Source organism: Epinephelus lanceolatus, chromosome 15 (genome assembly GCF_041903045.1).
Source record: "Epinephelus lanceolatus isolate andai-2023 chromosome 15, ASM4190304v1, whole genome shotgun sequence".
In the NCBI taxonomy this organism is placed as follows: domain Eukaryota; kingdom Metazoa; phylum Chordata; class Actinopteri; order Perciformes; family Serranidae; genus Epinephelus; species Epinephelus lanceolatus.
In genome coordinates, this window is record NC_135748.1 from 24,790,865 (window position 1) to 24,862,953 (window position 72,089).

Below are 72,089 nucleotides of genomic sequence, written 5' to 3' on the forward strand. Positions count from 1 at the left end.
CATTTTATATGCAAGTAAACATCCACCCAATTAATTATATAGTGAGCCAATAATGTATGCTACATGTAATTTTAAAGATGGCTTCTTTGCAAATGGGGCCAGAGAACACTACAAACATGTTCAATATTTCAGTAAGATCAACAACAAACAAAAAATAAATTAAACAAAATTCTTGTATAGCTGTCGGTCCCCATGGCAAAAAAGAAAAAAAAACCCAACACGTTACATACAGTAAGCACAACTGTACCGCATTGTTCGTTGGCACTTATGTAACGTTACGGCTCAGTAAGATGGATAAAGTGAATTTATAATGCATTCTCTGCTGAGAATCTGTGTCGCTCATAGAGTAATTATAGTGATACAACTCAAAGGGGCTTGGAACAACAACTGGTTCCACCCAGGTCTACAACACGTTATCATAGTGATCCAGCCAGGTTAAATGAGAATCACCTTTGTAGAATGGAAACCTGTGACTTTAGACTCAACATAGCTAACCCACAAATCTCACTTCAGCTCTGAAATATTCTGGAGCCTCTTGAGGTCAAATGTACACCAATGATGCATTCTTAGACACCATGCGGTGAGTCAGTATTTCATGCGGGCTTGTATCAAGGTGTATCATTACCATTAATACCACAACAACCCCGAGGCCACGGCTTAAATAACAGCTGGAGTGGATGTCCAGCATATGAAGCAGAGAGATGCTGTGAAAATACAAGAATTTAACTGGTATTGTTTCGTGGATACTGATGGTACCGTGGCACTGAAGGTGGTTCAGATGGATTAGTCTACATCTATACAACCACTGTAATCTATATACTTGATCCATTTTATGTATATAGAGTAAACACACTATTATACTGTACATACATAAGTGATGAAAAATACAACTTGTGTTAGGCAGCAGTGTTCCCAGACACGTTTACAGTAATTCAACCCGATATCGACATTAAGACAAATAGTAGCGAATAAAACAATAGTGGTTCATACAATATTATATTTGTCAGATAATCTAAAGACTCCCTGAGAGAGTGATGAATAGCACAGTACTGTGTGTTGACCCGTCACTCAACCTGCAACTGAATCAATAGCAGGGTGTGAGAACGCTTACTCTGCTGCTTTTCAGCACCTTTGACAGCAAAGTGTGTGCACAGTATGTGTGTGTTCGTTGGTATACTGGTATGTTAATCAGGCAGAGGGAATACTGGGGTTGATTGTTGTCCCCTTTCTGCATTCGATTGAAGTAGGAACCATGTTTGCTCCCAGTAAATATGTTCATCTACAACTATTTTCTATTAGAGAGATGCATTTTGGGGGAACCAAAATGCTGCTGATTTTTTTATCAGTATATTGAACAAAGCATTCATATTGAAACTATTTGAGCAGCTAAAATAAACTGCAGGTACATTCTTGTGTTCACTGTCAATCTTTTGCAATTTTGGGTACTTGCTTTGTCTGCTCATAGCAAATAAGAATAGTTATAATATAGTGAAGCCAAGGTAACTGAATAGTTGTATCCTTGGGTAAATATTTAAAATGTCAAGTCAGGTTTTAAGGGTCAAAGTCAGTCACTTCTAGTTCTTGTATCATGATTAGAGGTAAACAACTGTAATATCTCTATTTTTACAGTAATTTCACAACAAATTCATCTAAACTGAGCATTTTTCGAGGCCATTTCTAGATATGTAATTCTATTTTCTTTTGTTACAATCACATCATTTTTCTCTGACTTTTGTGAGTTTAGCATTGTCTTCCTCCTCCTCTTTTCTCTCAGTCTTCCATCTGTTTACCATGTTTTTTTGCCTTTGTATCTTATCACTTTGGCCTTTGTACTTTGCCAGTGCTGCAAAGATTTTTCTCATGCTGAACAATCAGGAAATAAAAACTCAGCTCTGCAGCCAAATTGCCTTTGGGTTATCTTTAAACAAAAAGCAACATCTTTTTTTACTTAAAAATGAATCACTGTTGTGCTGTGATGCGATGTGGAGAGGAGGAAACATGAGCCACAGAGACGTTTTCATTTTGTATCTGGAAATGATTAAAATTCATAATTGTTAAGTCATGAAAGGTTCTTGCATCTCTTCACGGTTGACAAAAACATGGTGGCATCTCTGAAGAATCCAGAGGAAACTTTTTCTGCAAGTGAATTTACCAGCAAGTCCTCCAACTCATACGACCACATAAGTCTTTGGCTCATATCCACTAATAAGAGGAGTGTTTGCTGAATTAGCGTACTTACTGATGGACGACAGCATAGCTCGTCTATTACTGGTCGCAGTTTTTAACACATGGTTAACATTGTGAAATAGTCACAGCTGCACCAAAACTACATGGTTGGGTTCCCATAAAAAGATAATTGTTTGGCATATCTCAGGTAAAATACATCACACACATCACAATACATCATGCACATCACATACTATGTCCCACTTCCAACTCATCAAATACTGATGCTTGGACAGTGGCCTGTTGTGTCAAAACATGACACACTAGGTATCCCTCCTGTGTCAGTTTTGGAAGTTTGTTGCTAACAAAATGCCGTTACTAAAAGAGTTGGGTTATTAAAATAATTCAACTGACTTTTAGTTTCACACTGGACACAAACAGCAGGCTCCTGGGTGAAAGTCCGGAGTTTGTTTGACCTCCTGTACACCCTATGCAGACTTTCTCGCTCTTAACACTACAAGAGTTGACCAGAACTTCAACAAATGTCGCCACCCTGGTGGTCTTATACCACCATTAAAAGGTACCTCTATGCATTGGTGTTTGATGCTGATGGACTACTGATCAAGCATCTGTATTTGATGAGTTTAACGTGAGACCGGGTTGTTAAAAAAACCCAACATTGACTTTTGGTCTCACATGGGAGGGGCACGAACACTGATCTCCTTGATAAAAGTCCTGTGTTTGTTTGACCTAGCCGCTTCAGAAGACTTGGTCGCTCTTTATACCACATCGTCCGTGTTACGCCTTTGCTCCTGTAATAATTACGACACTAGAGGTCACCACGTAACAGCAAAACCTAAATATGGGTCATTATTTGCGCCTGTAAAAAATGACTTATGTACTTGTATTTTAGAGGAGAGCAGTCTTGTATTAACTCTTTCAAGCTCTCATTAAAGAATAATGACATATTGCAATAAGTCTGATAGCTGCTGTAGCTGCTTCAGAGGCAGTGCATTGAGCATTGTACTCCACAGAGCAGTACGGTACACTTAAGTTCCATTTGGTACGGCTTTTTTTTCCCGTTTCCACTGTGAAAAGTTGTAGATGGTACCAATACAACTGTTCTGTACTGTTACCATTTTTGGTGAGAAGGACTAAATGCACAAACCTGCTATTTTTAAATATCCCATGGAGAGAGACTCTCACTGCAGGCTGGTCTATTTTGTTCTGAAAATGTTGGCACGCAACCCGTTTTGTGGACGATAAATGAGGTGCAGACTGATAAAGGAGGGAATACAATCAGTCCTGGATGAAGCAGAGTGACAACAACCCTGACCACATTTCAGAGTACTGTTTGCGGTGGAAACGCTATAGTCTAGGTACCATGTCTGAAGAGTTACGTTTGGTTCCAAAGGTACCATACGGAAAGTGTTTGGCTTAAGACACTGGTGCATTCGAGGCTCCACTATTGCATCATGCCTAGGTTAGAAATCCCATAAAAATACAAAAACACCACGTTAGGTTGTCTCTTATACTCACAACAGAAATCACTTTCAACACAAGTCCAAAATATGCTGTTACATTAACATATAGGCAGCAGCAGCATAACATGCAGAGATAAAGATTAAATGACTTTTGTTCCACCTTCTGACATCACTGTAATACATTTATCATCTCTATCATCAATATCTCTTATGCACAAATCAGTTGAAATTAAAGTACTTCTAAGAAAGAGCCAATTTTGTGTTGTTGAGATTCTTCTTATATCAGATTAGTCTATAAAATCAACTCCCCTCTCGCGGTGCAACTCCTAATCTGCTCATCCTCACTATATTTCCAATTTTCATTCATGCCAATAAATAATGGATCAATGAGTATACAGGAAAGCGCTTTGTATACAGCTTCTGAACTCATAAGAATTCACTCTCTGATAACTTCAATGATGAATGAAGATGAATCAGTGAGAGGGGGTCGAGCATCCGTCGTGCTCAGGGTGGTCATTAAGTAAGGCTTCATCAGTGATGCAGCATGTTAATGAATGAAAAACAACCCTTCTCCTTGCTGTTGTAATGTTTTTAACTCACAGACCCAAGCTCATTCACTCCTGCACATCATCTCAAACATACACAGTGTACTCACATCTTAGAAAATAGTAAAAATATGATATATGGTGTGTAACCCTGACATTATAGGGGCTGTTGAGAAAACTTAACAGGGATCGTCCTCTGGAGACGCTCTACTGAACTCATTCTCATTGCTCATTCTCTCATGATCTCTGCTGAGCCTCAGTAAACAAAAAATCAAAATACTCTCTTGATCCTTAGAAATCCCAGATGTTCTCGAGGCAGGTATCCATGTTTTTAAAATCAATATTAACATCTATCAGTGCTGTAAAAAATGCTGCTGCATTGATCCGTATGAAGTGCAGGTTTCAGAGGTAGACAGCACTTAGAAAGTTATGGATTTCATCTTGATGCTGAATTTAAAAAAAGCTGTATTATGTGTAATGCTTGATGTTTCAGGGTTAATAAAATCCATTAGGTCTTGAGGGATCTGTTTTTGCCCTGTGGGTACGATAATAACACAATAATGCCTTTGTTATGGGCCTAACAACCAGGGAGGGGCTGTAAGTTTGATCTTTTAAGTGTTTGAATTGGAGAGGCAATAAAGATATCTGGTTCCTTCTCAGTGAATCTCCAGGAGACTATAATGTGCACACTCATCCTGCTTCACCTCCCACTAAGCTGTATATCACTCTGTCAAATATAGATGTGACAGGATTTATTGGAGTCTCGCTGTTACCACATGGTACTACTGCAACGGCTCGCAAGCCAATGAGAGGCAAATTAGGATTTGTTGATTAGGAAGAGAGCAATAAACTGAAGTGAGGTGTTTGGTGTCATGTTTTTAGACTATGAGGTCACTCTTTATGGTATTTAAGTGTCTGCTTTCTTTGTATTTTTCAAGCATTGAATATGTTTCTTTTTCATGAAGATGGCTTTAGCAAGTTTAATTCACATGTCAAACATGTTGATAAGAATCAGTAGTGGTCCGCGATCTAAAATGACAACTTGTTTTCCAGAGTTAAGTAGAAGTAGAAGAATCTGCCAGCTCACTCAGTCCTGCTGAAAGCTGTGATGTGGGGTGCCCTTGTTACCTGTGGGATTTAGGAGCCAACCATAAAATATATCTGTCTGTACTGCATCTCTATCCCCTCATCTCCTGTCATATCTCTACAGTCAATACTAAAAGAATACTTCACACACAAAATGGTCATCAGTTCTTCACTGGGTATTACGTTGAATTTGTGAAGAAAATGTTGTTTTTCTGTGGTAAATGAAGAATCGAAAAAAGGCAAACTTTACTGATAAATTGAAATAATAGATGGCCGCACTTGACAATATCAAAACACTCTCAATGCATGTGTCTGGGAAGTAATGAGCGTCCATTTATACATTCATTCATTCATTTTCGTAACTGCTTATCCTGCTGGGGGGCCACTGGGGGGCTGGAGCCTATTTAGCTGACAGTGGGCTTGAGGGCAGGGTACACCCTGGACAGGTCACCAGTTTATCACAGGGACGCAGACAACCATTCACACTCACATTCACACCTATGGGCAATTTAGAGTCACCAGTTAACCTGCATGTCTTTGGACTGTGGGAGGAAGCCGGAGTACCCGGAGAAAACCCACGCTGACATGGGGAGAACATGCAGACTCCGCACAGAAGGGCTCCTCCACCCTGGGTTTTAACCCTCCACCAGGAACCAGGAACCCTCTTGCTGTGGGGCGACATCGCTAACCACTGCTCCACCGTGCTGCTTGTAACGGGCATATGACTGGATAAATAAGATTTAGATTATACAGCACAAGTTGTGTCAAAGTTTGTAAACTGATGTTTTAATATAGTTTTGCTGTTGTTAAGCATGGACCTCTTTTATTCAAATTTATCAGGAATTATCTGTTTTTAGATTCTCGGTTCAATGTGGAGGAATGCAGGCCAAACAAAGTTTTCTTTACAAATTTAATGTAACACGTATAGAAATGATCATTTTGTGGGTAAGGTATCCCCAGAGGCCATAAAATGGTCATACTATAAAAGATGTGGTGCAAAATAAAAAGATTTACTGAGAAGGATGTAGATATGTTTTATTAGAATTTTTAACTAGTCTTAGTATTGAATGACATGTATTGTGCAATAAACAGAGGTTGAATTTAAATATAGTTAAAGTCACTGGTCTGCCTCAGCTTTCTTCAGTTCGTTATCTATAGACAAAATGTTATTGTCGTGATGTTGTGATATTATTTAGGCCTACAAGACACCTATTTGGAGATGGTACAAAACACAGTAGTTTCCTTTTATTTTGTGTTCTCAGCAAGCAGCAACCTTCAGGGCTGAAAAAGGTCCAGACATTCTCACTCCAACCTCGTCACATATTGAGGTTTGGTCATGGACTTTCCACATTCAGATATGATGTGCAAGGTACCCTGGGTGCGTTGGTTGTTGATGTCAAGTTCTGCCTGTTACATGCGTTGTCTTCTTTCAAAATACACTTCCGTTTCAACAGGAAATGTACCGTTTCCATTCAGTCTCTTTCAAAATAAACGCACTACTTCAGTACAACACCACACCAACATTTTTTCCTTCAACAGCCACAACTTGGTGGGTTTAGGCAACAAAATCGGTAGTTGTTGGACCCATCCACAACCCCTCCCACCCACCCTACTCAGACTTTCGCCGCTTTAACTTTGATTCATATCTTGCCATGTTTCCCCGTGACGCCACCAGATACCGTTACATTACAAAGGCGACCGACTGCACATCTTGCCAACGTTAAAGGACAGCTTTTTTTGTAGGTGTCTGGCGCTGGAAGTCACTGCCAAGTGCCGGATTTTGACGACTTCGGAGTGAGAACAGGTTGAAAAGGAAGCCAACAATATGTGTCAACAACTGCAGTTCTTTGAATGGCCACTTGAGGCTGGCTCCGAATGCCAGTCAGTCCTCATAGACACCCATGGTAAAATGCCCAACTAAATAGGATGGTTTAGGTCTCGGATGCTAATTTCCCCTTCATGGCATCTGGACGGGGGATTAATTTTTATATATCTCAACCGTTTATATTTTTGTCTATAGTTTCCTCAGCTCGTCACTCAGATCCACCCCTCATTCCTCCTCGGCACCAGCCTCTCACCCAAATATGGTCACTTCTGGCTCAAAAAAAACCAACCCAAGATGCCAACAGCTGTAATGCTGAACTCAAGGCCTCAAAATGGGAGTCCACAAACCAGTGGGTGATGTCACAGTATATAGCTTCAGCCACTATTTTTTACAGTCTATGGTTCTCAGCTTGTTTTGATATTTCCAACAGACACCTGAAGACACTATAATGCCATTGTAGTTATTAGTAAAGGTCTATCACATCCTAAATGAAGGACAACACACTTAAGCTAGTTGTTGAAAAAAGGACTTGTAATGAATGCAATAAATTTATAATTCTGTCACACACACCTGGAGGCAGCTGGCAGCTCTAAAAAAGGATCAAGCCACCCAGGGTTTATTTTGTCTTTTCATATCAGACTCACCAGTTGACCTGTCCAGTGTTTACTGGGGAGAGAGAAACTTTCAAACTTCAGATGGCCTCTTCTCCACCTTTTAAATCAAAGACTTGTTGTTCCTGAAAGTGCTGCAGAAGCCACACTTTTCTTAAAAATAATAAGACAAAAAAAAACTCATCAATTGAACCTTTAACTGAAATAGTAGAACATCTCGCTGCTGCCAAGGAAAGACACATTTCTGACCCTCCATTCAGAGAGAAGTATTTCAAAGAGCTAAACTGCAAAACAAGCCTGCACTGTTTTTCATTCCCATGTGGTCGCTCCATTTCCCCGGGATGGAGATGATGGCATCAAAGACAAATCTGTTCATTTTGAGCCCAGCAGTTTTTGTTTCCACTTAAGAAAGCCCATAAAGTGTGTGTGTGTGTGTGTGTGTGTGTATATACGTCTGTGTGCCTACATGTGTGCAAGTAATGTGCTCCATTTCTTCATTAACATTTTCTATACTTGAAGAGCCTGCTAATTAGCTTTCAAGGAGCTGCTATTGATTCAATTAAAGATAAAATATACAGAAGATGGAAGAGAAAAAAGCAGTTTAATCAAAGTATTTAATGAACTAACAAGACCGCTCTTTCTGCGAATTAGTGCGGAGCATGTAAAATAATTTTAAGACACTTTATTCCTACTTAAAAGTGGAGCTTTTCAGAGAACTCTCTTGAGATTAATTCACTGATAACCAAAGGAAACGGAGCAGTGTGATGATCTAGTTAATGGAAAATATCAGTGTAAATGAAGGTGACTGCTAACAGACAAACATATGTTTAACCATGTCGTCAATAACGGCCCAATTGTGCATTTTCTTTACAAGTGATCCAGGGAAAACAGAAGAGAGAGTGTCTATGGCAACCTAATGCTGAATTCTGCACGCTCCATGAGGCAATGGCATTATTTAGGGGACTCTTTCTTGGTCATTTTTCCTCTGAGACATGTGCTATATGTGCTTACACTTTGATGTCCAATGTGTGATCCCTAATCCTCAATTTCAGCCATGTTATCCAGAAGAAGCTGTCAAAGTCTTCCGCAGGGGTCAAAGAAGTTTTCCTATGGCAGCTGCTCAGTCTTTGTTGTCGCCTATTATTGCCACGCTTGCAGAATCTCAGTAAATATCTCTGCAGTTTGGTGTAGTTAATGTAAGAATGGCTGAGATGCAGGTTTTTCATCAGTGACATTTTCAGTGTTTCTCTCTCAGGGTAGTTCCCTCAACTTGTGGAAATAAGTGGATTTCATTGGAAACTGGCAAACAGCCGTCAAAAACCAGGTTTCTGCAGTCTCATAAGTAAACAGTCCCTGCCTCAGGACAGGGAAGGGGACATATCAGCTGAGAGCTGCAATTGTCCTCATTACTCTGCTTGAATCTGTGACACACTTTTGACATAATAAGTCCGACTGCTCAAACAGTCTAAGCAGAATTGGGGAATTTTACTCCTTGTATTAAGTCTAAGGTTACAAGTCTTGGTGTGATCCTTGATTCCAATCTAAGCTTCAAGTCCCACATTAACATGGTGACAAAAACATAATTTCTCCAACACATAAACAAAGCTAAGGTACGACCATTTCCAAATCAAAAAAATGCTGAGAAACTGATTCATGCCTTTATTCAAGAGCCAACTTGACTACTGTAACACACTTTTTACTGGCTTCCCAAAAAACACCACTGAGAGACTTCAGCTCATTTAAAACTCTGCAGCTCAGCTATCATCCTCGGAACCCATCGGCTGTATTCGACGTCTGACTTCCGGCAGACGGCGATACAGCCTCTGGGGGCAGAACCCCTATTTTTTGGTATTCTAGTTTGATTTAGGCGTAGGAGACGAATTTCCGTCTCACTGAATGTAGAGTCTGTATATAGAGACTACTCGGCTATTAACTTGAGAGGAGAGAGCACATCAGGCCAGTCTGAGCTGCTCTGTACTGACCTCCTGTTACATTTAGAATTGATTTCAAGCTCCTCCTCCCTGAATACAAAGCCCTACAGCTGGGACCAAGCTACATTGCTAACTCCCTTGTTAACTATTTGCCTCCAAGAAAACTGCAGTCATCTGCTGCTAGTTTATTGGAGGTTCCCAGTAACAGCCAAAAGAAGATTGGGGATGCAGTCTTTGTCAATGACGCCCCAAAGCTATGGAACACACTACATATAGATATCAGGGAAGCTAAAAATATCTTTAAAAGAAAGCTAAAAACGTATCTGTTCATTTTAGCCTTTAACCAGCTGTGACTTCCTGATGCAGGTCTGACACTATTTCTTCTTACTCTTTTTCTTTCAACTTAAACTTCACCCTGCTGCAACTCTTTTAAAATCTAACTTGGTTTTATGATTTATAGTTTTACAACTTTATGATTTTATGAATCAGTTAATCCATGTTTTAAACTGTTTTAAATGTCATTTTATATTGAATTGCCTTGTCTGTTTTATGTCCATTATGTCTATTTTCACATGAAGCACTCAGTGCTTATACTGCCCTTATTGTAAAGCTCTTTGTGCTGCAGTTCTTGTATGAAAGGAGCTGTATAAATAAAGCTTATTATTATTATTCAATAATTACTTAATCTTAATCTGTACATCAGTTTACAGCTTTATAGTTTTTTGAGCTTTAAAATGATATGGTTACACTGAAGGCCTTTCCACACTGGGGATGTGACAAATATACAACATGAAAATGCAAAATACTCACCTGCGAATATTTGCATCAGAACTATTCATACCTGCAGCGATGTAAATTTGCAACAGTTGCAACACTTGTTAAATGAAAGGTTTTGATGTGAACAGATTTGCCAGCAGCAACGCAAATATGCAACAACTCCTGAGATCATATTGACCCAGAGCAGCATCTGACAAGACAAGTTGTTGTACAATGTAAGCTACTGTAAGCTATTTAATGAGTTCCCTTTTAGCAAAATGCAGATTGAAATTGAGGTCCTGCAGGATATATATCTAGGACTTTTATCACAAAAGGTAAGATCAGGCTGCCTTAGTCAAGGTTGAAAGGTGTAATAAAGTTTGTTGGTTTTGATAAGGCTTCAGAGCCTCTGTGTTTTTTTTACAATTCTCACGAGTATAGACAAAAAAGGTCTTCCTCTCAGTGTGTAAATGCCTTAATGCTGCAAGAAGAACATATTACTTCTTGATTTTAATAGAAATCATTAGCAATTTAAGATACAGTTTTCAGAGAAAAAATACTAACGACTGCTCGGTAAAAGTGCCAGTGGTTTTATTCTGTTTACAGTGCAACACACAGAGACTGCTACTAATTTGTAGTCATGCTGCATTGCAACAGTGACTCTGTTTGTTACTGATGCATGCACTTTCACTGTAAAACTAGTACAAACTCAATGCATGCTGCTTCAGCATTAAAGTGCGTATCACATCAGCACTGTATTGACATAAGAGTAATGTGTGCGGACGAGGCTTTAGAAATCATAAAATTTTAATGAAACCTACACATGCAACTACTGTAAGGCTCAAAAAGAGATTGTTTGTGCAGATCCAGACTGAACAGAAGCAGGATATTATACTGCCTGGAATGTTTGAGATATTCTTTGGATGTTTTAATGTACTTTTTCCTACTATAAAACTTGAAATCCTGCTTTGAATCCAAGCAGTTCACAGCTGTCATTCGCTGTGAAAAACCACAAAGGTTTGCCACACTTAAAGTCTGCATGGGGTCAGTGTTTGATATTCAAACGACAGATTTTGGGTGCAGCATCCCTTTAAAGTAAGGACTGAAATATATATAAGAAGTCTGGGATTGTCTCACAATTCATTGAACCTGATGAGGATTTAGTCAGACAATATATTCTTTAGAAAATGATCAGTATTCATATTTACAAGTGACTTAAAAGTTGAATAAAAATTCAGCTGAGTTTTGCAGTGGGGCCATTTTAAACTGCCAGGGGCCTCTGGAAGGTCCCTGCACCTGATCTTGAGCACCTCCTCGCTGTGTACAGTCACAAGAAATGGACTGTCAAAGAAATCCACTGACTTACTTGGAAACACACGCCCGTGGTTGCAGTCGATTAAAATCACTCACAGTGTGTGGGGGGCGCACAGAGCAGATCTGCCGCGCAGCCAGTCCCATCAAAACCTCCCAGAGACGCAGATCTGAATGCAACTTGTTGACGTCTCTCTGATCTCTCCCGGAGCAGAGCGGATCGCATCAGCACCGGGAAGCCCCCGTGTCTCTCCCCGGGGGGTTTGATTGTTACTGGAGACAACCCACAATGAGCTGCGCCTTGATGCATCAGATGGAGCTCCGACGGCAACACACTTTTTACACTTTTCACACATTTTAGGGATTGAACTTTGAGAGAAAGACATTTTTGAAGCAGAATGCCATAAATTCGAGTCTCTCAAGTTTGCGGGACAGCTGAAATTACATCTGTTTAACTGTGTTTAGATGAGATGTGAAGCAATCCCAGCTCCTACATCAGCTACTCAAGCTGTCCGCCGGTTCCCTCAGTCTGTGTTTCGCTTGCTTGTACTGGACGTGCGTAAATAAAGGACACCGCTGCTGGGATTCCCTGATCTCTTTTGTGCTCAGCTTTTATCAGAGAGAAAGAGGAGAGATATTCACCAAATGAAGAAAAAAAATATGGTAAGTTTGACAATCATTTCTTTTTTAAAATAACCACACCACCGGTCCGTGTTTGTTCCCATTACGCACGGATCAGAGGGCGCAGGACAGATGGCGTTGCATTTTATTTCCAAACGACAGTGAAGTATGATATTTTTACTTCAACTAAAGCAAATATCACAGGTTCAAATATCTAAAACAAGATCAAACAGCTCCGCGGACAATCTTGGTCCACAGCATAAATGCAGGACAGTATGATAAGGTCACCTGTGATCGCCAAAGGAACCGCATAAGTCCCAACAGCACTATTGTAATGGCACCATAAGAGATGGAGATGTCACAGAAAGACTATGATAAGGTCACTATATAGCCAAGACAATATTCAAGTCCCTCTGGAGACATAAGAAGAGCTTCACGTGGTTTTAAGCATGTTAAGTGCAATAGTCCACATGGATAAAACCTGCATGAAGCCCCAGGGTGCCAAAACTGATTTTCAGGGTGAGTAAACAGCTGAAGGATGCAAGAAGCACGTTATGTTTAAAACCCTAAAACACACATTTTCAGTTCTTCAAGGTCACTGATCACAGCTTAATAAAAGTTTACAGAGCTGTCTTTTATCTAGTCCCTACTTTAATGAATATTTTGATGATAATATAAAGATTACAGGGACTTTTTTTCTGTCTCGTTAAAGCTGGTTGAACCTCCGGGTTAAGGGTTAGGCTCATAATATGATTAATATTATTTAACTTCTCTATAAGGTTTAAATTGCTGTATGATAGGAGTGCAATATGCTACTGTATGTTTCAGAGTAAAGCCACTGGTTGACTGGCTGTGATGCTGACATTATACCGAAGGGGTTTGCCTCCAACCCAGCACAGTTGTGGCACATGCGGCTGAATTCATTACACAAATGTAGGTCAGGAGATGGTGATGTTGGTCATACTGGGGTAATGAGCCTTATATTGTTTGTAGGAGCCATTGAAATACATCTATGTTGTGGTAATTTGGCATCTCGCTGAATGAGGCCCCATGCAAATGAATATGATAATAGCCATGATCTAATTTGTGTTTGTCGAAAAGAATTACATAAATCTTTCTTCCTTTTCTTTTTTGACACCTCTCTGTCTGATCATCTTCACTTTGAAGAAGGAATGAAAATATTTGAATAAGATGAGAAGATGCTTCTTTTGCTGTTAAAAGCTGCTGGTGAGGAGGAGCAGCGCAGGCATTAAAGCTGGGATAGGCAGTGTTTTGGCATCACTGGGTCAAAAAAATTCTTTAACCTTTCAGTCTATTGTAATTCAAGTGGTTTGGGAGAAAATAAGACCTCTATGCCTTCTCTCAGCTCTGTTTTCAAGCTGTAGAGTCTAGTCTGTGACAGGAGACTTTGGTCAGTAACAGGTCATTTCAGAGAGAGGGCGTTCCTACTGGTTCATCTACAGATGCAGATGTGCATCCACGTCCCTTCAGATCGTGAAAGCCTGATTCAAAGGTGGAGAATCCTGCAGAAAGGGTTGCTATTTCAGTACTGGTAACAACTGCCTACTCTGCAAAGCAACCCAAAAAAGGAAGACAGACTTATCAACGAGTCCAAAAGAGTCTGACAAGTGAAATGTTACTAATAGTGTAGCCCTCTGCTAACTGTATCCAGAGGTCCACAGCCGCAGCTAGTTCAAGTTCATGTCCATGTAGCTAGCTAGTCTTGAATCACAGTTTGTCATCTCAAAGGGCTTTACAGTCTCGCAAGTTCAGAAGGAAAACAGGACGGTAATTTTCATAGAACTGTTGCTATATGATGGCATCACAATCAGGATGACTGAAATAAATGACTAAAACTGGTACAGGTGGGAGGGGCATAGGACAGAGATGCTAGGGGAGCAGCACATTCTCACTCGCAACTCGTCAAATACAACAGCTCGTTCAGTGGCCCTACACTTCAAACTGTGCTCTTCATGTCCCTCGAGCATCTGTTTAGGATCCTTAGGGGACGGCACGTCAATTTCTGTTCCTTACATGAATTGTGTCCTCCACTTCTGGACTTCACAAGAATTGTCGGATCTAGATATTGAAACTGTAGTGAAAGGTGGTCATAGGTGGTCAAAGTCCAATATGATTGTCAAAAGATTATTTACACTGTCATTTTTGCATCAGCTGCGCTTGAACAATGTTGTTCATGTGGACATGGTGGCTGCTCTAACATGTTGGCACAGGGGCTGAAAAAACAAAAAAGAGGTTCTGAAACACACACATGCTGCTCATGCAGGCAGTGTGGCCCGGGTGTTAGGCAACAAAACTATGTAGTATGTGTGACACTTTGTAGTGTAGTTTAAAAAATTTCAACGTGTCTCACACAGGACACTAACATTGGTCTCCTGGGTGAAAGTCCAGTGTTTGTTTGACCAGTCCACCACTCTTTCCCTTCAAGCCTATTCAAACTGTCTCGCTCTTTTCATATCATTGCCATGGATTTTCATCAGAGTTAGTTGAAAGCCTTGTGCATTGGAATCATATGCAGACAGCTGCTGACCAAGCTACCTATTTGACACCCTGGGAAGAGAACAGGGTGAGACGGGAGAGCTGTATTTTCAAATTTAGGCTTTTTTTCCCTTTTCCAGAAAACTGTCTACCCCAGCTTGAGGTCCATTTCACGCTGGAAAAAATAGACCTGTCTTCTGTGCTCTCAAGCTTTTCAGAAACCCACCTCAGGCTCTCTTTGCAGAGAGAGTGTTGCATTTTTTGCTTTAAGTAGCCGACTGATGTGAGAGATTCTCAGCAAAATGAAAGGGAATCACTATCACGGTGATGAAAAGTATCTCTCAGTACACAATGTACCTCCATTTCATCTGGAGACTCATACATGTAGTGTTTCCTCTCTCGCTCTCGCACTGACACCCTTTTCTCTCCCATCCTTCAAAACACACAGACACACACATTCAGAGATGCACACACACTTTAAGAATCAGGGTGTGACTGAAGACAAAAACATGTAATGGACAACCCATTAAATTCAACTCCTATCCATGCTGTCTCAACATACTTATTAATGACAATGAATTTAAATAAACTGGAAACAATTATGATACTGAAACACTATGATACTGTTGAATATGTAATTTTCTTACACAATGATGGAGAGATTTCTCCCCCTCATCTGGGGCACGAGAGTGCATATCACAAAGGCGACTCTTTTGTAGCTCATTAAGCAAAGTATAAAATTCTGGTTTAATTATTAATGTAGGAAGAGGCAATTAATGCCTGATGGTTTCAAGAGTGCAGCACATGTGAAGACCAGTTTTCTCTAATAACATATTTTTTACATGCAGAGGGCAAAGGCGTGAAAATAAATCCTCTCCTTCACTTGCCTGGAGTCATAATGTTTAAACACCTATAGGAAAGCCCCCAGTGTCAGGACATTCCCTCGCCTGTGATCCATCAGTCAGAGAAAAGCAAAGTAACATTGAGAGTACAAATTACTTTCCATTTTAATATTTTTAAGGTGTTCGGGCCAATGCAAAATGAAGCACTTGTTGATAAAACTGTTTTAATGAAGTAGAGCGGGTAGGCTAATCAAAAAAATTCAACAATATCAAACAAGAGGGAGTGTGGCTGGAAGCTGAAGATAATCACAGCACAACCTCAAGTGTAATAATGCTTTTATACAAGAGTTCTAGACATGGGCAGATTATTAGACAATGGGCCCCGGGGCCCAGATATGCACGAGCCCCACCCGCTCTCCTACATAGGAGCATGATATGCAGAATTTGTGGTTGTTTTGTGTCTCTTTGTAGTTTTGTGTCTCTTTGTAGATGTTTTGCCCATCATTGTAATGATTTTGTTTCTTTGTGTTCATTTTGATTTTTGATTTTCATCTTGGTCTGTTAGGTGTTAATTTGACATTTGACATTTTGCAAGTGAAGCCCAGGGGCCCCTGACACTTGTGCCCAGTAGGCCTGCCCAGTAATCCATTATGGGTCTACAAGCATCATTTATTAGTTAACAGTATTAAGCAGTAACATATTACAATTTGTATGGTTGGTTCCATTAACACAAAGGGCCATATTTAGATGGTCTAAAACGCAAAGCACCAGGCGTGCAGCGCATGGGCGTGTCCCAGTCACTTGCTAGTTAGACAGCGCGTTTTCAGACTGTGCACCATGGCGGAGAGTCTAAAAGGGTTGGACTTACTCTGTGAGTTTGGGTTTTGGGTGTATCATTCAATAAGCCAATCAGAGTGTCACCTTTCATTCCCTTTAAAAGAGGCGCGATTGGAGCGCACGGCAGAGAGCTAGTTAGATGGCGGACCTACCAACTGGAAAGAGTGAGCGTTTTACAGCTAAGGAGACGATAAATGTATCTCTATACTGACTGTCCCGTCACATCTGATGTCAGATCAAAGGGGATTGGCACGTTTGGCACGTTTGGCACGCGTAATGGAAACCCAACCTGATTTGATTAACACAGCTGCAATCTAATAAGTTCACATCCCTCTCAGCTAACCACAAACAGCCACAGCATCAGATAGGGAGTATATATTCAGCATCTGTCATCTTAGAAAAGTCAAAAGAAAAGAAACAGAGTGAGACTGCGAGAGAGAAAGAGAGAGCGCGCGCACGGGAGAAACGCTGTCAACAAATTGTAAGTTATTCAATTTTATTTTAACCCGGGAGGTTAGAGAGCCCAGCTCCCTCTCCAGCATCCTGAACCCCCCCGCCTGAAGGTCCAGGAAGGGCTGTTCCCGTGGCTGCACCCGGGCCTGTCTGGTCTGGCTGCGGAGCTTCCCCTGGGTGCCCCTGGCTGTGCGGCGGGCTGTGCGGCCGCTGTGCATCCTCCTCCTCCTCCTGACAAGATGATCTTCAGTTTTACGTTCTAAAAGCTTTTTTTTACATATACATTTGTACTTGTAGGGCTATATGTTTACGTTTTTAGTTCACAGAAGTGGGTTATTGTTGTGTTTATGTCAAAATAAAGTTTATCAAACATTTTCACATCTTTGATTTTGTGATTTACATTCCAAAATGATCACAATTCATTTGGGAAAGACAAGTTCATTTTACAGGCTATGCATCATCAGCCCGTGGAGGTCTGCTCGCAGTTCCGTATATTCGGATACTGCTGGATCTCCCGGATTATGATGATCATTATTACTGCGATTAGATCATTCTGATTAATGACTGACCATTAAGATGTGTTTCTGATAAATATTTTAATGTGCACAATAATAATCTTTCACATTGTAATCATATTTTTATTTGTTATCTTTTGCTTATGTGTGGCTGCTCCGTGTGTGTCTGAGCAGAGTGCACGCGCGTTGTGCACCCGCCTAGAGATGCATATTACTAACTTGTTTAACAGCGAAATACTGCGCCAACTTTAGACCAGGTTTTTGTTGGTCACTGGTGCATTTGCTTTTTACGTCATCTAACTAGCAACGCGCCATGACTGCGCCTGACCACTCCTCATTTTTAGACCAACACACCCAGAGGAGCGCAAGTTCATTTGCTAGATATAAGACGGAGGTGCAGGGCGTGAAAATGACAACTGCGCCTGTATCTAAATAGCAATGACACTTGTGACATGGATTATGCGCCCTCCGCCATCTGCTTTAGACCATCTAAATAGGGCCCAAATAGTCCCGTAACTGGCCTGGGACTGAAATGTTGCCAAGTTCCACATAAACATTCTCCTGCACACTAGCTTTCTACACTTTTAGGCAGGTTTACACATTACCACAGACCAGCTACTTTATATCATGAATTTTTATCTGTATGTTTCCATTTATTGTGCAACCAGTGTGTGTAAATCTGATGAGTTAACAGCTTGATCAGACAGCACGTTGCAACATCAGCCATTGCCACATGAGCATACTCAGAGATATACAGTGAAGTATCGAAGCTTCCTTCCTTCTGTTCGTCTTTTTCTGAAGACCATTTGTGATTAACTCAAATGGTATTTGTGGAGATATATTCATCTTTGCAGTGCAAAGATTGTTAGGATGACCGTCAATGTGATGAGCGCACTCTGGCACAAACTGGACCCTTCATATATTTGGAGCGCTCTCCAAATAAAGTACTACTTAACTGTTTGTTAATTCAGATAGAAATCGAACGCTCTCTCGAGCAACACCACTCTCATTTTAGTGTAGGACATCAGATTGGATTTACGAATGTACCAACTGATTTATCCCCCAGTTGTAATGAAGATATCGATGTCAATGGCAAAGTAAAAAGAAGATTACTGGCTCAAAAATATACTTGAGTAAAGAATAGAAGTACATTTCAAAAGGAACATCTAGAGTACTCATTCCACAAAAATACATACTTAAGAACTTATAAGGACAATCAGAAGGCCTGGCTCTGGGATAACATTTCCACCAAACTTCAGATGGTAAGGTAATTACAGTGATTTCCATTGTCTTAGACAATAAGCTAGCTTCTGCCAGTGCTGGCAAGTACCTGCCTGTCATCGCAGCCGTGGACCACAGTGGCAGCAGCCACTTTTAATAACACTTTGCTTTTTGGGAAAATGCATAATGATCGTCACTTGGGTATCAGTCGGAGCTTGACATTTGTTTAGGGTAGATGATTGCATGATTGCATTTGTGTTATAAACCTCTTTTTGGATGCTGAAACCTGACCTGTATCACATCAACATCTGCCCACAATAAAACTACAGCTGAGATATGAAGTTATTGTCTGGTGTTCATCCATTCTACTTTAACAACTCCCTGAAGATCAACCATATCTCTACAAACGCTCTTGCAGGTAGGCGGTTGTCTGGGTAGTTACCACACAGTGGTGTGACTGCAGCTTTAGTCATGTGTGTTACTTGTAACATGTCACTACCTACCCCTGAGTAAATGATCGTTTGCTAAACCCCTCCCCAGAAAAGCCAAATATAAACAGGTAGCTAGTTACCGAGTTTGGAAGGTAATGTTTTATTATATGTATTTTTCTACAGGGTGCAGGCTTAGCTAACGGTCAATTATAAAATCAGGTTTAGATAGATAGATACGATAGTCAGTTTAGAAGCTCCCAGTACAGTACAGTAGCTTCCATTCCTCACAGCATCGTCACTGTAATCCATGGACAGTACCATAGATATGAACAGCACGGACTGTAATATATTGCATGTTTGCTTGGGTTTGGCAATGCATGACAGGAGTTTAATATGACTGGAAGGCTGCAAGGCTTAGCTGAAAATGGAACAAGAAGCAAACATATTCAGTTGAGTTACAGCTGCATTCCATAATTTTATCACATTACAACTTGTACCTGTACTTTTTTTCAGAATCTGCTCACAACATAGTAAACACACTAAATCCACACTGAAACACTTGAGTTAATGTTTCACAGTGTCACTACATTGTTTGTCCTGCAGACTGACTCCAGTGTTTACAGTGCTGTGCAGCACGTGAGTTGGCTGAGTAGCAGCATCGCAGCTGAGCAGATGGTGGGGCAGCGTCTGTGAAGAAGACTTTACCGTTCAGCTGTAAAACACTCTGCCTGACTACAGATCTTTGTCTCGGCTCTTTCAAGTATCAGAGAAAGCCGTAATCATGTGCCAAGGAAATGTCAATATTAGATTAATGACCAGGAGATACTGGAAGTGCAATGAGGAAGACAAGATGAACACTGACACCGTGTTCATTAATAGGCCCAACTGCTGACATGAGAGAGAGTTAAATACTGACAGACAAACTAGATCTATAAACCCGGTGAGAACTCAAACAGTGTGACAGCAGGTCTCAGTGCAGCATTTCTTATTCCCACAACTATTAGAACTGCAAGCAATGTGTTAATATGCCACAGCAGCAATAATACACAAAGCAAACTGCAGACATTGCCCTCTAATGATAGTAAGATAAAGTAAACATGAAAAAGAGTTGGGAAGCTGTGGCAAAGAAAGCTGAAACTAAACAGTACCGGAAGAGCAAGAGGAGGACATAATCATCACATAACACCAATCATCAGTGGCATCCAGAACAGGAACCAGTCGCCATCATCACATATCCCACTACGAGTCATAAACACAGCAGCGCCACGGCCTCAAAGAAACTAAGACATGAGTGAATATGTTGCAGTATGAACGAGTAACTGAAGTCAGGCTAAATATTGGCTAAGGCTCATTAAACTTCTGACCAAGCTTATGCCTGACAGGGAAACTCCCGCTGGCATTTCAATCAGGAGAGACTCATTAAAAGATGAGAATTTATGTGCTAGAGTGTGCATAACGAAAAGTCAGAGATACTGTGTGTGTGTGGAGTCTTTGGCTCAAGTCATGCCATGACAGGGTTCAAGGGGGTCAGACACCTACTTGCCCAAGTCAATTTGTGGTTGCCCCAACGTGTTCTCATCCTTACTCTTCATTATTTGCTGCTTGAGTAGAAGCCCTAGGTGAATAAAATGAGGCCGGGGCAGACTTTTGCATTGTAACTTGACATGTAAGGGGTCAGCAGTTAGTTTTAGGCAACAACACTACATGGTTATGGTTAGGAAAAGCTCATGGATGTGGACAGAAAACACCTGGCTTTGAGTGGCACAAACCGAAGTTGCTGTTTTTTAGTCTTGAACCACCGGTCTCCTGGGTCAACGGCGAGTGTTTGTTGGACCACTTTACTAAAATGGAAATCTTTAACAGTCCAAAACTCACCTCTATGATAAACACCAGGCAGACATGATAGTCATGTTTTACCCTGCAGTGAGTTGAAGTTTGGGCTTGTATCATCAATGGCAGTGATTTGATCAAGAGCAAGAAAAAGGCAGTGCTAAGACAAGGCAATTTTATTTTCAAGCACAATTGATACCCAAAGGCAACACGTTCTCACTTCCAACTCATCAATTACTGTCATTTGGAAACTACACGTCAAAGTATGAACCTTCTAGCGTCAGTTTTGGATGTCAGGGACAGCATGTCAGTTTACACCTGTTACATGAAATGTGTCTTTTAAAATTAACTTTTGTTTTCACAGGACTTGTACAGTTTCTGCTCATTCATTGCATACAGTCTTTGACATATGTCACAGGCGTAGTATGCTATACATATTAGCACATTATGTCTTTATTAAAATAAGTCACACTGGACACAGACAGTGGTGAAAGTCCAAAGTCTGTTTGACCCATCCACCTCCCCATCCACCTGCTCTATGTGGACTTCATACCGCCACCAAGGCTGCTTTCAGACCTAGAGTTGTCTTGCTTTGGTCCGAATCAGGGACTAATTTTGTTCCAAAGTTACATAATTGCCTAGAGTTGGTTCATGTTCTCACGACAGCATTTACAAGCGGACCAGATCAAATGCCTTGTGTGAGAAAGCTGCTCTTGATTGGTCAGAATTTCCAAGTGGGAAAAATCCAGGAAGTAAACAAAACATTGAAGAAGAGTACACTTGCAAGATAAATGTGACACTTTCTAATGTCACAATGGAGGGACAACTACGCAGGTTGATTTTAGCGCTGCTCATCGTGGACTATATTGCTGTCATTGTTCATTTTAATCAAACCATACAGTTTGAAAACGAGGCGCGGCTCCAACTAGAAAACAATGTTTTGATGCACTGGATGTGCTGAATGTGCATATTAGGGCAGTACAGGAGGAGGTGTACATTAATAATCCTCCAGGACTGTAACATGCTCATGCTTGTTGAACCCAAACCATGCATATTGCAACTGCAGTTGGTTTGGATCGAGGTCGGACATTCTCACCACAAACGAACCGCACCAAGACCACCTCTTCAAGAAGGTCTTGGTCTGGTTGTTTTGGTGCGCACCTGAGTGCAATTGTTGTGTTCACACCTGCCCAAGCAAACCACACTATTGGGGCAAACGATCAGTTTGATTGAACCGAACCAAACAGGGCAGGTGTGAAAGCACCCCAAAAGGTGCCTCGGGGTCACTGATCAAGCATCGGTATTACAGATTACACAGAAGAAGAATCCAAGGATAAAAACAATAGAACAAATGAGAAAGTACACAGATTAATAACGATAAAACAAACAAATAAATTTGATTGAACAGACATTTATTTAAAAGCAATGGTACACAAGTAGGTCTTAAGCTTGGATTTGTTCACTCTTTTGGCAATTCACTCCATATTTGAGTTAGTCTCGCCACCAGACAATCAGAGATCTCCGCCTTCTGATAGTCTGGGGACACTCCTTTCTAAAGTGTGTTTAACACACCGGCGAAAATAGCCGGCAACAAAGCAACACCTCTTGCATTTTTGAAAAGGACACGCCTTCTCGGAAATGTGCGCTCCCCCTTTTCTCGTCCACAAGGAAACAAACACACAGAGAGCTTGAAAATGGATGCCGAGAGATTTAACTCCGTTTCATCAAACGTGTGCTCATCCGTAAAGAAAATATTTTTTCCAGCGGATGTCTTAGTTACAACATTATTGAGCTATCTGGAGTAGTTTCATGTCGTATCCGACAACGGGAGGCTTTTAACAGATGATGTCCTGTTGTAGCTTTGCTGTTGCTGTTAGCTGTCCCTGTCAGCTGCAGCCACTGATGCTTTCTAGACATCGTGATTTCCCAAAACTGAATAAATACGACACATAGCAACACAAAACTACTTTACTAGCTCAATCATGTTGTAACTAAGATATCCGCTGGAAAAGATATTTTTTTCACGAACCGTTTAATGAGTTATTACCTATTACAGACACCGCTAACGGCTAACAGCTAATGGTTAGCCCAGCTAAACATGCACACAGAAATAGTAATGTTTGTTCCATCATTGTGTTTATAGACTTTTCAAACATCGGATTAGTCTAAACGGTGATACAGTGATGTGAAAAATGTGATATATAGGCTATATATATATATATAGCTAAAAGCTCTGCTGGTTTTCTACCCGGAAGTATTTGTAAACAACAAGGCGATTCCCTCTATTGTCCTGCCGGACGGATGAGTCATGGCCTTGTAAAAGATTATGTTTGTTTCTTTTGGTTGTCCATGTTTACAAGCACAACAGTTCAGCGAGCCACCGAAGGACCGCCCTGCAGATTTACTATTGGTTCTGCAACGTAGGGAGTTTTTTTAAACTCTGAAATTGTATCCGCCCATCTAAACACAAAATCAGGGAGAAAGTCATCAGTCTTTAGTTAAGCAAAGCGTCTAAAGACTGACTTGTGAGTCTATATTTGAGCAACAGAGAAGCTAAAAGCAGCCTCACCATGTTTAGCTTTGACTCTGGGAACAGCCAGCAATTCAGACCCAGCTGACCTGAAAGGTCTGTGAGGTTCATACGGGGTCAGTAGATCTGACAAGCATCTTGGACCTAAACTGTTCAGTGATTTATGGACAAGCATTAGAGCTTTGAAGTCGATTCTGTGAGAAAGTGGTAGCCAAAGTCATGATAAGAACTGGAGTTATAGGCTGAGCCTTTTGGTCCTCGTTACAGCCCTGGCAGCAGCACTCCAGATCAGCTGCGGCTGTCTGATAGCTGCCTTAGACAGACCTGAGAACAACTGCTGAATCATTGAAACCCCAGGTCTCAAAAAGTACTTTGACACTCCAAATATTTCATTTATCAGCCCTCAAAATCCAGTGTTGGCCTTGTTTCATGTCACTTTTCACGTACACATGCGTAGGTTTCACAAAATTCCAACAATGTTTGAAAGAGACAATAGCACAGCCACAGCTACACAGTGTGTTGGAAGAATATGTACATTTGCAAACCCAGTCTCTATATCGTGGTATGCATCGCTTCTTTCATCCAATTCTCTTGTCACTCTTTGTGCTGCTGTGTTTTCTCTTTACACTGGAATTAATTCAGTGGTAATCCCATCGGATTTACAGGCAGGATTATTCACATGGGATTGAACTCAGTGTGAGAAAGCAGCCTTTTGCTCACAAAATAACAGCCGCCCCTCTCTTCCTCTCTGCATCATCATTTTCGACACCATTGTTTCAGCACAGGGGACAAGCCACTATACTGTATTGTCTCAGGGAAATGTTAATCAGGCTTTGTTTTAATTCTAGATGATTTTAAACTCAGAGACCTTTCTGATTTTGTTTCATTTGATCTAAATTGTGTTGCATTCCCTATTCTCTTTTTATTCTCTGTCCTCACATTAACTTTTTACATCAACATATCCCTCCATCTCTGACTCATTTTCAGTCAAGTTACCCATATAATTAGCACTGAATCTTCAGATTGGGCCCTCCAGATGAAAATTATACCCCAGATCATGACAATTTGTCACTTACCATGATAATGACAGCAGGGGTCATATCAGAAACAGTACTCCTCACAGCACTCAAGCCATTAGTGGTCAATGTGTCTAGATTGACTACTTGTTGAGAGATGTATGTTTCCATTACTTGAGGCCATTTAAGGAGGGTGGCTGTCTTGCCTCAACTAATAGTCTATAATTTGTTGAATGAAAGCCTGTAGGGAGGAATGTTGGAGAAGTGGAAAATACAACAATGCATTAATACAGAAAAATATAGTGTCAGCATTCACCTGGATATAATGCATAATTTCACAGTTTTGCTTGAGCCATGAAACAGAATCTACTGTATGAAGATTTCCATGTCGTAATTACACTTGAAGAGAACTTTTAAATTCTCTTTTAGTTAATTACAGTGTTATTCAAACACATTTTAGTACTAACAGCCGTTTTGCTGTCCAACAAATGTATGTTTTCTGGCTGCCACAGATGTTGGAGAACATTGCTTTGTGTGGGGTAATGCATATTTGTATTTTACAGTAAAATACAGTAGATAGTTTCATATAAGCAGAATTAGATTTAATGATGGACCACGGTCAAAACATACATGTGCAAGAACCACAGATTTGTTATTAAAATGAACCTATAATGACTGCTTTCATGCTCCCACTAGTATTTTGAGTTTTTACGATAACATGTTAACATGGTTTAATTTTCAGAAAACACTTTGTTTTCCTCATACTGTCTTTGCTGGAACACCTGTATTCACATTCTTAGCTCCTGTCTCTTTAGGACACCCCCCTCCTGAAAAAGCCCAATCTGCTCTGATTGGTCACTGTTTTCGGGTCTTCTGTGTCTTGGTGTCTCTGTGCTTGGAATGACTGTAATGGAGTATAGCAGCACTTTCTACTATGAAAAATCACCAATAAAAGCTTCTAAGCTAAAATCCTCACAACTGGACATGTCTCCAGCAGCAACATGACATGAAATTAGGGAGAAAGATTACATTACCTGATGTTAACATGTAGCAGTGTAGGCTACATAATGTAAACACTTGTTGTCGTGTGTCTGGAGCAGATGATCATATAAAGAAATCTGTCTTGAGCAGATGCCAGCTTGTTGCGCAAGTAGGTAAAACGTTGGAAACAGGGTATTCAGCATGTTCTCAAACCTGAGGGTTTTACTCATGGGCAGTTTTGTGTGTTTGTTTGTTTGTTTTTACATATGTTACCCTTATTATTTGAGACTTTGACCATGTTTAACGTGAGCATCTGACGTTGTAGCATTACACATAATGTCGCTGTCATGGTATTCACACAGCACTAAATGAGACGGATAATCTGGAGGAAAAAAAACGAAAACAACCAATCAGAGCCGAGGAACCTCTAAACAATCTGCTGTCAAACATGTCAATCGCTGCTTGTAAACTGTGGTCAAACAGTAAAACCAGCCAGCGCTGATTAAATATGAACCAAGATCCAATTACTTCATTGCCTGTTTCTCTCCCCAGTTGTTTTCAGAATCATATTTTAGTGTACTGTTTAGCTGTAAAAAAAAGAAAAGAAAAAAAAAAGAAAGCTTAACAGTACACTAAAATATGTGTCTGAAAACATCCTAGGGAGATTCTAGCGAACGCCATTACAGGCAGTAGGATGAGGAGGAGGGACATTATTTTTTATTTCAGACTTTCTCATGTACTTATTTCAGAATACAGTGACAGTTTGAGAAAATACAACACGCCATTTTTAGAAAAGTTACCAACTGTAGCTTTAAGAGAATTTGTGGCCTCTGCCAATTTTCTGTATTTAGGGGTATTATCCAGACTCATCCTCTGATGCACCATCAGTGTAATGAATATCTCCCTGACTGTGACATGACTGACTCTATTATCTGTCATGGACTGCTCATGTTAAATCACACCCTCTTTATTTCTGTCACTGTATATGACTCTGCTCTGATGACGCATCACTGACAGCAGAGTTGTTTTAGCGTCAGATTTATCCTGTTTCTATCTGCTGACTTCTCAAAAGCAGGACTTGTGAAATTTTTGTGAATTCTTTTTACTTTAGTAACAACATTTCTTTTTTGTGGATGAAATGTGCCCACACTCAACGCACTGCCAGCCTTATATGACAATTTCAGGGGAGTCTAATTAAATCTTACAAAGGCTTGAGTCATAGCTCTTTGCTAACCAGTTAGTGCACTAATAGAAGTGTTAAGAGTTGTAAAACAGGTGCACAATGTGAAATGACACAATAACAAGGATGGAGAACCCCAATAAAAAAACATCCTATTTACTCTGCACTTTCATCCTGATATGTCGCCCCTGAGTTCCGGTGTTTTAAGACTCAGGTTGAAATGTTGCACCTGACAGACAACATTAAACTAAGCCAGTATGAGTGGAGTTGGTTATCACTGGAGGATTTTTGAAATTTCTCAGGACTCTGTCTCCTTTGTTGAGCACATTAGCATAAAACACAGAGGTCTGAAAGTCTCCTGCATCTTCTCTTGAGTTATATTTCAGACAATCCTCTGAACACAAAGTTGAAAGCGCCCCTCTGTCATTTTTTAAAAGTAGTTGGTCGTGTTAATTGACAGCTCCGTCTTGCTTTCAGAAACTTGACTCTAATTTTGTTGGACACTTCTCCCAAATTCAGAGTCAAGATGTCCGAGTGTCTGTTCTCTTTGCTCTCAAATGGTCTTCCACACAATTTATCTGGAGATCTGCAGTGCTATATGGGTCTATCCTGCTTAATTGACAATAAAATCAATACGCCATCTCCATAAAAGTTGTCTGTGCAGCACTCACCAACTAGCCTTTACTGCCCATTTGCAGAAATATTCAAAACCAATTGAAGACACAGAGGTCATATTTTTGACTAAGTTCATAAGAAGAGTTGTCAAAGTTTAGACTTTTTAATAAACTCGACAAAGCCAAAAACTGTTTTCAAGGAAAATACACTGTAGTTTTAAATTCTTCTGAACCAATTTACATGTCACATGTCAGCAAATTTCAAGCACAAAGGCATTTCAAAGAGATTTAAATAAGGCATAAAAACACACATAAAAAAAGAAACTGGAAAAACTATGAAGAGTAAAATAAAATAAGACAGACAATAAATGCAGCTTCGGTACTGTTACAGTGCATAAAGACAGCTCAGAAAACGCTGGCATTATACTTCTCTGCAAACAATTACATGACATTTGCACGTTTCATATGTAACATATTAACGTCTCTAAACTGGCACAATATAAAGGCTGACTTTGTCATTGAGTGAAGTGGAGGGGATGTTGGATGGCGTGTCACCTAAATGAGGTGTTGGCCAAGCTGCAGACTACTGTACACTGTTCAAGACCAATAAAGAACAAAAGTGTTTTTTTTAGCAAGTAGTTGCAATGTTTCCATCCAGTTTTTAGGCTCCAAAAATGAGGGTTTTGTAGCAACCCTTGGGCGGGGACTGTATCTTGAAAAGCCGTTGCCAGGATCACGCCCCCCAGATCAGGTATTTTAAGCCAAAACATGGTCTTTTCCCTACCATACAACACATTCTCCCTCCAACCTTGTGACATATCGACGTTTGGTCATGGACTTTTGACGTCTACACATGACGGGTGTGGTAGCCTGGGTGTGTCTGTTGCTGATGACTTCATCTTGTTACAGACATTGTGCCTTTTCAAAATACACTTTAGTTTTCACAGTTTGCATACATACTCTTTCAAAATAAACATGCTACATCTGTACAACACCAACACCAATTGACACTTTTTTCCTTCAACAACAAACACACGTACTTACGTTTAGCCAACACATACATATGGTTAGGTTTAGGCAACAAGAGCACGTGGTTAGGTTTAGAGAAACACAACGGGGTTTGGCTTAACATTCATACGGGAAGCAAACACCAGCCTCCTGGGTGAAAGTCTGTGATTGTCGGATCCATCAACCACCCTTACCACTAGGGCATTAACAGAAAAGTCGATTTGTCGACGTGTCGACGTCAGTGGCACAAGTCGACACCCCCCGGGAGGAGTCGACAAGTCGTGTGTTTTTTCCCCCTTTCTCTCTCTCTCTGTGTGCTTGTGTAGGGAATGCAATCGCTGCCTCTGATTGGCTTACGCTGATACTTTATCCTTGACTAAGTGAACATACTCGGGTGTACTATAAGCGGAGCAGACTCCAAGAGGAATGTCCGCAGTCATTCGGGCTTTCATAGTCGAGCACACTTCCGTGTTGTAATTTCCTGTAAAAATGTCCGTGAATAATCCCTGCGATGTGAAAAATACATACCGAGCAGTCACTGGTGCGCGCGGTCGTAAAATCTGAGCTTTGCGCGCACAGGGCTTGCGGACGTCCGCTTTGAGTCCGCGTGGACCTTCGCAGAGTCCGTTCCGCGTACGTTCCGCCCAAGTATGTTCGGGCCTGACAGACACACATCACATGTGTGGAGATAGTTCACTTTCCTCCGCTGTGTCAACGTGATGACGTCATAAAATTACTTGTCGACTCAACTTCGACTTTATTGACAGAAAATTCGACCTGAAAAAAGTCAAAGTCGTTAATGCCCTACTTACCACCCACTGTACTTGGACTTTTCGCCCCCTTTACTTATGTTGTTGTCCTGCTGTGTTTCCCTCTGACGCCATCGAGCACTGTTACACATTGACGTATCATCCTGACTTGAAAGGATGGCTTTTTTCATTGGTGTCTGATGTGGAGGTCACTGCCCAAGCAGTGTATTCAATGGCTTTGGAATGAGACCAGCTTTAGCCATAACCAAGTGGTTTCTGTGCCTAAACCTAACACATTGTTGTTGAAATGTATAGATTGAATATATCCACTATACATTCAATAATTCATTCATTTTCCGTAACCACTTATCCTGTTGGGGGTCATGGGGGGCTGGAGCCTATCCCAGCTAACATTGGCCGAGATTTGGGGTACACCCTGGACAGGTCACCAGACTATCACAGGGCTGACACACAGAGACAAACAACCATTCACGCTCAAATTCACACCTACGGACAATTTAGAGTCACCAGTTAACCTGCATGTCTTTGGACTGTGGGAGGAAGCTGGAGTACCTGGAGAAAACCCATGCTGACACAGGGAGAACATGCAAACTCCACACAGAAGGGCTCCTCCACTCTGGGTTCGAACCAGGAGCCCTCTTGCTGTGAGGTGACAATGCTAACTGCCGACAATAAAGTGCATATGTAAGGAATCTGTGGTTTGCAGAAACCTTTTTTCTGGCGACTAGGCAGAAAACAGAAAATGTGATCAAGGAAATCAAATCTTTTCAGCCACCTATATTCTTGACTGTAAACCTTTAAAACAGTAATTAATCTGTGTTTCTATAACAGTTCCTCTTAGCGTTAATTTATATGAAAACCCTAATGAGAGCACTTCGTCTCCAGCTGATATTGCTTTCTAACAACATTTCTAAGTTATTCATGTCTCGTTTTAGAGCTTTAGATACAGCACACAGCAGGCAAGTTTTAAAAACCTAATTACCTTCTGATGTCAGTAAACGCTGGCTTATTGTTAAATGTTAATCCTCTGACAATACTCCCAATTTTAATTGAATGCCTGGAGTTATAACTATCATCTGTGCTGCGCACACAAAACACAGAAGTGTGTGTACTTGGCACAAACCACACAGTGGGTCGATAAGATTGTACGCAAGCTGCACAAGATCGAATCAACCCACATGTGAACGTCTCTGCTGAGATCTGCACTGGATCATCTGCTGCTGTAGCTACAGAACAATCTCTCACCGCTGTGGCTCATCTTCCTCACAACATACACAGCACTGCGGGGCTCAATTCATGGTCCAATTTCAGTGCACATGCTAACCCTTGGCCATGTGGATCTTAATTTTTTATTTCATTGCCATGTTGATGAGACTCAACTATTTCTCCTGAAGAGCTCTGCCTCTATTACCAAGACTTCTAAGAAATCCCTGAAACCACCTCTCTTTGGTGTGAAGTATCTCTACTTGTGTTGCCTGCCACATTAAATAATGCAGACTATCTACTAATGAGTGCATGAAAATGAACAGGCACAGAATTCTGCTGTCTTCAGGGTCAAAAGTTACTCTTTCATGGGTGTAACGGAAGAGACAAAACCCTAAACAACTTTTTTCAGCACGAAATTTGATGGCTGTTTCTGATCTGACTAAAACCTTAAGAAAAGTGAGTCATTATTTTACGTTTTATAAAAGCTGTACAACAGCAGCATGCAAAGATTGTCTTTGGCGACTTTTTTGAGGCACCTTTTTTTAAATAAGCTTTATGCAGAGTAATTTATAGGGATACTTTGCCCATTTTCAATCAGTTTTGTATCAGTTAGGTGGGTAGTATGTGTAAATGAACTACGAACTTCCTTCAATCTTACCAGCACCCAGATCTCCCTGCTCAACCCTCTGCTCAAGTACACCAGCCATTTGGTAGATTTCAGCTGGCTTTAGGGCTGTTCCTCACACTAGGAAATTTAAGGTAATGATAACAGGGTTTTTTTTTTTACTTTATGTTCTTGATATTTAGACGTAAAATTTGTTTTAGCTCATTTCTGTGTAATTCCTCACACTTCATATTGCGAAAAGTTGACCAGTAAAATTCAACTCATTGTGTACCTACTATCAAGTGTATGTAGTGATGATAAGGGACTTTATTGATGATAATAAAGTTGTTTATTGTGTTGGTTTGTTGGTAGTCAGTGTTGCCTGATCACCTGGAATCCTGCATCTTGGCTAACTTTACATTAAAGGGAGTCTTTGCTGATTTTTAACCAGCATTGTCTCATAATATTTGGGGTAGTATGTGCAAATGAAACTTACCAAGGCCTAGCCTGGCCTAGAAAGATTTTGAGTTTCCCCTCACCGTTACACCCTTCCTACCCAAGGGGCGGCACTAACTGAGGCATATTAAATGCCAGCGCACGCAATTGGATAGCACGATAGCCAATCAGAGCAAAAAACAAGGTGACGTATTCATTGCACTAAGCCCCATTGGTTTGCCAACCAGTGGGGCTAACTGATATATTATGCTTTTGCCGTATCCCGTCGGCAAAACGGCAAAAACTTCCTTCCTGGAAACAAAGGCTTCTAGGGCAGTCTTCTGTTCCTCTCTCAAGGAAAAAGCTAAGTGTAGTTGGCTTAGCGTTTCTTCCAAAGCTAAATTGAATGGACGTGGTCCTTTGGCAGCTGCCATCTTGGCTGTTTACTTTTCGACTCCTATGGTGCAGCGCTGTCTTCATCATGTTACGCCCGCCCAGAACCCACCTCTGTCAGATAGACTGATCTGATTGGTCCGATGGCGATTCACCGGGCTCTGCTCGTCGGGGCCAGATCCCCGTGCAGAGCAAATTTGAATTTGCTAGGAGTGGGGCATCTGGATTTCCAGGTTAACCAAGGCCCACATCTCCCTGTTCATCTCTCAGCTCAAATCCACTGGATGATCCGCCACATGTTTTTGCTGGCTCTAGAGCTGTCACTCGACCCACAGATTTTATTTCCTCATTTTTAATGACTTCCACCCCAAACACAAAGAGAATAGAAGTGGCTCAAGAGAGAGACCTTCCCCTCTCTCTGTTTCTCTTACTCTCAGAACAAACTCCGTTAAAATGGTAAAACAAGGCAGTGCTGATCAAATATAAACCAACCACTGTAATGCTTGTTTCTCAACTAAAAGGTCTTCAGAAACAGTTTTAGTGCACTGTTTGGCTGTAATATGAGAATTTGTGAACAGGAAATGGTGCCATATTGTTTCCTGTATTGTAAATTGGATGCTAAAAAAATGACAATGGTAAAACTGAGCAGTGCTGATAAAATATGAACCAAAAATCTGTTACTGGGTTGCCTATATCTCACCTCAAATGTGTTCAGACACATATGTTACAGTACTGTTCAACTGTAACTTGAGAACATTTGTTACCAGCCGGACACCATATGCTTTTTTGTGTCAAAACAGACAAGCTTGCAGGAGCATTTATTCGTCCGGTGCGGCGCAGTGCAATCTGGTAGTTGTAGGTTTTCTGCCTGTTGAGCAAAGGTGAATGCCACAGCCCTTTTGCTCAGTTTTCTCTGCAGGTAACGCCATTTTCAAAAGTATTTGCATCTTTCTACTGCATAGACTGCCCAATTTTATGAAGAGACCATCTTTCCAGCAGTGAAATACTTCCTTAAGTGTTAAGAAAGGGCTTTATAGCAACTACTGAATCATAGTAAAGAACAAACACAGAGTCAGACTTTTTTTTGCAGCTCATCCTATTATATAACATTATGGCCCTGTCCTGTGAGGACCTGTCCTAAAGCTAGCGCTAACACCCTGTATATTTCACTTTACATTGTGCTCACGTGGGGAATTTTTCAGTATTGGAGTATCAGTTGGTTTCTTGCTCAAGCTTAAGCTTAATCAAGCTGCCATCTATAGTGTGCGGTGCTCCCAGAAGAGCTCATTACATTTAATTTTCTTTTTACTGAAACAGTAATCAGTAATTGATTCACCAGCCAGTAGTCAAACCAGTTTAGGACACATCTGAGCTGGTTTTAGTATTCGACTCTTATCATCTTTGCTCGTTCAATATTTCTTCCTTGATATATTCATTTTCACTCCCCTTCTAATATATTCCGTACATCTTTATGTAAAACAGTTTGTACCTTGTTATTTTTAGTCATGTGCTCTCCTTCTTCTCCTTCTCTACATTCTTTGTACATCACTTTCTGTCAATCTGGGCAAACTAAACTTCTAATAGGCCTTTCATGTTGTCCTCTTCAGCGCTCTCATCAAACATCCACTGTTGCCTCCTGGATGGATCATTGTTTCCCACCTCTGTTGCACTGCTGCCCCTTCACTTTTATGACTCAGATACTCAAAACATAGAGGATAAAGATAAAAGCCCTCCTGTTTGCCATCATCCATTCGCTGAATTCCAACCGCAGAGCTTCGTTTATTTGGATATATTGTTATTGTTGGTCAAATGACGTTTGCGTAATTGTTCCCATCATGGCATCCATAGAAACACTGCGGGGCTTTGGTAGGCCGGTGTTTCTGTTAGACATGGTAACTGTTTTTTAATGTTATTTAAACCATATTGAAATTTTGGGGCAGAAAAAAAGGGGAAAAAACAGCAGGACAAAGAGAAACAGGCAGAGACTGGATGACTTATTTTCTAATGTACTTTCTAAGTGAATATCTGTCTGTGGCTCTGCAGTGATGCTCACACAACTACATGTTTACGCTTGAGTCTGTAACACTCGATGATAAGGGTACATATCATATACTTAAATAATTCATGACTCATGGTGATTAAATGAAGGATGTATCATGACTTCCTATTGCTCACCATTAACAAATGAGCAAAGTCACTTTGACTTTATTTGATGAGTTAATAGATCATCAATGAAAGAATGTATATTTAAAGTTACTTCAAACATTTACTGATATGCGACCAGGTTTAGCTGGAACTCAAGTTCATTTCAGACCAATGTAGTTGGTCAGCCTCTCTGAAAGCTACTCCTGCAGCACTGATGATTACTCATTAGACAGGTCATTGTGATTTGGGAGTCAGGTTTCTGCTCCTCAGAGTTGATCTCATCTAATTAGTTGTACCAGCTGATGGATTCATCACACCTGGTAGTAATCTGTCTGTGTCTGTAGTCCTTTTTAAATAGGAATTGTGCAAATTTGCAGGAAAGCCCAATCAGTCTTTTTTCAGCATTGGCAGTATAAAAACAAAATAGGGGAGTGTGGCAAAATGCCGCCTGCCTACTTTTGTTTATACAGAATGTGCCTTTTTCGGGGCAATTGGGGGCGTGAGCAAGTTACAAAACGTGTAGCTCAACGTGTGACGGAAACAGTGACGTGGGAGGGAAGTCCTTTGGCGATTCTCTCGTAAGTCGGCCCGTCCTTCACCGTCCCCGTCATCTGACAGTTAATGGCCTCTTTGTTTGCGAGGGCAAGGAGGGCGCGTAATTCCTTGTCTCCGCAGTTGCTCATCTTTACAGTGTCTGTCAGGTTTGTGTTTCCCTCTTGCTACTAGCTGCTCACTAATTCCTGCTATCAGTTGTGTCCTGTTTATCCACCGCCAGTGGGTCGCACATGCAGCATCATCAACAGCTCCTCCCACAAGTCATCAACAGCCCCTCCCGTTTGCAGAAGGCCGCCTCACTCTGTTTAAACTAAAAGGGTTCCGCCAATATGACTACCCCTACGCGGTGGAAAATTGGGCACCTCGGATCAACTCGCCAATCTGCCTCTGTGTGTCTAAATGCTTGCAGCTTGCCGGCAAAACGGCCCAACATTCGCAGAAAATCTGACAGTATAAAAGGGGCTTGTATCTGCTAACATTAATGGATCATCAATGAAAGAATGTATATTTAAAGTTACTTCATACGTTAAGTGATACGCGACCAGATTAGCTGGAGCTCGAGTTCATTTCAGACCATATGCATTTGGTCAGCCTCTCTGGAAGCAACATCTACAGCACTGCCTGTTCTCACCAGTCTTCATTCAATAATGCTTTCACAAACAAAGATCACACCAATGGAGTTACAGATTGCAATTAGTTTATTGCATATAATGGTTGATGGGGATGAGGGTTGCTGGATGGGGCGATGAGGGGATGTAGGGACAGCGAAGGAAAGAAGGAAGGAAGGTGGGGGGAATGATTAGGGTTTCAGACAGGTGTACGTTGGAATCTAATGATGGTCCACTGTCAGCTGAAGGGAGGAGGGCGCAACTGAAACAGGGAAGTTGAGACAGAGTGGGGGAGTCATCTCTTCGTCTGCTCTACTGTGAATAGAGCCCACTGGTGATTCCTGAGGAAAAAGAGAGATAACAGCAAAAAGGAAACCAAAGAAAAGAGGTTTTGGGGGGAGGGATGTGAGAACGGAGCCAAGGGGAAGGAAACGGATAAAGCTCAGGAGAAACCCTGTCTCCTAGAAATTACATTTCTGTATTACTATATACAACGTATGGTGTCATAATGTGGTGACAATGTAATTGCTAACTGGATTATGTTCGCAGACATTTCTTTGAGTTAATGAAACTACATTTATGTACAGCATTGGATTCACTAGGAGGTGGTTAGGGTGGGTAGTGGACACACTAAGTAGTGCAGGAGTGTGACACAAGAATCTCAGGTTCACATCCAATGCCGGACGTAGCAGATTCAGTGCCCTAGGCGAGCTTCCTCTGGCCCCAAACACCCACTCAAAAAGAATATTATCATCTTTTTATTTAAGAGCAACAAGAGATAATGAGAAATCAACACAAATAAATAACTTAGTTAGCAAACAATGATAATAAATAAGCGATAAAAAGAATACATATGTGCAAATTTGCCACTTTCATCTTCCTTTTTCTTTTGGTACTGCGCCTTGGATGGCTTCTGCCTTTTCCTTCTGTCTTACTGTAACCCTCTCCTCATACACTTCACTTCACCACACCCATCAATGATTTAGCATGTTCTGACTGTGATGATCACTCACTGATGAACACATCAAGGTGGACTGCATACTCAGGACTAGAGTGGTGCCCCTACTACAGATCGACCGTTCTTGGATCTTTGGATCATTTTGCGCAAATGTTCGATTTTTTTTTTTTTTTTTTTAATTAAAAAAAAAGATTTGAGGGGAGGGGATTTGGCTGCTGCCTATAGGAAGATCTGTCATTGTTTGTAGTTAAGTACAGGCAACAAATGGACTTTGTTTAAGTTTTAGGAAAGATTGTGATTTCATTTAAACAAAAATGTCATAAAAAAGGCATTAATAACAATATAATGCTCTAGTCACTATGGTGTAACATTGCAACATTATCCAGTTATGTTAACAGACTTTACATTTCCCTCAAAACCACGTTTTCTGTTTGAGGTTAGTTGAAGCCTGTATAAATGTAACCTCCAGGAGACAGGACTGGCATTAGAGCAGTAACTGTACATGACCATCTACTTCCCCAAAGGCTGTAGCGAGAATATTATGTGTTAAATTATGACAAACATGTCTCACAACAAACAACACCAAGTGATTCCTTTCAAGTGGTGTATTTTGGGGCAAATGGATAATTACTTCAGTCATGTAAACAGGATTAACATGAAGAGCTCTGGCACTTAAAAGCCAGAACCAACCGAGTCTGCAACAACTTTTATGAAAATTTGCAATGCAGTTCACATCCATTTGTGCTATTTTGCAGAAACTCGCACCGTTTAAAAATGCAAGTCAGAGGGGAGAACTGTGAAATCGTTAACACTTATGCAGTAATTCATTTTTGGGAGATTAAAAATGATCTTAAAAAGTTTTTTGTGCATAGGTTTACTTTGTAAATGTAAGGTAGAGTGCACAGCTACTGTAGCTGGTTAGGCAGCTATGTTCCACACTAGTTAATATAAGGTTAAGAAAATATAGGTATGAGTATATGGCTAGATGGTGCAATAGGTACAAGAAAAGAAATGATTTGCTGAGATGAGACTTGAGCCACCCACTAACATCTGGCTTTTTTATGGGAAAGGTTACAATTGGCATTTACTTCCAGGTAAAATGACTCTACATTACTCATGGGTCAGCTTCAATCGGCAGTGATGGAAATACAACACCCAAGTGGCTGTGCTAATTTTAGACCCTTTGCCAGCATGCTATAGTGACAGATCGCCACAAAATACCGTCTGTCTCCATCCAAGCTGGGTTTGAATGTAGATCCAAATTTAGGGTGCTTTCTCACCTACGATGTTTGGTTTGGTTCAGTTGAACTCAAGTTTGTTTGCCTCCTAACTGCGGTTCATTTGGGCAGGTGTGAACACAGCAACCGCACTCGGGTGCGCGCCAAAAACAACCGGACCAAGACCCTCTTGAAGAGGCGGTCTCGGTCTGGTTACAAACGAACTCTGGTGCGGTTCGTTTGTGGTGAGAACGTGTTCCGACCTGGATCTGAACCAACTGCAGTCACATGACACATTGTTTGGGTTAAACATGAGCATGTTACAGTCCTGGAGGATTATTAATGTGCACCTCCTCCTGTACTGCCTTAATATGCACATTCAGCACATCCAATGCATCAAAACATTGTTTTCTAGTTGGAGCTGCGCCTCATTTTCAAACTGTATGGTTTGACTAAAATGAACAATGACAGCAATATAGTCCACGATGAGCAGCGCTAAAATCAACCTGCGTAGTTGTCCCTCCATTGTGACATTAGAAAGTGTCACATTTATCTTGCAAGTGTACTCTTCTTCAACGTTTTGTTTACTTACTGGATTTTTCCCACATGGAAATTCTGATCAATCAAGAGCAGCTTTCTGGCACAAGGCATTTGATCTGGTCCGCTTGTAAATGCTGCCGTGAGAACACGAACCAACTCTAGGCAATTATACAACTTTGTAAGAAAATTAGTCCCTGATTCAGACCAAAGCAAGACAACTCTAGGTCTGAAAGCAGCCTTAGTCAGCACCAACTTTGAAAGAGAGACTGAGTAACTAAGAGATTTTAAAAAAAGTGATGTAAAAAAGTAAAAAAAAAAAAAATACACATACACAGAAAGGCATACTCATCTGCAGCAGAGCGTTGTACATGGCTCTGGTCTACTGGCAATGGAAAAGGAGTCTATCACCTATTTTTGACATGTTTTCCTGTGCTTAAAACTGGCATGCACAAGCTACTTTTGGTGGAAAAAGGGTGTAAGTGGAGCTTGTTGGAGGTGATTCAGCGGCTGTGAGTCAGCATTTTCTGTGAAGCTAAAACTGGGGAAAGAAAGTTTCCAGGTGGCAAAGAATTTTGATTATAAAGATGAGGTTTCATTTTACCTGCGCTCACAACAGTAGGTGGAAAATGGATTATATTATGTGGAAAATGGCTGCAATTTTATTGTAATGGAGCAATTTTGTAAATTTTGCAAAAAATAGCGTGCAGATTAGAACAAATTGCATGCTCTCACAAATAATGCACAGGACTGCTTGATTCTGTTTTATCTGCTGTGGTCCTGCACAAGATCACACGCTTCAGGAGGGACAACCTAAAATTTATTTTTTGTTTTGTTAATTCGTAGTTAACACTAACAATGTCCTGATCGCAAGCTCTTTAATCATCTCCTTAGATTTAAACCAGATCCCCATTCGTCCTGTCTGTTTCTCCGTCTCTCTCCTCCAAACACACACACACACATTTACACACAGCCGGCTGTGACAGATAATCTCTGCATCAGCTCATCCCAGGCCCACTCTCAATGAAGGGCCTCTCAGGTGTCCTAGATTTGCACTGGACCTGTTCCACTTTCTAAGGGTCATGAACACACAGTGAGAAGTGTATTACTGTGAAGTGGTGTAAAAAACACTGGTGGGAAGCTCGTCTCTGCAGTAGGAGGCTTTGATGTGTCGATAAAGTTTATTCTAGGCAGAAACGATGATAAGAGGAACATTTGAAACAGTTTAAACATGCTGCCGTGCAACCTGTTAATATAAAGGGGGGGCTTACGTTAACAGAAAAATCCGTATTTTAATGCTAAGAGGGTAAATTGTCCTGTTTTCAACAATCTGTTCCCGTTCTATCAGCTTACAGAAGAGCTGAGATTATCCTTCCCAAACTCTATAATGAAATCTGAGGTTTGCACCCAGGGGTTTGAGCAGACCGCTGTCACTGTATCTCTGGGTAACTTGAACTCCCTCACACCCGCTTTGCAATTCATTTGCCAGCACAGGAATCAGTCACCATAAATCACCATAAACCTGAGAAGCCCCTTCAGTGTCCTCCAGTGCCTGTGGGAATTAATTGTGTTGTATTTTATGTTTGTCTATGCTTACATGTGTGTCTGTGTGTGTAGGTGGATTGTTGGAAGGATGTACATGGTGTGTGTGATTGTATATGTGCATGCTTGTGCACACGTGCGGCCCACGCAGCTTGAGAAAAGCACGCTCCCAGGCAGCTGCAAACAACAGAGATAAGACAAACCCCTGAGCCCTCGAGAAATGATGTGATTTCATTTGTTATTTATTTTTCCTGAATTGCAGCATGACATGCCAGCATGTTGCAATTCATACACGCCAACCATTCATGAAATATGTTTCCATTATTCTGCATACTGTAGCATAGTGGTGATTTATGGCCATGGACTCCATCGCTCCATTGTCTCCTTTGATTGCATGCACTTTAACCTCCAGGCTGAAGGATATCACTGCAGAAGTCATGCTGACTGTTCAAACATTCCTACTAATCTATATTTTATAGTTTCATTTTCCTACACATGATGCAGCCCAGCTATCTATAATTCATTGTCTTCATGCTGCTGAGCAAACTGCATTGTAAAAATTTATTTCGGTGGCTAATTCAAACAACAGCATCCTGACTGCATACCAACTGAAATGATAAGCAGAACGAGCCAAAGACTTTGGCAGTCCATGCTTGGCTATGGGACAGTTAAAGAGCAGTTCACCTTATTGCACCAAGTGAACAGTGAATAATATTACAGCATTAAGCAAGCAAGGGCTTTTTTTAAGTGTACATTTATACTTTAGCTGGAACAAAAGGTTATTTTGCTCTCCATAATAATAATAACGATAAGTAGATGAATATGATGTTATGCGAATATTTTAATTATTAATGCACTAAACCTTCTTAGAATCATTTATAGTTTCCTGTAGATGATAGTTTCCGATAGATAATGTTGTATTTGTGTCTTTACAAAGATTACAATGCTTTACCATCTTATTTTTGACTGATGTCAAGTCAACCATCCATTAGGAGAATATAAACTATCAATAACAATATGTAGACAAAACAGAGCAGTAAGAAATGATGCCCTTGTTTGCCTGGATCCAGACTTTGACATTTGCCCACTCCACCGAGGTCGAGTTGACTGATTCGTCTGGCATCATGACATGAAACAGCATTTTTTTGGCTTAAATAAAAACAGCCAATAAGACTCAAAATATCCTGGATATGGCCACTGCCATCTTGCGCTGGTCATGACATTTGGAGCCAGAGTCTGCGAAATAGTGATCTACATGGTGTTGAGTTCCTGCCATCTGACCAATCGTGAGCAGCACCATTAATCGCTAGCACTCGATTGGCACACAAAGCTCTTTATTGTGACGTAAAACCCTTTTTTATAGTGTCAAATGCCGAATTAAAACCAAACTTATATGAAAAATGAACACTACTGAAAAATGAACTTACATTAGTGATTAGAACTACCCAACATATTCTCTGAGTTTTTAGTTTGTCTTATATGCTAACATGAATGGGGCTGGTTTAAGGACCTATACTGCAACTAGCCACCAGGGGGCGACTGAGATGTTTTGGTTTCACTTTAGGGGGGTTGTCATGTCATTTATCTTACTGTCTATGAAACTAACAAGTAGCCATTCAGTGTCAAGCTGTTGTTTAGCATTATCAAGTGGTGCATCGGAACCAATGAGTAGTAATAACAATGGAAAGCACTGTAGACAAGATTGAAGCTGCTGTCAAGGCTGTTTAAAACCAACATGTCTTCCATGAGTCTCACTCCCAACTAATCAATTACCAATGCTTGGTCAGTGGCCCTTGTTGTGTCAGACACAACACAGAGTCACCTTTTAGCAACAGTATGGCAGCTTCTTTTGACACTTCAGGCAACAAGAAAGTGGGTATGGAATGGTTGGAAGGCTCGTAGCTTGTGTGACTTGGATCGGTTCACAGCCTTCTGCGGATATTTTATTGAAGACACAGCTTACAACAATGAGACAGCACTGTAGAGCAGTTCACCAAACATTCTTATACTCCTCCTCAGACAAACATCATACCTAACTTTCCATGTGTGTGTATGTGTGTGTTTGTGTTGTCCTGCCATTTCCCAGAACTTGTTTCACCATCCCAATGTTCGCCAGGTCACTTTGCTCTTACCATCACAATGTTTGCCAGGTTGATCTGTTCTTAGACTTCACCCCAGAGTGAGACCAATCAGGATTATTCAATTTTAGTAAACATGTTTTACTACTAACTTTATCTCGACTCTCAGACATTTCTTGGCCTTTTCGCTACCACAGTGGATGGGTCAGACAGACAACACAGTGTGCTAGTAAGTGTACTGTGCTAGTGACATATGTTAGGACGTTATATGATGTTGGTAACAAACATACCTTTTTTAACCATAACTGAATTTTTTTTAAAAACCTAACCGTGTGCTTTTGTTGCCTAAACCTAAGAAAGTGAACTTAAAATGGAGGGGGGTTTTTTTTACTTATATTCGAAGTGTTTTTTGGAAAGAAACTGTTTGGATTTAACAAGCAGAAACCATACATTTCCTGTGAAAACTAAAGTTTTTTGTTTTTTTTTTCAGACACGATGCATGTAACGAGGGTAAATTGACACACCATCCCTGAGCGTCAAAAAGTGACTTAAAAGGGTGTCATATTTTGACACACAAGCAGTGTCCACTCTTAAAACCCCAGTAAAACAGGTATGGCTAAGCATCAGTGTGGATGTAAAATGACATTCGATCAGAGATACATTGGTCTCTAGTTACTGGTTAGGGAAAATTAAATCCTCTTTCCCCACAGAAATCAGTTTGAGTGGACGCAATGTCCGACTGACGATAGAAACGATGTGTAACGAGCTGACAACTCTGTCTGATACCAGGCAACACCCTTGTTTGAAGGTGGTCTGATCACAAAATGGTCCACAACATGATTCTTTGTAAAGCAGCAATTGTCTGCTCCCATGACTCCTTCCATCACAGCATTCTTCCATTTACCCCATCATCAATCCCCAACCTCTCATTGATGTTCTTACCCCGCTTGCACACACACACACAGAGTACATCCTTGCTCACCTACCGTTTAGTGCACGCTTGAGTAAACACCAGACATTAGCTGACAGCAGAGGTAGCGATGGCTCTACCTCCTCTGAGCTAAATCAATTAGGCTATCTCCAGTGGGGCCATGCGGTGTTTGCAGGCCTGCTGGGTTCAGAGGGTATTTCTGTTTCACCCAGACCAGCAAACAGGCTGCTGCTGTACACGCTGCAGCATCTGCTTGGATTTGGCCCAAGCCTGAAAGGAATGAATTGGATTTGTAGTGAATGGTTCAGTCAGTGATATTGTATACGGCTGCAGTTCTGCTCTTCGTCAGACCCACATGAACAAACTTGTAAATTTTTGTGATTGTTTTTATCAGGATCTCAGTTACTTTTTCATTGTTTTAAAGATGATAAATGCACGTTGCACCTCATCGGGCTGAGATGATTCGCTGTATTATGATCTTCAATTTCAAAGCCAGATGTAGAAGCTAATATATTTCACGCAAACAATATACAGCCTAATTCAGGCAAGGCCTGTTCTTGATTGAAAATCTTTTTCCTCTCATCCATTCATTATGAACCTCATTACCTCATTGTGCTGTAAACCAGGCCCTTAGGAGATAAGCCCTGTCCTTGACTTGTTTGATGTGTAAACAGATAAGCTATACAGCCATCTATCATACATGCTACTGTACGTGTGTGTTTGAGTGCACCAGAAACATGTTACAGAGACTGAATACGTCCATGCTGTCCACGAGAATCCTCTTACTTCACTCACTATGTGGTGCATTCAATGTGACTGAGCAGTACTACCAAACACTCTGTGTGCTTATCAATCTCTTCTCCACTGATGCAATGAAGCGTGACTGTAAGGTTGTCATGCTGTGTAATGCTTCACCCATCAGTAGTTACAGCTATCTCTAATGCATCTGCAAGTCATGTTTTCTTCTTGGAGTCTTCAGCACATGTAAAACAAAATATATTCATTATCAGAGCAGTTTTTTAAAGGGCACTCTGTGGATTCAACATATGAATTTCAGTTAATGTGTGCAAGGAGCACTATACATAGTATACTATACTTCTGTGGTCATGAAGAGAGCTTTCAGAGTCTGGGGAAACAACCTGATGCTGTCAGAAGCAGTTCTCCCAGGGCTACTTTAGTCAGAGAAAACTTTATTTCCATATCCAGTATTGTATTTGGCAGTATTGCTCTGTTCTGGGGCCTCTCTGCCTTTCCTAGGCCTATGCAGAAAGCATCTTCTATGCGCCTCTATGGAAAGCCAAAGGCAGAGAGAGAGCACACCTCTCTGCCCTTCCATGAATCTACTTGGAAAACCTGAGGTGGAGAGCGCAAACCTCCCTGCCCTTCCATGTGCCTATATGGAAAGGCTAAGGCAGAGAGAGCAGCAGCAAAGACCCCCCGGGAACAGAACAGAGCAGCATCAATGACAAACAGGAAAGAAATTGATAAATCAGACACAGCAAAAGGAGGAGCTGGAGTGGAGGCAGGTTGCAAAGTGGCTTGCAGAGGAAGCAGCAACAGTAGGCAGGCTGGATCCCTGGATGGGATTTGCCAGTTGGTTGCATAGAAAGGAATCATGTGATCTATCAGCTGACTCACTTCCATCAATCAGCTGCTCCATCAGTTGATTGGCTGTCTGAGATCAGCTGATGTAGCTGGGATATGAGCTGAGCTTGACATCATGTCCTGCCTGAACTAACGCTATGCTCAGTTTTTCTCATATGAAATTCAGACAATACCCAGAGAGTCAAGTCCAGACATTGTCTGGAGTTTACCTTTCACACATGTAGCACGGAACAGGAGATTGTCCATGTCAGAGGCGTTCTCACCTACTGGAAATACTTTGATTGGTTGAGAAGAGAGGTGGCACGTGGGTAGAGCGTGCAGGAGGCAGGACATGATGTGGATTACAGCAGTCACGTAGCTTGTTTGTACTGTAATTTTGTAATTTGGTCATAAACAACAGAGTCCCTTGCCGGTCTTTGAATTTGTCTGACAATTTTAGCTTCAGCCCTGCATTTAATTTAGTATAAAATATCACCTTCATGCCAACAGTCTTGTCTTGTGTGTAGCCTTGGATTGGATTATACAGTTTTTATTTTGGTGTTGGACTGAGATATGTGGACACATTTCATGTTTTGGCTATAAGCAGTAGAAAACAAAATTGGTACCAAAACTGAGTTAAGTCAAGCCGAACCATGCAGTGGAAAAAAAGCCATAAGTGTTACTGTTGAGGCACTTATTGGTATGTAGGAAACTTAGCATAACAACAGTTCTCAATAATAATCCTACACAACGCAATTAAACCATAAACAGCTCCTCCACTGTTTCAACATGAAGAGCTTAACGGAATTTGAGCCTTAATAATAACCTCTTTTGCTTTAACATTGCTGTGCATGAGGAGAAAAGGGCATTTGCCTTGGTTACATTTACAGAGCAGTGCCGGACTGATGCACATTTCGGGAAACAGCATTGGATACTCACAGACAATGTATGATTTTATACTAACCATTACACCATAACAATAAAGAGCTATTCCTGTTTTGCAGCAGTATTAAAATTCATAAAAGCTGCACTGCAGATGAGCAGAGAGACCATCGTTTGTGTGGATGTTAAGCACGTGTTTGCCTGGGTGGGTACCATCAGTTCTCTGTGCCCTTTTCTTTGCTGTTAAACAGTCTGTACGTGTCTTTGATGGAGGGCAGCCAGTAGTCGACCACCCTCGCAGCCATTTGAATGTCATGGTACAGTATGAAGCAGAGGAAAAACATAAGCTTTAGATTAATGGTTTTCACATATAATGCAGGCGATTATCTCTTCTGTTGGTTTTACATCAGATCAAATAACCACTCTGCCGAAGTACTACAATAAGTACTGCTAGTGTGGCTGCAATCTTGTTAACTTAAAAATAAATCCTATCTCTCACTGTAGTCTTTATTTATATTACCGAGGACACTAATTCATGTTTTTCCCAGTCATTTAAATCAGTGAATGAAAGTTATTTTTAGGTGTGATCCATAATGTGAGCAAAGGGAGTTTTTCCTTCAATGACTCTCCGAAATCAACACCACTGAGAGCAAACATAAAGAACACACAAGGCTCCAAAATGAATTTGGATTATAAAAATGTTCATGCTCACCTGAGAGTCTATAAATGAATGTGCTAAACAGACATGGCTGTTTTCATCTACTAGTTAATATGGCTTTTTATCGTCGCAGCCAAACCACAATAATCCCTCAAGAGCCCAGCTGCCAATCAACACTTAGTTAACGGATGTGATTTGCAGAGTTGTATCAGGAACAAACATGCACTCGGAAATCAGTCTTGACACTCGTGGTGTGCCAGCAGAAGGATGTGTTAACTGTGAAAAAGCAAACATTTGTAATTACTGTGGCAAACACCATTGCTTGTTTTTTTCTGCAGCTCTGTTCCTTAATATTCGAACATCACTTCATAGCTTGTTGATGTGTGAAATAAAAACAGTTCTGAGAAAATAATTTAACAGCTGTAGAAACCTTATTCCAGTAATCAAATCTTGTATTTCTATCCCAAATCCATTTCTATTTTAACTGTACTAAATCCACCTCTTGTAAACACCTCAGAAGATTTTTTTGGGCATAACATTTATAAAAAAAAAACACACTTCAGTAAAGCCTTTACCGTTTGTCAAAAAGCTGATTAAAGGAATATTTAACCAACAAAATGATCATTTGTATATGAATTATTCACCTTGTGTTACACTGAATTTGCAAAAAGAAAACTTGAGCATTGAGCATAGCGTTAGTTCAGCCAGAACACTATGTCAAGCTCAGCTCCCATCCCAGGTACATCAGCTGATCTCAAACAGCAAATCAACTGATGGATCAGCTGATTGATTGAAAGGAGTCAGCTGATAGATCACATGATTCCTCTCAATGCAACAAATTTGCAAATTTCATTCAGGCCTACTGTTGCTGCTTCCTCTGCAAGCTGCTTTGCAACCCACCCCAGCTCCTCCTTTTGCTGTGTCTGACTATCAGTGTCATAGATGTTTGTCATTGATGTTGGCTCTGTTCTGTTCCCGGGGGTCTTTGCTGCTGCTCTTCCTGCCTTAGGCTTTCCATGTAGGCGCATGGAAGGGCAGGGAGGTTTGCTCTCTCTGCCTCAGGTTTTCCTTGTTTGCACGTGGAAGGGCAGAAAGGTGTGTGCTCTCTGCCTTGGGCTTTTCATGTAAGCGTGTGGAAGTCGCAGAGAGGCCCCAGTACAGAGCCATACCACCAAATATAATACTGCAAATGGAAATAGCTTTCTTTGACTAAAGTGTTCCTGACTGAAACTTGTTTTTCTGAAGTCATAGGGGACCAGGATTAACAAAAGCAAAACTATGTCAAAGCATTCCTTCACAAGCTTTCACAAAACTTGTGCAATGTAATCTAGGTCTCATTTATCGAGTTTAGTTCAGTCAAAAAAGTAATTTTACCTCGCTGGACACGGGAGCTGCTGGTCTTCCACTGCCTCCATCTGTAGTTTGTTTGTGTTACTGCGTGACTTGATGTTTTAAAGGATTAGTTTAGATTCACAAAGTCATACAATAACAACAAACAACAAACAAACTATAGAATGCAATTTCTGAAGAAATTGCGGATGTGAATGCTGATGCTGAATAGGTGACGCTTCACTGCAATGCTGGCTTGGAATTTGAATAATACCATGAATGTATGAATGATGTGGAATATTTTAAGGTTGTTTGAAAAGCTGATGCTACACTGCAATAATGTGTAAGAAGAGGTGAATGATCAAGGCGGTGGTAGACCAACAACTCCTGAGGTGAAACTGTTGTTTTTGTCAGTAGAGTCTGGCTTTGAAGTGAGCATAGATTTAGAGTTTCACTTTTAGTTCACTTTAAGTTCAACTCCATGTCTGAAAGGGCTGTGTGTTTTGGAAGTACTGAACATGTGACTGGATAGATGAGACCTGGATTATACTGCATAAATTGTGTAAGAATTTGTAAACACATCTTTTGATATAGTTTTTCTGTTGTCACCTTTGACTTCTCAACAGTCTCAACAGTATTTGATCTGTGAGTTGTGAAACAGTGACAAGTAGCCCTAGCAGTCATGACCTGAGTCCATTAAATGTGTCACTTAATATACCATATGTTTTTCACTCTTTCCTCTGAATTAAAGTGGTCAGTATCCATGCTGCCGCTCTTCAATAATAAATTAAAGCAAACCTAACATATAGAAGGAAAGCTGGAGGGGGGGAATGTGATGATTAGTCCACATCCCCACTGTGGCATAAAACCACATTTCCACATTTCAGTTCTTATCTCTTTCATTCTACTTGAAAGGAAGTCAGCTCGCAACATGGTCAGTCTCTCTTTGTATTTCTGAGAACCATTATCAGTGAATGTGAAGAAAGTCGAGTTAATTTTTCACATGACCAAAAGTTTATATGGGGTCCTCTCAGTGAGAGAAAAACACTTTGTGTGCTTAAACAAAAAATGTAATTCATGACAAAAAATATTTTTTTTCTTTTGTCTTCTTTGTCAGCGTAGTACAATATCATTTTCTCAAATCATGTGCAATACTACTTTTTGTTGTTATATCATACACAATATAGCATTGATTATTAGGTGCAGTCTGTTTTTTCAACCATTTTAGTTCATTTCTAGTAACTCTTGTACTTATCTTACTCCTATTGTTTTTCTGTTAGGCACTGGTTTTGCTTTTTCTCCTTGAATATACTTATTAGCGTATATATTTTTAGATTTTGCCAGATATTTAATATTCTGTTGTTTCTAAAAATGGGCCCAGTGAGTGACCCTGACCTGGAAAACCCACTGGTTGTTATGGTTGTTAGTGGTTGTGAACGTTAAATTGTGGTTACTGTACTTTACTGTAATTTGAAGCATTCTGTGGTACAAGAATTTCTATTGAATTTAATTTTCAAATATTTATACTATAATATTTGATATATTTACCATCCAAGTAAAGTCCCAAGGGAGTCAGACTGAGATGGAAAGCTATGGTGATAGCAGTTGTAGTGCAGTGTTGGGCAGAAGCGTCAAGTAGTGACGCCACTAATTTAACTGCGTTTTCAACCCATTGTCACTCCGACCTTCGCGCATATTGATGTGCTTGGTCATGGACTTTACACATCCACATATGACGTGCAAGGTACCCTGGGTGCCTTTGGTCTTGACATTCTGGTGACACTGTGTCAAGTTCTGCCTTTTACATGCATTGTCTTCTTTCAAAATACACTTACGTTTTCACAGGTTATTTAACATTTACATACAGTCTCTTTCAAAATAAACCCTCTATGTCGGTACAATGAACGAATTGATGTTTTCTTTCCTTCAACAACAAACACACATGTTTGGGTTTAGGAAAAAAGAACAGTGTTTGGCTTTAGCATCTTACGGGACATGAACACCGCTCTCTAGGTTGACAGTCAGTGTTTGTTGGATCCATACACCACCCCTCCCGCACAACCCACTCGGACATTCGCTGCCTTAACTCTTTTCCTTGTCCCACCGTGTTTCCCCCTGACGCTGCCGTTATATATATCATATTACTGTAATGCAAGCAGCCGCGAATCATACCAACGTTAAAGGACGCCTTTTTTTGTTGGTTTCTGGCACAGCAAGTCATTGCCCAAGCGCTGGATTTTGACGACTTTGGAGTGAGACTGGGCTTGCATTCTCAGTGGCGTGGTGGCGATGTCACTACTTTCTGCGTCAAATAGCTTTTCAGTAGCGAACTAGAAAAGTAGAAAACTCTAAAATGCAGCAGACTTTGTTTTCTGTGGAGGTCTGGATAAAAATAAGGGTAATATCTAGGATAAGTAATGTGACTGATGCTACTGCCACACCGAGGCATGTAGGCAAGGAAAGCACTTCCACATCACATAGGCTACCTTTTGTTTGCTGCTTTCACTATTGGCTTTTCTTGACCCACCCTCTCTGCCTCGGATTGGCTACATTGCGCTTCTTGACGTGTCCCTCAAGTGTCTTGCCCCTTACAGTAAACAGTTCACCTGCACATTTTTTGCATACCTAATTGTTTGTCTGACAGTTTTTCTTATCACTGAGAAAATGCTGATTTGAAATAAAGTCAAAAACATAAAAGTAGCTTTGTAAGCAGCAAGCTATTTTTGCCTTTTTCTCGTAGCTTAGCTCACTACATTTCTCTGTGGATAGCTTTAGTGTAATGAAACTGGTAGCTAAGCTCACTACATTTTCCAATCTCGGAAACAAGGACGCCCCATAACTGGACTGTGAACTATTCTATCAGGGAAAGCAGTTGCTGTGGCAGAATTTAATTTATGTAACAGTAATCTGAATTTCTAAGTATTAATTGCTTTTATATTGAGAATTTACATAGATCTGATACCTTTTGTAAAACTCTGTTGTGATTAGTTTTAGTATGAATAACAGACTTTGGTGAAATGTTTTAGATTTACCTCGCCTAGGGATTTTCAGTCTTACAACAAATGAAATAAATCAACTCAATGGCTGGAGGTGTGTGGGTGTTAAGTCCGTGTATCAAGTCATAATGCTCCATTTACGGGTCGAGGTTGAGTTTACAGATTGTTCATGTGCATTTATTGCCCCTTATGTGTGGGATTTGCTATGTAGGAGGTTTGTTTGTGTATGCAAGTGTTCAGTATGGGGGAGGGGATGACGGTTAAGTTGAATACAACTAATCTCTCCTATTTTTTTCCCTTTCGTTTGTCTCACCCAGGATGCTGCAGACGAAGCTTCATGACTAAACCTTCCCAGCTATACGGACGCTACAACTGGAAGTTTAACTGACAGTGGAGAAGAGAAGCGAACACACAAGCATTTAACACCGGGAACCTGAGAAAAAGGCTTTGCTGATCACAGCATTTCAGCAAACTTCTATACAACTGCCAAAAGCTATATATGGATATCGAACAATTACCCACAGGATGGCTAGATTTTTTTATTCTTCATCTGGTTTTTGATGTGCATCATGTGACTGTAACGTCCAGGCTTTTCATTATCATCAAAGACATGAGACACAGCCAAGTTTCAGTGTAAAACCTCAATTTAGAAGGCTTCACGTGGACTCGAGAATAGATAAGAGAGAGGCAACAAGCGAACCTTGTGTATCTGTCGTCATCATCTTCCTACATGCAGCTCCCCGCTTAGCTTTATTGAAAAGGAGGAGCCCATTAAAGCATTTGATAGATAGTACGGTTTGGTCTGAAGGTGTTGGTGCCGGCTGGCTGCTGGTTGGAGATGAGATAAGAGTGTTGGGAAGAGAGAGAAAAGGAGTGCATGTCTGACAGGAGCTGAATACAAATTAGGATTCGGCTCTCCTGCAGCTACACCAGCGAGAGGATCAATATTGGAGGGGTGAAATGGACAAATTAACCGGCTTCAATTACAGCAGCATGTGATGTAGATGGAATTAGGAGTTTCGCTGAAGGTTTATTTGAAATCACAATACAAGGGAAATGAAGGAAAATAAGGAGGATAAAAGATAAGCTTCTGCAATTTGTACAGCCAGAACCAGCAGTGCCATGCCACTGTACAGCCCTCACCAGCGCCATGCCTGAACTAATGTGACGAGGCTGGTTTAAACCTCACAGAAACAAAGGTTTAACAGAAGCAAAGGCGACATGGAGCTGGATAATAGCTCACTGGACTACTTTAGCAGCAACTTCACAGAGATTCCCGACACCACAACAACACCACCCTGGAACAAGACCACGCTGCTCGGCCTCCAGATCTCCCTGTCTGCACTCCTAGCTCTCGTCACCCTGGCTACTGTGCTCTCTAACGCCTTTGTCATTGCCACCATCTTTCTAACCAGGAAGCTCCACACCCCTGCTAACTTCCTGATTGGCTCCCTCGCCGTCACAGACCTGCTGGTGTCTATTTTAGTCATGCCAATCAGCATCGTCTACACCGTCAGCAAGACCTGGTCGCTGGGGCAGATTGTTTGCGACATCTGGCTGTCGTCTGATATCACCTTCTGCACGGCCTCCATCTTGCACCTGTGTGTGATCGCATTGGACCGCTACTGGGCCATCACAGACGCGCTGGAGTACTCGAAACGCCGCACCATGCGCCGGGCAGCAGTCATGGTTGGGGTGGTGTGGGTGATCTCCATATCGATTTCCATGCCTCCACTTTTCTGGCGGCAGGCCAAAGCCCACGAGGAGCTGACAGAGTGCATGGTGAATACTGATCAGATCTCTTACACCCTATACTCCACCTTCGGCGCCTTCTACGTCCCCACAGTGCTCCTCATCATCCTCTACGGACGGATCTATGTCGCCGCCCGCTCCCGCATCTTTAAGACACCTTCTGCCTCTGGGAAACGTTTCACCACAGCACAGCTCATCCAGACCTCTGCGGGCTCTTCTCTCTGTTCTCTTAATTCTGCCTCCAACCAGGAAGCACACCTACACTCTGGCAGCGCAGGAGGAGGGGGAGGGTCGCCTCTGTTCATGAATAGTGTGAAAGTGAAGTTGGCAGACAGCGTGCTGGAGAGGAAACGTCTGTGCGCGGCTCGAGAGAGGAAAGCGACCAAGACGCTGGGCATCATCCTGGGCGCTTTCATTGTCTGTTGGCTCCCGTTCTTTGTGGGCACGCTCGTCATGGCCATATGTAAAGAGTGCTGGTTTGATCCAGTGCTTTTTGATATATTTACCTGGCTGGGATACCTGAACTCCCTCATCAATCCTGTTATCTACACCGTATTCAACGATGAGTTCAAACAGGCTTTCCAAAAACTCATTAAATTCAGACGATGCTCCTGAAAAAACGGATTAAAACTGCAGCTCTTGGAAAACGGGGGCGAAAAAGACAAAGAGAAAACAAGATAATAATAATGATAATGGAAGTACTAAATGTTCCATCTCGTAAACACATGCTAATTGTGATTTGTTTTTTATATCAAACTGCTCCGTGCCATAGCTCTTTAGATACCATATCCTTCATATAGACTTATGCATGCATGCTAAAAAAAGAATTCATTTTGACCCAGAAGAATTGTGGAACTTATCAAAGGGACACTGCTGTTATTTCTTGGACAAAAGCCGACATCAAACAAGGTTTGGTGTAACTGTATAGAAAGAGCAAACTCAGAGGGACTGGGTTTAATCCAGCGGAAATGAAAAGCCATGAAATGTATGTTGTCTTAATCTCTGTGTTATGCTGTATGCTGCTGCTCCCATATAATGTTTCTGTGGTACAGTAAAGTACTTAGAAAGACTGCAAAACTCTAGAGATTCAGTAAAACTGTCACCATATATGCAATTATATTTTAAAGTGGTGTGCGTGTGTGTGTCTGTGTGTGTGTGTCTGTGTGACTGTGTGCAAAGGTAGTTACTTTACTGTAATATATGCGTGTTTGAGGAATGGGGGATTGTCAAGTGTTTGACATTTATACATGCTATTCTCCAGCAAGGCTCGTCTCGTCGTTACAGAGACAGAAATGGAAACAGCATTTTCACTCTGCCTCTGAATTTTAAGTAACAGCCAATGCCATAGCAACAAATAAACCCTTTCAAAACTGTTATGAAATGATGCGCTCGAGCAAAAAGGACAAGGTAAGAGCAAATAATCAGAGTCCCGGCCACTCAGAGGAAATTGAGACTAATTTTTTGCCATTTAATGTGTTTGTTTTCTTCATGTAAATGCTTCTTTTACAGTTATATGAAAGAGTTTTATTGGCAGATGATTGGTACTTGCAGGAAAGGTGATTCACTGATGTTAAAATGACCATGACAAAAGATGAAATGGCTGATTTCAGTGTTTTTAATGGTGTCTTTGTGTCTTCTGGGCTTACATGGTGTAAAAAATGTCTGTAAGAGGTGGAACTCAAAGTTGACAGTGAAAATTAATCTGAATATTTGATAAAGATAAAAGATTTACTGACAAAAAAACAACTTTATTTGATAAATATAACCATCACTCTGTGTGTGCCATTTACCATGAGACAGTTGCATTTGTATGAGCGGTCAGGCCTATCATTTAACACACTGACCCTTCTCTTTCAAAAGGTACTGCAACTAGATTTCTATGGTTTCTATTTGAGCAGCTGTTGAAAATAATAAAATGTGTTAGCCAGGATCTTTAAGGAGCTCTTTACAATATTCAAATCATTAACACATCACCAATTAATTATTTGCTATTTAAAATACAGTAGAGTAACAGCGTCCTGAGCTGAGAATGAAGTCACGCTAAGTCTGTGTGTGTTGTACTCTGAGCTTCTCTGTTTTTTGTTGAGGTAGATCGTCCGGTCGAATGTGCATGTTAGTGCACGTGAATCCCCGTGTGTGTATCCCACTGGCTAGCTCATCGCCCATGCTGTGCACTGCTCATATGGCACTAAATAAGGATGACATGACAGCTCCCAAAAAGTGAAGCCAAAACATCTTGATCACTCCCTGGTGGCTGGCTGCAGTATAAGTCATAAACCAACCCCCTCCATGTTAGTCAGTGAGACATGGCTCAAACTAAACTACATCAAATATAATTTTGCCAAATATGGCTTCTGTCATTTCAGGTAGTTATAATGCTGATGTATGTTCAAGTGTTCATCTGTCTGATAAGTTTGGATTTAATTAGTCATTTAATGCTATAGAAGGAGGGTCTGACATCATGATTGACAGCTGTGTGTGCCAATCAGTGTGCACGCAATGGTGCTGCTCACGATCGGTCGGATGGGTGTATGGGCGAGTACTCTATACTGCGGAGATCTCTACTGCAAAGACTCTGGCTCCAAATGATAGCACCACAGTAAGATAGCAACAGCTGTATTTTGGATATTTGACTTCATTTTTGTGCAGCAGCAGGACGTGGAGACACGTTGTCCATCTTTATGCACAAACTTTGGTCCTGACCAATAGCATCATCGCAGATGTGTGGTACCCGCTGTCCAGTTCTCCCGGGTTAACACTCTTCACTCTATCAACACTGTTGTCCTTGTTAGCACTGTTAGCTACTAGCAGCCAGCTCAGCCACCTCCATGTTGAGAGCCGTGTGCAGACCATCTCTGAATCATAGATATGCTCTGAATATTGTACAGAGCTCCTTTAAAGGGCCAGTGTGTAATATTTGGCATGGTTTATTGTCAATCTGAATCTGAATCTGAATATTCTACCCATTAATATGTTTATATAAGTGTATAATCGCTATAAAATAAAATTCGTTTGGTTTTCTTAGCCTTATAATTATGCTTTTATATATATATATATATATATATATATATAGCAAGGGCCTTGCTTTAGAGAGGTCGCCATCTTGCGCCGCCATGTATGTACGGCAGCCCGAGCGGACAATCCAGCCAGCCAGAGAATGCGTTTCGCGTGTATAAATAAACCAACGAAGACAGCGGGAGGAAGGAAGAAGGAGGAGGAAACAGCAGAGAGTGTTAGTAGTTCGTCGATGGAGAGTAGTGAAAAGTTTGTTTAGTTATAAAGTTTGCGAATGGACCACATTTACCACGCAACAGGAGAGAATGAATCCGAACTGTCATCTGCGAGGAAAAGAAGACGCAACTTCACTCCTTGTGATGCACTCTCTGCGGCGCTTTTCCTCCTGATGATATATCTCCCCAACGATGGTAGCGGTAGCACCGAATCCCATTCTGTGCAGCAAAATGGGAGTGGAGGATTCAGCCTCTCTTCTCGCCCGCTCAGTGTACTCCGGCTCTCATCTGTATGCTCCGACTCAAACAGGTATGGCTCTGGGTCTGTGTCCGCTACAAGAAACTCTTCAAAATCGCGTTCAAAGTGGTCCATACTATACTACTATAGTCCGGAGATATTGCTAGGCTAAATAAACAGCTGAGCTCTGTTTACAGGCTACACTGTCAGTCAGTGTGCGGGCTGGAGGTTGGTGGAGCAGAGAGGGGAGGGGGTCCCCGCTAGGTAGTGTAAACGAGTATGTGTGTATGAAGTGTGTGTGTTACGTTAGAAGAGTCAGAGTTTGGGACAGAGTCTTTTACCCCCTGGAGTGTTACCAGAGTTTTTGGAGTGCTCAAATAAACGGGCCTTTTTCCCGAACGCTACTCTGGTCTCCTGCTTGTGAGTGATCCATTACAATATGGTAACATGGTTTAGATTTCTAAATAAACATTCACCTCGTCGCTAGATAGACCTACTCCTGAAAAACTTGTGTCTGCGCAAGGCTTTTTGTCCCTGCGAGGCCACCGTCATTTACCTGACGGGAGGGGTGAGCGAGTGAGCCATGCAATCTAGAATCTGACCACTGATGTCACTGTTTTCAACCCATTTTACACACTGGCCCTTTAACAAATATTTAAAGCTAATGTCTGTTCTGATGGTGAACAACAAGTAAACAAGTCAGTGTGAAGTGTTTGTGGGATAAATTCATACTGTTAGCCAAATTACAACATTCTGCTTGATATGAGAAAACTGATCAAGTACACTGGGTGTGGCTTATGATTGACACACTGCTGCATAGTGCAAATGTGAAATGACAAACAGTTATGAGGAATGATGAAGTCCTTTTAAATTATCTAATGAAGTCTTTTCATCAAATAATTCTTTTTTATTTAACAAAACAAGCAAAATCCTCAGATCAGTTATTGTATTTTTAACTTAATAAAACTGTCCTCTTTAAAAATGTTAGTTCCACATGTCAGAGACATGTCTCCTGAACACACTGAAACCCCCCAGAAATCATATTTATTTCCTCAGGTGTGTGCAGCAGTAGCAGTTTTTGAATTATTCAGCACCTGAGTTTCCACATCAAATATAAACAGCAACTTTTAATGCAACAGCCATTCAAGGTCAAATTACCCTTTTTTTACTACTCTTAAAGCAGCTCATGTGGTTAGTCATGTGCAGCATATATCCTTAAGGATAAGGAAGACATTGAAAAAAAGAGGTGAAGAAACCTCACTGTGTGAGATATGTGACCTGAATTTCTGTTACATTTGCTGCAAGTTGATTTAGTCCTTCATGTATGGAGTCATCAGAAAATATCTTTTTTACATCTCCGATTTTTATCCAGAATGTACATACTTAAATTTTGAGGTTGAATGTTAAAAGTGGAAACAGATAGCCCATCAACCTCCACTTGCGTTTTCAAGTTGAATTATTGTTCACACTACTGTCACAATGACAACTGGATCGCAAGAGTATTTTGCAGAGCCTAGCAACTACCAACAACACAGGACACACTGCATTTTGTTTTGCACATTTACTTGGGTTTTTCCACTGTCTGCCATTTCCACTAAGGATAGTTACTGTGAAGAACTCACAGTTATGCTTTTCAACTTATGTTTATAGAGCGGTATGTATATATGAAAATGCACGCACAACAGTTTGTATTATATCCTACAAATTAGCGCCCCATGAATGACATTAAAGTTACATAATTGTTAAGTTCCTGTGGTTAGGTTTTAGGAAAAGAAACATGGTGAGGACATACCTTAAGCTCCGTTTCCACCGAGCAGTACAGTATGGTACACTTTTTTTTCCATTTCCACTGTGAAAAGTTGTGGATGGTACCAATGCAACATTCTGTACCGTCCCAATTTTTGGTCCCCCCTCTGTTGGGGTACCTAGCACACAGATCTGGTACTAAAAGTCTGTTGATTGGTCAATAGTGGACAGTCACTCTGCTCAGGGCTGAGCTGTGGCTGGTTTTGTAACCACTGCTTGTACCATGGAGAGTTATACATATATTAGTTAACTGTAACTATCAAATGAAAGGATGTTTTGCTACCTCTTGCAGCAGCTGGAGTCGCAGAAAAAATAATTTAATTCACTAGGCCGACTGCCGGCAACTTTTAAGGTAGAACGTGAACTTGTAATGTTACTCAATACTTGAGCTGACGGCTGGAATCCATCAGCACACCTTAAATTTCACTGTGACAACTTCGACCATTACTTTAGTTTTTATATGACATACACTTTTAGTAATGAGTGGATAAGTCTTTACATATGTTAATTTTTGACTGGGTTATGTGAACTGCATATATTCTAATCCTCACTTGGAGAAAAAAAAGCGCTGCGGAGCGTAGTTCCTGTGGGCTCCAGCAACACTAAACCCCTGAGCTTGCCTGAGAAGGACTAAATGTGCAAACAAGCTATTTTGAAATATCCCACTGAGAGAGACTCTCACTGCAGCCTGGTCTACTTTGTTTTGAAAATGTCTGCTTCAACCCTGGTCTATGGACGATAAATGAGGAGCAGACATTCCTCCGTGTCACCGGTGAAGAGCCAAGATATGCAGCGATTGCTGGCAGAGTAGTGAGTGACAACAACCCCGCCCACATTTAAGGGTACTGTTTGTGGTGGAAACGCTAAACGGGCCTAAGGTCTAGGTATCACATCTGAAGGCTTACTTACCAAAGGTACCATACTGTAAGTGTTTGGTGGAAACGGAGCTTTAGAATGAGTCAAAGTTCACATGGTTCCAAACACGCCTTTCTGTGGAAACGTCATGGGGGAAAGTCTGTGATTCGTGATCTGTCCACCACCCTTCCTTGTTTACTCCCATCAGTGCACTGGTCACATGATCACAGCCTTCTAAAATATGTTGGTTATGCACAAATTACTGGCTCATGATTACATGGGATATGTACAAATTTGGGTGCGTTACTTTTGTATGAAAACAGTTTATGAAAACAGCCTGTTGTCTTTAGTAACGGGAAAACTAGCGATACCTACTGGGGAAAACAAAAGCACTTGTGTTTTGGTTACACCATGGTCGAGCCACTCTGTTTGTGCTGTGAATCAAGCCTTCATTTTCCAGGGGTATTGTACCTGGTGGCAGACAGAGCTGCATAGTGACAGTGTAAGAATAAGAATAAGAATAACTTGATTCATCCCTGAGGGGAAATTCAACCGATCTAAACAAGAATGGTGTCATTATTCTATAGCTAGTACTTGCAATCAACACTTCATAGTAAACAAAAACAAAAAAACAAAAATGTAAAAATGGGACAATACAGGAGTCAAACAGTGGAAGTTGGATAACCTTCACGTTTGTTCAGTGGTTTATTTTTTTAGAAAGGATACAGAAGGGTTCACAGTTCAGTGTGTGCCAGCTGCCTTAAATATCCTGCAGGCATCAGTTCAAGAGGCCGATGACAGGTCACTCATATGAGCCAGTGACTTTGAAATATATTTGATGATTCTTTGTGCAGCACAGTACAATACAGAAATGATGAAGTCACTGAAGAGAAACTGTAACATAATATCATTTCAGTCTGGATTAGAGATGCAGTATAATCTTGGTGTCTTTGCAAGTGACTGTGAGTCCACCGATGCACATCAGACCAGAGTCAACCGTCACCACCTCTAGAGCGAGAGCACCGAGTGACCTAATGGATCTTCACTTGTTTCTGCCATCAATTCTTCATGCCCGTCTCTCAGAGTGCTCGCTGTATACAGTCTTTGAGATAGCCAGTGCTGAATCTCAAATAAACAGGAAATAGAACTGCGGACCAGCTTAGCCACTTACACTAGATGTATTATTAATGTGCAATTTATTTGTTTACATTTCCAAAGAGAGCTGCAGTTGAGCCACTGGCCCCAATATCCTGAAGAGTACGACTCTCATAAGATGTTAAACTATGAATGTCTTTATAGATGTCAAAATATTGGTTGATTGTTAGCCATGCTGGGATCATGGCTTTAAGTCAGTGAGTAGATCCACTTTAGTCCAGACGGAAATATCTTAACTATTACAGGACAGACTGTCATGAAATTTTGCAAAGCCTAGATCGGTGACTCCCACCTGGCGAGCCCCGGTCCAAAAGTGGGTCTTGGGTTCATTCTGAATGGACCGCAGGTGACTGGCAAACATGTCAAATTTGTTAAAAAAAAAAACCACAGAGCTTTACATACAGCTTTTATTTTGAAATGCCGACAACTATTTGACAGAGACAGCAAACTAGCTCTACAACATGGCCAACGCAGGTATGAGACTCAATATATTATTATTATATAATAATATTATCTACCTGGACTTTTAACTAATGAGTAAGGAGAAATCTGGACGCTGTGGCTGGACCAGTTGGGAACCACTGGCCTTGATGCATTCTACTGACTTTGGTGACCCCCTGACTTTTCCTCTAGTGCCACCACTGTGGTTTTGATTCGACAGCTATTTGTTGGCATGCCATAAAATCTGCTTCACACATTCCCTGAGGATGAATCATTGTAACTTTTGTGATCCCATAACTTTTCATGCCATCATCTCATAAAAAAATTTGAGTGTTTTCTAATTCTTGGTTCGTGACCAAATACCTGCAAAACTGACATTCCCATCAGCCTCAGTTGTACTTTGTGTTTAGTGATAATTATCAAATGCCAACATGGTAAACTTAGATGATGACCACGGTAAACATTACATCAGCATGTTAGCATTTTCATTGTGATTATGTCGGCATGCTGACATTGATATCAGCTAACTGTGGAATCTTTGGCCATGTCTTTGATCTGCACTACAAACTGAGTCTTTGGCTAAATCCAAATGTCCAGACTTCAGTGTATTGGCAGATTTGCAGACTTTGTGGACATGTTCCTAGTAGGTCACCAAGAGCTTAGGGCTGTCCAAATCCACCATTCATCCCGTCCTCAGGGGGTCTCAAGTGGACTTTCTGCAGACAGCCTGCTTGGGGTGCAGACTTCACCAAACTTTACTGATTCAATTACCCACAATCCACTGCAATATGGACGTGATGTTATAGTGTTTTCCAGGTGCTGACAAAAAAACCTAAATGAACAAATTATGTATGTGTAAACAATTACTCTATTAAAATGTTACTTGAATTATAGAGGCTGGAAATAATATTCAACCACAACATACAGAAGATATGTAAAGGTATAGGCCAGGGTTCAGCAACCTTTACTATCAAAACCAAAAATGATTTTCTTTTTTTAAATCTGCCTGGAGCCACAAAACATATTATAGCATTGAGGTAACACTGCACAACAAGTCTACATTAGCCTATCAACAAAGGTCTAAATGAGCATTCAAAAATATGTTTTACTGTAAGATAGCTCCTCTGCAGTGGGTAATTTATGATTATCTTGAACTTTAACTTTGCAGCACTGGCAGGGAAAGCAAACAAATCTGTCCACACACTATTAAATTCTGTTTTTCACTCTGAGGTTTTTACTTTTATGGATTTGGAAGAGAGGCTCAAGACTAGCCACCACTGTTGAGATTGACAAAATTTAGAGGAAAAGGCTAAAAGATGTTAAAATGAATAACCATCATTCATTTTCCTGTGATATTTTTTCACAAAGCCACAGAGAGCCGCTGGAGGGGGGCTAAAAAGCCACATGTGGCTCCAGAGCCACAGGTTGCCATCCTCTGGAAGAAGCTACAGAGGTAGTCAAAATGAATAATGCTAGTGCAGCCTACCCTGTAGGCTAAAAGCTGTGCAGTGTAATGCCACATACACAGGCTAAAGGCAAGTGCTGCAATGATCGCCATGTACATTATTTGCATTTGGTTGTCCCTTGAATGTCTCCACAGTGATGAATAAAACAGATCTGAGGCCTGTTTATCAGCGGCTTTAATAGCCTTTCAATCTCACACCCTCGCAGACTTGATGTGATGAGGGGGAACAGGTCACAGTACTGAAGAATGAAGTCAGCGAGGGCTCAGTCAGAAAGTCCAGAGGGTGTACATTTGGATTCTTCCTTAGCTGCTTTTTAGTCGTGCGTTCACACTACATACAAGACAACATAAATGATATTTAAAGCAGACAGCATGCATACTAAATACAGTCGATGCACACAGTATTCCCGTGACGCAGTGCACAAAGGAATTTGAGGAGCAGCTCACAGCTGAAGAAAATGGGTTATTTTATGTCTGTTTGTGAAATTTAATTGGCAGTGACACAACCGACATCTCACATATTGCATTAAAAAAGTAATGTTGATATTCTTGCATGCTGTTAAAACAGTATATATGGCAATTAGTATGTAGGACTTACAGTATAGAGTTAGTATGCACAGTAGTATGGATTTGAGACACAATTTTATTCTCCACATTGTGTCGACATTAATAATGTATGTCCTTATAAAGTAATTTTTAGGATCCTTTGCAATGTAATGTAAATGAAATCAGCCTTTGTACCTCTAAGTAGGACAGAAATAAAAAGGGAGACAGAATGCATTTTGTTTTCCTTTTGACATAACAGCTGCAGCTTTTAAATAAATAATCAAGTGTCATGGAAGCTAATGGCTAATGTAACCAAATTGCATACAAAAGCTAACCCTTGTGCTGTAACAGAATTAATGTTCCCTCCACATCTTAAAGTGGGTCAGTGTTAGACAAATAAAACCTAATTATTCAGTATACCGTGTTAAAGATACCACAGTTAGCCCACCAGATATTGATTTGTGCCTTTGGGATTCACTGAGGCGTCCAAATATGTCTTAGCTAATTAGCATGTGGAGAAGAAATTGAAACAAATTACAATAAAGCAGTATCTGCAAAGTCCCATGATAACAGCTGAGTTGGTTAAGCAATGCCAAGTATTTCATACATGTTGGGTTTGAACCAGGCTGCATGTGTCTCTCTCTTGGCTAAAATGCCAAGAAACTGTACACAAGGGAGCCAAAAGTGGTTCTGTCACTGCGGATCAGCATGGATAGAAGATGGCTTCAGATATCGTTCGGCTGTCTTGAGCACTGAAATCAAAAGGTCAGGATGTACTTAACCTCGCGGGATGGGAACTGTCACTTTCCACTCGTTCTCCATGAAACAGAATTAGGCCCCTGAGACTGAGTCCAACAGACACTGTTAACAAAGTCCAGTCAGAGGGTAATAAGGTGCCACTTCAACATGTACAGCACATTAACTTAGCCAGCTAAAAATATCGAGCCCAACAGATAGATCAAGTCAATATCTGTTACTTTTTGAAAAAATAAAAGTAAGAAGTTGAGACGAAGAGAGCTGCGCTAACACGTAGTAGAGGTCTAATATCTATGGAGCCCTTCTTGGGTCATACAGCAGAAAAAAAACTTGATTCCACCAGACTCCACTGACAAAAACCATCATTTTGGAATATAGGAGTTGCTCGTCTACCGCAGCCTCGATCAGTTAGCTACCCGCCAGCCACTCCCACCTCATCAGCCCAACTCCACTCACCTGTGAGCACAGCTGCAGCTCATCTCCAATCAGCCCAGTATATAAGCCTCTCCAGCTCACTCACTCTTTGCCAGTGTTCTTCGCCCACATGCAAGACTTTTCAACACTCCTTACCTGTCTGTTACTGTTTCTGTCTTTGGCTGTGTGGTGGTTTCCTGCGACGACGCTTCAGCGTGAGTGTTCCCACCTGCTTGCCAGTTTTTTTTTTCTGTCAGCTCCTCAATCCTTCACCTGGTTTCTACTTACCTCCTGCTCGTTCCTCGTTAGCTCTGCTGCATCGTTGGACTGCTCATCCGGTTCTGGACACCTCGCTTTCTTGACCGTGCCATCAGTAAGCCCCTATCTGTCACCTGCCTGCCAGCGGACTAAACTGTTCGGGTCTGAGTACTCGCGTCCTTGTTCTAGGTCCCGCTTCCTGGTTCGGCTCGAACTTGAAGAACAAACAGTTACCTGTGTTTCTCCATGTGACCAAGTGCCTTCTTTGCCTGAGTTTTGTTTTGTTTTTTTTATTATTTTTTTTGCCTTTAATTGACAGGACAGTGTGAAATGGGGAGAGAGAGAGAGAGTGGGGGGAGGACATGCAGCAAAGCATTGCAAGCCAGAATCGAACCTCCAACCACTGCAGCGAAGCATCGCCTCTGTACATGGGGTGCTGGCACTGTCCACTACGCTACCGACGCCCCTCTTTGCCTGTGTTTAATTAAAGGTCATTACCAACTGTCACTGACTTCCAGAGTGCAGCTGCAGCTGGAAAGAGAACAGAATTAATAAGTTTGCCGATTTCTCATGTTGCCATGGTTCAGATCAATTGCCAGCTGTTTTCCTGAAAGTGTTAGCACGACGTCACGGTGATTTGGTCTATATTAAAAGGTATTATTGGTTCTCATTCTATATTCAGTGCATTTTAATCACACTCTGTTTGTTCTTTAGCTCACTACCTAAATGTTTATGTTGCTATGGCAACAAGTGTTAGTTGACGTTAACCCTATATCAGTTTAGATTCATCTTCCAAACAACGATGAAGCCATAAAATTACAGTTCGGCATTTCTGAACAAAACCAATTACGACTACCAACAGCCACACCTTAACAGATGTGTTTTGACAAATTATATTGTGAAAATTAGGAAACTAAAACCTTTAACAACATAAGCATAAGTGATTGTTTATACAAGTCTATGCTGTGTAGAAAAAATAAATCCAAAGGCATGGATTACAAAACAGAACACACATTTATACATTGAGTTTAAAGTGAACCCAGAGGGGCTTTGTAAATATAATGTAGTTACAAATGCTGTACATGTATATATTGTATAATAATAACAGACATATCTACCATGATATCAGCTGTTGGTTTTGACGCTTTGGCATTTTGCACATTGGAGAATTTTTCCTTGTAGGCTTTCTCTAAGAACCCCCTTTCTGACAGAAATCTATTAATTTTAACCCAAACCATGACTGTTTCCTAGTCTTAACCATGAGATCCCTTTCTGGTAGAAAGCACTTGAGGAAAATTTCTCCCAACTGCTGGCATTTTGGCCGTCATCATCTTGGATTTATCAGGAATGACCACATTTGGAAAAGAGGGTGGAGCTGTGGAGGATGAGGGATGGATCTGACTGACAGACTGAGGTGACGCCTTGAAGACAGCCTGTCACTTAAAGTGGCCATGATCTTAATCATGCATAACTTTAAACCTAAGTGAAATGTAAATGGGTGAGTTGTACAGTACATAAATTCAGCCCCACACCATTGTAAAGAAGGCACTTTAAAATGGGGGTCTACAGGGATTGACTGGCTTCTGGAGCCAGCCTCAAGTGGCCATTCGGGGAACTGCAGTTTTTGGCACTTCCACTTTGTCTTCATTCTCAAATCTTCAGAGGTTGCTGCTTGTAAAATATCTAATATTCTTACTTCAAATGTATGCATTTTTTGAAAATGTTAGCTATTTTTATTAACTACATCCTTCACAAAATCCCAAACATCAACATGTCAACATGCTATAAGAGACACACTGTCCAATATTCTTTCTTACTATATCTAGTCTGAGAAAAAAAAGTTGCAGTGGGCTAGAAAGAGGATACAGTATATAAATTATGCAACCGTTCTCAACATGAGATGGAGTGCTGTCCACAAGGGGTTCACATTTTGATTAACAAGCCCATATGCAATCTGACAAGCTTCTCTCCCACCTACACACTTAGACTGCACTCTGTCCATGCATCTAAAACACATGCATATTCAGTGTGGTCTATATGCTTCCCGTGTATACACATCCCCACACACACTCATAAAAACACCTTTTCTAACTCAACATACATGATCGCAAGCATGGGAGATGAATGATTTACGAAGCTATATAAATATTTTACATTTCATGTCTTGTGCAAGACAGTGGATTCAAATCCTGTCTGTTAAGGCACAAAGAAAACATTGTGCAGTCGTAATGAAATGGAAAAACATGCTGGCACCATTGAAATTGGAATTAAATTAATTACACAACACCACAACTACAGCAAAAGAAAAAGAAATCTTTTTTTATAGACTAACAGTGAATTATTCTACTCCAGGGAGAAAATGAACAAGACTTACTGAGGGATAAATAAAACCGCCCTCGCAACATAAACTGAAGTAATCAATCTAGTTAATTAAATTCATGTTCCAAATTCAGAGGGAAGCTGTGATGCTTGAATCATAGCTGCGATACAAAACAAATAAACTAAGTCAATACAGAGATCAGTGTTACCTGTGTATACTCGTACCTTTTTTGCAGTATTGAAAATACAGATGAATAAGTAATACTGATAGATTGTTTTAAAGATGACTTTGTTCTTTTCCCTCTCCTCTGTGTACAGCCAACAGTTTTTCCACACAAGCCGAGAATAAATATTTCATGAGTGGAGCCAGAGCAGTCCATAAAAATATTTGTTTAAAACATGCATGAGCCTCAGACACATTAGAGTCAACCTGTGTCATGTGGCACCTGGTCAGGAGGAGCTTTTTTAACTTGTCATCCGCAACATAAAAGTCCGATGTAAAGTACGCTGCAAGGTCATCACCGCAGTGCGTTTACCAGCAACATTTATGCCACCTATGCAACTTACATCCCCGACTGGCTCCTGGATTTTGACAGCATGGTGAAGCAGGATATTGTAAGAAAGAGTTAAAATCAGAGAGTGCGGGGGAAAGCACTGAGTATTTGCTGATTCCACAAGAAGATTGGACAGAAGGTTAACCAAGCAAGAGGAGCTTGGTTGGCAGGCTGAAGGACTAAAAACATGATAAATAGCTGTAGGGACAGAATTCAGTAGCGAGTAAACGTCTCTCTAGTTATCTCCGAGCAATGCAGAGCCCACTCTTAGCAGTTTTCACTGTAAGATATGATCGCTTGTTTGGATGTCAGAAAAACATCCATTAACCCAGAAGCAGGAGGCTGGAGTCAGTGAAGTATGGTGTAGATATTTGTGATACCCAACAGCCAAACATTTCGATTTAAATTCAGCACTGTGTTTGATTTGAGGCTCTGAAGAGTTACAGGTTGATGCAAAAGATTTTGGTCAACACCTACCAATGATGCCCCAAACCCAAGCAACAGCTTTATTGAAGTTTATTAGCCAATCATCTTTCCTTTCTGTCCCAGTTTAACCAGTCTGAGAGAATGTCAGCACATAAACAGAGCAACAGCCCCCTTGTAAAAGGTTGAGCTGGGGAGTGCCCACTAACTCACCTGGGCTGTGTCCTTGCCGCAGCAGCCACAGGTTTGATTCCAACCCACGTCCCTTTGCTGCATGTCATTCCCTCTCTCTCCCCCTTTCACGCTGTCATATAGCTGTCCTATCAAATAAATGCAATAAAGCCCGATAAAAGTATCTTTAAAAAAACATTCAGCTGGAAACTTTTATAGAAAATAACTATTTGTCATATTTGCTGAAGCTGTCACTATATCCTGACAGTGAGTGATAGATGAGACAAATAATCTGTGAAAAAAACCTGTTCCTCTTCCTCCTCCTAGTGCTCCAAATGGCATTTGCAAGAATCCACCGCACCTGAACGAAAACAAACAAACAGAACCGAGGAGTCTCTAACACACGATATAGATGATGTACTTTATTTATTAATCCCCGAGGGGAATTTCAGATTTTTTTCACTCTGTTGTCATATACACATACATACATGCATTCAACACAGAGATGTTACAGTGAGGGGGCTTTCTTGGACGTGTGCCCAGAGCAGCTGGGGATTCAGTGCCTTGCTCAAGGGCACCTCAGCAGGTGGCGAACTGGCACCTTTCCAGCTACCAGTCCACACTCCATACCTGGGACCCTCCAGTTGCCAAGCCAGTTCCCTATGGACTGAGCTACTACCACGCCTGGAGGTTGTTGTGTCATACTGCAGAGTACATTACAGAACAGTGCCAGCGACTGCACATCTGGATGATGCTATCCCATTCTGTTTTGCATTCTAAAGGCTCATTTATGCTCAACGTTAAATACGGATCCGGATACGGACGGAGCCTTCTGTCCGTGCTCTGCGTTCATTTCGTCCGTATTTCTGCACATTTCCATAAAGCTTACGGATACGGGCCAAACGGAGCAGTACCACAGGGAACCGTGGGGGCAGTGTTGCTGTCACTACCCGATACGTAGCTCTAGTGAGACACGAAGAAGAAATAACAATTCAATTTCTCTCATCGGCAGTACTAGAGAAAAGAATTCTCCGTCCTCCAGTCGCGATGTATTTAACGGCCTCACCGACCACCGCCTCCTACAACGCTGCCTCTGTTTTTGTCTTTTATGCAAGAGGTACATTATCAATATCTCCTCCACAGTCGCCATGTTTGTTTCTGAGTTTGTTGTTGTCATAAACTTTTGACGCTGGGCTGCCTCCTGGTGGATATATTGGTTAACATCCATGCCAACGTAAAGGGCGCATGGAAGTATGTGGGCAGTGACGGTAACATCGTTTGAAACGGACGTTTATATTTTCGTACGTAAAGGGAGCATAAATGAGCCCTAAGGCTGCCTGAAAGCAGCGGGGATAAAAAACTGGCCTCGGGTGTGTTTCCTCCTCATTCCAGTCATCAACATATCTGGGTGCTGCCTTTGTATGCGCGTTAGTATGTTGAATGTTTTTCCATACACATCCCCTACAACAACGGAGCAACGCCAGCACACCACACATCTTCTTATGCATCACTCTCTCTCTGTTGCTGTTGCGTCCGATCCACACACTGGGAACAGGCAGACTGGTCTTCCAGCTCCACTGTGTTAATTTGCGCTCGTCATAGCGATTAACTCGCATGCCATTCCATTTATTGTGCTAACCTCAGCATTTGTGTGATGTGTCTCATATGATTGGCCAAAAATATTTATCCCTGTCTCATAATTGATCAGACTTTGCCTGCCTGTCCCTGTGTCCAAGGCTACTGGTTTCTGACTTTACTCTCATAGATTTACGCATTTGATGCAATTCAGGACTTGATTAACTCCAGATGGGTTACCTGGGTGAGGGGATCTGATGTTGAAAGACCCAAAACCCCCTATGACCCTAGGAACATCGATGATGATCCATCCTAGAGATATATCTTAAAACCTTACGACTTTATTCTCAAAATCTAAGACTGTTTTTTTTTTCTTTATGGCCCTTATCCTTCATAGTTTTCAATATGAAACCACTTTATGAAAAAAAACAGGAACACAGGCCTTGAATCATGCAAGAAAATGTTTGTATTGTTATCACTAAATGTTACTCTTCTCCCGGAGGTTTGCTTGTTCAAGTTTTTAAAGCCAGCCTCACCAAAGTCTGTTAACTGGACAAACTTGTTCTAAAATGAAAAGTTTTGACAGTACAGTATTTGCAGAGCACTGTTACACAGAGGCAATGTATACTTTGCTAAGAGGCTTCTTCTATCCTATTTCTATCTCTGACACTTTCAACACACTTTCAAAGCAAAACTTCCCCGGCCCATTTGCAATCAATTTGGATCCGTTATCCTTTGAAATGGGTTCCATAAAAGCTCCAGATCTTCGAGTAAATATTCAGCAAGCACTCCCTCAGAGAGCTCTTTGTCCCTCTTTATCCTCTTTCTCCTCCTTCATATAGCTCTGCAATACAGCAGTTTAGACTTGTCTCATGTGCGTTCCACAGGGAGAAGTCCCACGATGATTTTTATTAATCTTTAAAGCAAGACAATAGGAAAAAGAGCGCAAGAGTGAAAGCAGATAATGTGTGAATCGATAAAATATGCATATAGGTTAGAAAATAGGGTTTTTTAGTGACAGTATGGAGCTGCCCAGAACTAAAGCTGTGTTCAGGTTGCACTGTATAATGTCAGCCTTGCAGTTTTACATTACCTTGACACAATTAGCCTTTGATATTCTCTTCTTTGGGTGACTGTGAGGTGCTGGACAGGAAAAGGTCAGGATATTAAAGGTGACTAAAGGTCTCTGTAACATTTTGGTCGCTGAGGCTTCAGCAATTAGCAAACACATGACAGGTAAAGCCTTTCATAAAGGAAATGGGCAGTCACTATGGAGGGACAGATTAACCTTATAAACCCTTTTTGTAAATACACTTGTGTGTTTACTCGGTAAGAGCAAGTGGGGGATTGGTTCAGAAAAAAAGAAATGTCAGGTACCATAACAACAGGGAGAGATCCTGAAACTGAATATACCTTTCATGTACTGACCTGAGAAGACAAGCTGCGTGTGCAGGTCACAGATGCAGACACACGAAGACAGACCGATGCACAAACATAAGCAAATGGCTGCCATAACAACTCCTGCCGCTCACAACAATGTTAATCATGCCGAGGAGCTCTTGGCAGAGAAAATGCAAGGTTTTAAAGTGATGGGAGAAAACAGAAAGGGGGAGGGTGAAGGAAACACACACACACACACACACACACACACACACACACACAGCCCAGAGGTTGTCTGTTCCAGTCAGTGATCTATCTAGTTTAGAGCAGATGAACCACAGTTGAACCCAAATGGAACGAGGCATAGCGATCATCTTTATTTAATGAAGAATTCATTGTTCAAATTTAAGATGTTTTTAAAGCCTGTGCATCCAGAGTTGGGCAATAAGCAAATAAAATAATCTTTAAACTTTTTTTTTTTTTACATTTTTATTCATACTGTTGTTCTGTGACTAGAAAAGATGTGCTCTGAACCCACTGTCATTTTAATTATGACCTCCAGGTAGGTACTTTATGTAAATAGCCACACTGAAAGACAGATGTGTAACACTGAACACCTGGGTCTGCAACAAAACAAATACATGTCTGCTCTAACGGTATTAATGAAAAGGAATGGTGCAAAGAAGACATCAGCCCTGTGATCCGTATCTTATTAAAACAAGAAAAGATCCTGTGATAATGAGGAAAGATTTCATTAATTATTCAGAGGCAATTTTATTATTGACAAATCTTCACATCAAAAGATAGTCATACACAGTAGCATAAGAAAGTTATGACTGACCCGAGTGGAGTGCACGCTATCATAGATGTATTGTCTTGACATTGGACAATATCAACCAACACATTCTCACTCCAACCTCGTCACATATTTACATGCTTGGTCATGGACTTTCAACGACCACATACGACGTGCAAGGTACCCTGGGTGCGTTGGCTGTTGACGTTCTGGGACACTGTGTCAAGTTCTGCCTGTTACATGCATTGTCTTCTTTCAAGATATTCGTTTACATATGGTCTCTTTGAAGATTAACACACTATGTTGGTACAACACTGCGAATTAAGGTTTTTTTCCTTCAGCAACAAACACACTAGTCTCTTACACAGACACCGATGACGTCAGCACTCTGGCTGACTCTGTCATCTGTGGACATTCCCATAAGGGAAAGTTGTAATAGAACTAGCTCTGGCTCCCAGCGGCAGTGATGTGATTGGATCCAAATCCGTGTACTTCCTCGACCAACGGCTGATTAGCTTTGCCTTACACCCGCCTACACCGGAATTGCTGTTTCCCGAATTGTTGTCTGTAGTACAACATAAAAGGAAGTGTTCAGTGCATCGCAAGTAGAGATTAAAATGGATATGATTTCATTTGATTCAACTTTATTGCAGAGCTGCAACGTCTCTTTTACATGTAACATACGTGCCGTACCAATGGCAACGCCGTCACGTGGTCTGGATATCCCCGCCCATTTCTATTACAAAACACAAGACGAATGTCCCCAGACTCCCGTTCCAAAGTAAGGGAGGCTGGTCACGCGAGACTTCAAACACACATGGTTGGGTTTCGGAAAAAGAACAGGGTTTGGCTTTAGAATCTCACGGGACGTGAACACCGCTCTCTTGGGTTAAGGTCTGTGTTTGTTGGACCCATCCACCTGCTCCCTTAGCTTCCTCATTGTCCCGCCATGTTTCCCCCTGATGCCACCAGGTGCTGTTAAACTATAACGGCAACACGCCACGTATCATGCCGATGTTAAAGGATAGCTGTTTTTGTTGGTTTCTGGTCACTGCCCAAGCACCGGATTTCGACGACTTCAGAGTGAGACATCAACATACATATTACCCAGCAATCATCATTGCATATCTGACAAAATATCAAAGAACATAAGAAATTAATCATTTAGTTGATCAGTTTTTATAGTCTATTTGTAGATTTTACAGCTTATGTAGGATAAGCATATCATTTCCTTTCAGATAGCTACTGAGTATTTAAAAAGTTAAAAAGAAAAAAGAAAACCATGATGGGTTTGCCTTTTTGAGGACATATACACCAAATGGCACTATATTTAAATTAATAATATTTGTTTTTATCATTAATCTTTGAACACAGGTATATGGTGGCAATCTGAGTCACTTGCAAGGGTCCGCCCTCTCTCTACGGGCCCCTCCACCCCAAGGGCCCCAGTGCAATCACATCGCTTGGACTATCTATATTTACACCCCTGGTCATACATTGGAAACATGATTTTAATATAAAATATATAAATCTCATACTAAAACCAGGCAATTTCTTTACAACCATATTATCCCCCTTTAATGGAAATTATACATTAATAATAATGTATGAAAGATATATTAATTTCAGTTTAAATTTAAATTGATTTATTTGTCACATGAAATTATGAATACAAATTTAGTGAAATGTTATCATGTATACAATTTGTGCATTGAAATGAAATAATGAATATATGTCTATGGGGGCGGGAACTCAACAGAGAGAGAAAGGGCAATTATCTGGGTGGCTTTAATAACTATCCTGGCCTTATTTTTGCAGCGTCTGGTGTAAACATCCTTTAGGCAGGGTAGAGCAGCAGCTGACTGAACCACTCTCTGCAGGGCTTTGAGGTCCTGTTTGCTGCTTTTTACGTACCCTGCAGTGATGTTCCTTGTCAGAACACTCTCAGTGGTGCAGCAGTATTTGACGTAATACCAGGAATTGCCTCAGATGTCTGTGGTGACACAGTTTCTGCCTTGTCTTTCTCACCATTGAGTCAGTATGATGCATCCAGGTCAGGCCCTCAGTAATGTGGACCCCAAGGTATTGCAAACTGTCCATCCTCTCCACAGAGGACCCGTTGATATTGAGGAGGCGTGTAGTTCCTTTGCTGCTTCTTCTCCAACTCCACTGTCATCTCCTTAGCTTTACTGACATTCAGGAGTAGATTGTTATCCTGGCATCATCAGTTCCTGTGC

At 41.1% G+C, this 72,089-nt stretch overlaps 1 protein-coding gene across 2 annotated transcripts; it reads left to right on the plus strand.

The window, feature by feature from the left end:
• The first annotated feature begins 11,814 nt into the window (after nucleotides 1-11,814).
• Nucleotides 11,815-52,547, plus strand: htr1d (5-hydroxytryptamine (serotonin) receptor 1D, G protein-coupled). 2 transcript variants are annotated; one of them, XM_078175079.1, is made up of 3 exons: nucleotides 11,815-12,378; nucleotides 41,829-41,948; nucleotides 50,036-52,547. In XM_078175079.1, exon 3 carries the CDS (start codon nucleotides 50,940-50,942, stop codon nucleotides 52,083-52,085), a length of 1,146 nt encoding a protein of 381 aa, XP_078031205.1. In that variant the 5' UTR covers nucleotides 11,815-12,378; nucleotides 41,829-41,948; nucleotides 50,036-50,939; the 3' UTR covers nucleotides 52,086-52,547. The 2 variants fall into 2 exon arrangements, with proteins under 2 accessions (XP_078031205.1, XP_033498014.1); XM_033642123.2 differs by lacking the exon at nucleotides 41,829-41,948.
• Nucleotides 52,548-72,089: the final 19,542 nt, after the last annotated feature.

What these genes read in the sequence shown, in the direction of transcription:
- htr1d (XM_078175079.1), top strand. Translation starts at nt 50,940, where the DNA reads ATGGAGCTGGATAATAGCTCACTGGACTACTTTAGCAGCAACTTCACA.